We start from the raw sequence: 71,052 nt of genomic DNA, 5'->3' as shown, positions 1-71,052 counted from the left end.
GGGTAATTGCAACCCTCTTAAACAGAAGGGTTTCCAGCCTCTGTTTCAAGCCCTCCAGGAGCCAGGAACTCAGTGCTCCCAGAGCCACGTGGTCTACCTTGGACAGTCAGAAAGCTCTTTATGACGAGTTGAAGTGGTTCCCTTAACCTTTACTCGCTGGTTCTAGCTCTGTTAACTATGATCATGTTTGAGTTGGCCTGTTTTTCGCCCACATAGTGTCTCTTCAAGTATATGCAGCTAGAGCTCTTTGTCTCCTGTGGGTGATAATGGTGGCAAGATCATCACTGCCATCGAGTCTGAGTACTTTCTCTAGGTCCGGCCCTGTGCTTGTCATGGTTAAGTAACTTGCTGCAGGTCACATAGCTGTTAAGTGGCTCAGCTGGGATCCCAAACCAGGTCTGGCTGCTTCAGCGTCAGGGCTTCCCTCACAAGCAATGCTGCCTGTTCTCCAAAGTCCGCTTCCCCATGACTTGAGTCTTTTCCTCGGCAGGGTACCAGTTTGTCTATGATCCTCTGTACACGCAGCACCAGAATTGTATTTCTTCCCACCCTGAGCTTTAGTCTCCCTGTGCATAGAATGGAGGCAGTAATGCCTGCCTTCCCTTCTGTGTAGGGTTTTACGTGGGTGACATGAGATAAGGGCTCTGAAAGCTTTATGTTGTGTAATAATCTGAGGAATTACAGATTCACCTACTATATACATATGTGACTTAAATATACAAGATGGTGTGTAAACAGGCATAGATGGTATGGTTAACTCTCCTCTCGTCTCTCAGCCTTATTTCCCCAACTCTGGGCTAGATTGCTAGGCTTCCAGCATGAGTGCCTTGTAATCGCACATATTTCCCTACTGCAGAGCCGCATCTCCTGTGTCTAGCTGACCCAAGCACAACTGTGGTCACATAGACCAGTGTCCCTTGGAAGGTCGTCTCATTAATAGTTCTCATCTGGAGGCCATTGTCTTCTGTTTTTCTCCTGCAGTGAAGCAGAGATGGTTCCTGCCATCAAACCTCCCCGTGAAGAGTTCCTGAACAGCCGAATGCTGATGCCCCAAGACATCATGGCCTATCGGGGTCGGGAGGTGGTGGAGAACAACCTGCCGTTGAGGAACCCCCCTGGGTGTGAGAGCAGAGCCTTTCCTCCCAGCCTGTACAACGGCCTGTCCACACCGCCAGCCTCTTACCCCGTGTACAGCCACCTCCCCGTCAGCAGCTTCCTCTTCTCCGATGAGGAACTACGGGATGCCCGGATGCCTGTGGCCAACCCCTTCCCCAAGGAGCGGGCCCTCCCCTGCGATAGTGCCAGGCCAATCCCAGGGGAGTACAGCCGGCTGGCCATGGAGATATCCCCCAGTGTGTGCCACAGCAACATCTACTCACCCAAGGAGGCAGCCCCAGAGGAGGCGCGCAGTGACATGCACTACAGTGTGGCCGAGGGCCCCAAGCCGGCGGCCCCCTCAGCCCGGAACGCCCCATACTTCCCCTGTGACAAAGCTGGCAAGGAGGAAGAGAGACCTTCCTCAGAGGATGAGATTGCCCTGCATTTCGAGCCCCCCAATGCACCCTTAAACCGGAAGGGTCTGGTTAGTCCACAGAGCCCCCAGAAATCTGATTGTCAGCCCAACTCGCCCACGGAGTCCTGTAGCAGCAAGAACGCCTGCATCCTTCAGACCTCTGGCTCCCCTCCAGCCAAGAGCCCCACTGACCCCAAAGCCTGCAACTGGAAGAAATACAAATTTATTGTGCTCAATAGCCTCAACCAGAATGCCAAACCAGAGGGGCCTGAGCAGGCCGAGCTGGGCCGCCTTTCGCCTCGAACCTACACAGCCCCACCGGCCTGCCAGCCACCCATGGAGCCTGAGAACCTTGACCTCCAGTCCCCAACTAAGCTCAGCACCAGTGGGGAGGACTCCACCATCCCACAAGCTAGCCGACTCAATAACATCGTCAACAGGTGATTTCCCAGGCAGTGCAGGCCTGGGCTCAGGGGTCACCTGGCAGGGTTCCAGGGTCACTTCTTCTGGTGGCTGCAGAGGCTGTGTTATTATCTTGCCTGAGATGCTGAGCACACTAGAGGTGTGGAATAAGTGCCTAATGATTGAATTACCCTAAATAAAAAAGGATATTAAGCATCGGTATATTTTTTCATAGCAAGTGAAAGAATTTCCCTCTATGGCAGAAGGGCATTCCCTGTGGTCTTGGTGTGGCAGGGGATGCTCATTCTGGTTTTGGACTGAGGGAGGCTGCAGGCTGCAGCACTGAGGGGAGGAAACTTAGTCCGGGGATGGGGACTAGGGGAGGGCTCTACTCTGCTCCAGTTCCAGCTGCTGAGGCCCTTTCCTTCCACCTGCAGGTCCCTGGCAGGCTCCCCCCGGAGCAGCAGCAGCGAGAGCCACTCGCCACTCTACCTGCATCCCCCAAAGTGCACGTCCTGTGGCTCTCAGTCCCCACAGCACGCAGAGATGTGCCTCCACACTGCTGGCCCCACGTTCCCCGAGGAGATGGGAGAGACCCAGTCTGAGTACTCAGACTCCAGCTGTGGTGAGTCCCTTCCCCCCATCCCCTGGCCAGGGAGAAGGCTGGCCCCTGCCTCTACTCTGTAGGTTTTGTCTTCCATTTTATTTATGCTGTTATCACTGATTGGGAGAAACTCCTGATTGGAAGTTCATCAGCACCAGCTGATCGCCCCACTCTTGACCTCTTAGGGAACTAGGCTGACCAAAGCAGGAGATGGGGTGCTAGAGTTAATCTGGGGTAACAGAGAATGACCAAACAGACTTTTCAGCATCATTCCAGAAAAGGTAGCTTGTGGGCTGGCTGTAACTCCCAGAGACTCTCAGCCCCTCCCGACCTAGACTTCTGGCGCAGGATCTGTGCATGTTAGTGCCCCTGTGAGGCTGTTCGCTCCGTAAGGGGAACGTCTGAACTGATGGACCCTGCATCTCCCATGAGCCCCAGTGAGTCTCTGGAACAGAGTGGGTATTCAGTAAATGGTAGCTGAATTAGATTAGTTAGCCTAAATTATTCAATTGAAATTTCTGGATAGGCTGTGTTTGACATCCCCAGTTTTCACCAGATGAGAACGTCTATGTCTTCTTGCATCTCTAGCTGAAGTAATACAGCCCAGTAATGTCGAATCAGGGCTGAGCCAGTAAGATGTGTTGTTTTCGAATTGTTACAACAGCAGGAAAAAATAGTTACTCTGAGAAGTTTGGCACAGGGTCGTGGACCTATAGTTGAGAGAGCAGGGACTGTCCCGGCCATTCCCCCAGGCCATTTGCCTTTGGCCTGCACTCTACTTCCTTCTCTCTGGCCCTCTGCTTCTACTTCCACCATCATCTTTGTTCTCCCGATCTCACAGAAGTGTTTGGAAGACATGAAATGCAAATCGGTGCAAGGGTGACCGTGTTTGTCATTAATCTTCCCAGTGACTTCAAAGTATCATTGCATTTGATTAATATCTTACATTGCTGTGATGCTTTGCGTCTTATCATGTGCTTCTATGAAGTAGGTAGAACAGGGGTTTATTATCCTGATTTGGGAGATAGAGACACAGACGGAGGCTCAGGGTCTTGAAGGGTCTTGCTGAGGGCATATGGATGCAAATAAGAGTATGAACTGATAAGAAAAGTGGTTCTCAGTGCTCTCCAGCAAAGGAAGAGCCCTGCTGAGCTTTCCTCCAGCTGGTCTTGGCCATATGGGTACCTGCTGGTTTGAGCTTCCCTTCTGTACCTTAATATTCAAATCTGTCTCCTTTCTCCTTTGTGACTGAGACTGTAAACGCTAAGGAAAATAAAATTCCCACAGGTCCCTTTGCTCGGGGCTCCCATGTATGTTGGGTGGGCAGGGGCACTGGGGGCAGATAGAGAGGTGAGGGGGCCTTGGAGCCCCACCTCCCTTCCTCATGCTGACGTTGGTGTCCCCTCCCCCCCTCTGACAGAGAATGGGGCCTTCTTCTGCAATGAGTGTGACTGCCGCTTCTCTGAGGAGGCCTCCCTCAAGAGGCACACGCTGCAGACCCACAGTGACAAACCCTACAAGTGTGACCGCTGCCAGGCCTCCTTCCGCTACAAGGGCAACCTCGCCAGCCACAAGACCGTCCATACGGGTATGGCCCTGCCCCGCCCCACCTGGGCTCGCCCAGCTCACTGGGGTCAGGGAAGGGAGAGGATTCCAGAGAGAGCAGTTGGGGGCTTGGTCCCTGGTGGAGTGAGGCAGAGAGCAGGCCCTGTGCTGGCCTGAATGAGGGCCTCGCCCTGTCACATCTTCACTTACTGATTCCTCCACACCCTGTACTCTCTGTCTTTCCTCTGAGTTGCTCTGTCCTGCTTCTCTACTCTTGCTGGAGTCAGAAGTGTTAATCCCATTGTCAAGGGGGAGAAACTAAGGCTGAGAGACACAAAGTAGAGTTGGCCTTTGGAAAGCCACAAAGAAAAAAACTAAAGGCCTCTTGATTTCCTTTGAGGGCTATTCCTTATCAACTCACATTCCTTTACCAGGTAGCTTCTAATAACCTGATTGTTGTCCAGAGTGGACTCTCTTTTGGTATTTTAAATGGCTCCTTTATCCCAGAAACTTTCCATGAAGGAAGGCACAGCCCTTCTGTTGGTTTCCTCTGTCTGAGCATCTACTCCAACTCAGGCCCCGCCCCGCCCCACCGCAAATGGAATCCAGCTGTAGTTGCCACAAGCGGAAAAGTATGTTTGTCCTCAAAGAGAGAAACTAGAGCAGCCGGATTGTATCTCCCTGCTCAGTGGGTTGACTACTGAATGAGTCTTATCCAAGCAAAGAGCTAGAAGAGCCTTCCCAGGTCATCTAAATTTGCCCCTCGGGTTCCAGAGAGGGAAACTGAGACCCAGAGAAGGAGAGTGACTTTTCCAAGTCCCACTGTTAGTTAGATAATCCTAATGACAAAGCTGGTCCCAAGGCTTCCTGGAACCTCACTCTCCCCCTGCCCCACACCCAGCATTGTCTCTACTTTGCTTCTTGACTTTGACCAAGGGGTGCTGGTGTGTGTGTAGGGGGTGGTGGGCAGGCCAGGAAGTAGGTGCCCAGGTCCTCTCTTTGACATCTTCCAAGGGACAGAAAGTCGAAAGGCACTTGCTTTGAAATCCAGGGGCCGGGGACTCAGTGGTGACCTCTACTGAGTATAGCTACCCTTTTTCCCTTTTTCTGGGTAACAGGTGAGAAACCCTATCGTTGTAACATCTGCGGGGCCCAGTTCAACCGGCCGGCGAACCTGAAAACCCACACTCGGATTCACTCTGGAGAGAAGCCCTACAAATGCGAAACCTGCGGAGCCAGATTTGTACAGGTGAGCAGGGGGCGTGGGGAAAGGACCCCTCAATCTCTGCGTGCAGCTGCTGAGGGGTGCACAGCTCACCCTGACAGAGCCTCTCATGCTTTGCTCTTCTCTCCAGGTGGCCCACCTTCGTGCCCATGTGCTCATCCACACTGGCGAGAAGCCCTATCCGTGTGAAATCTGTGGCACCCGTTTCCGGCACCTTCAGACTCTAAAGAGCCACCTGCGAATCCACACGGGAGAGAAACCCTACCATGTAAGGGAGTCTTTGTGGCTACTGGCTGACCTGGGAGGAACAGGGAGGTGGAGGGGTGAGGATGCAGAAGTGTTTGCTCCAATCTCAAGCAAGCAACAGGATGATCACTGAACTGATGATGATAGACCTGGATTTGGGCCTGATTTCCAAAGACACCCTGCTTGACCTTGGCCCTGGTCTCAGTTTGCTCATCTTTAAAGTTGGGGTATTGGGCTAGGTGATCTGGGCCTTAGGGAAGAGGTCTCGCCTACGGATACAGAGATGGTGGAGTTATTCATTTATTCCACAAATGTTTATTTGGTGCTTACAACACTCTTCTGTGCTGGGCTTGATTTAAGAGGACCTAAGGAGTTTCAGAAGGAGCAGCCATAGGAGTAGGAGGAGAACCTGGAGAAAATGGTGATATAAAATAAAGCAGAGAAAAGGCCATTTCAAGAGGGAGCAGATGGCCAGCAGCCAGATGCCAGGACCGCTCCTCAGAATCATGGTGTTCCAGAGCACCAAGAACGAACCGATGAGTGGTTGACCCATACCACAAATGTTAACAGCAAAGTGTGGTTATTTTCACTGGCTTATCAGTGCTTGAGGAAATACCTTACTTGCTATATGTTCTCGGGCAGCATTGGTTGTCTTCTCAGTACCTCAATTTCCTCAGCTGTAAAGTGAGCCCATACTAGGACCCACTCCACAGAGCTGTTGTATTAAGTTAATGAAGTTGCTAAAGTGTGCACAGTGGTACTTGGCATGCAGTTAAGAGGACGATAAGCATTTGCTATCGTATTTATTCACTAGAAGTTTAAGTGCACACGATGTCCAGGTTAAGTGTGACCTGCAGGGTGTATTGATTCAGTCCCTCAGCAAGGGACAGCCAGGACCCAGAGAGAGAGAGGACCTGCTCAGGACACACTCAGAGGGCGGCGTGGATGGGCCCCATTTCTCCTGAGACCAGGGCTCTTTCTGCTCACTGCCCCATCCAATCTATTTTTTATTTCCCTAAATTTATGTCTGTTTTTACTTTAAAACATATTCTCTCTATGAACATATTTTATTACACTTTTATTTGAGAATAGTTTTAAATTCCTAGAACAGTTGCAAAGCGGGGTACAGAGTCCCCACATGCACCCAGTTTCCCTGTTGTTAGCATTGCACGTTGGTCACATACATTTGTCACAACTAGTGACCACATCCCGATACGTTGTTATAAACAAGGCCATGCTTTATTTGGGTTTTCTTACTTTTTACCTCAACTGTACTTTTCTATTCCACAATTGTGTCCCAGCTGCCCCAATTAGTCATTCATTTCACTTTTAAGTAACTTTTCCACTCAAACTCTGACCATCCATCCACCCATCCATTCAATCAAAGAAAGAAACAGCTCTACTTGCTGATGCCTTGTTAGCTAACTTGAAGTGTACGCACTTAAGAAGGAATAGAACTGCATTTTTGAAGGTGTGTCTTAGATTCGGTCATTTTCATGAGTTCAGACTTCTTGCAGTCCATTTGTTCAGATGTGTTTAGATTTAAGAGGTATATTCTTCTAGATACTAGGAAGATTATAAAGTTTAGTAAAAAGTGGTCACTGCTCTCAAAGCATTTCCCACATGCTAAGGCAAGGCTAGAAATCTTACAGAGGTTCAAAGGAAAACGGGATTCTTTGCATTCTAGAGAGATTCAGGGAAGCCTTAATAATTAGGAGAGTTTACATCTGACCTGCATTTTTTAATAAGACTTGAACTTGTGGAGTTCATTAAGTCAGGAAATCACAGCTCACGCAGGAGAAAAATGTGAGCAACGTTTTGGAAAGCAGGGAAGGGACATTTGCACAATATTTGCTGGTCCCTTAACAGAAGCCGGGATCCAGACGGGTTCTTAACCCCGCCATGGAAAAGGAAGAGCTGCCCGATCGCTCACAGGGAAAAGTTCTTTCTCTGGGTCTGACATGTTTGTCGATGACAGCTAACAGTTTGCCCCTGGTTTTCCTTTAGTGCGAGAAGTGTAACCTGCATTTCCGTCACAAAAGCCAGCTGCGTCTTCACTTGCGCCAGAAGCATGGGGCTATCACCAACACCAAGGTGCAGTACCGCGTGTCCGCCACTGACCTGCCCCCGGAGCTCCCCAAAGCCTGCTGAAGCATGGAGTGTTGATGCTTTCCATCCGAGCCCCTTCTCAGAACCTACCCAAAGGAAACTGTAACACTTTACAATGTTCATCCCATGATGTAGTGCCTCTTTCATCCACTAGTGCAAATCATAGCTGGGCGCGGGGGTGGGGGGCGGGGCGTGGGGACAGGGAGCCTAGGCAGCTCCCCTTCCCCCACTGCCGTCAAACATTAAGAAAATAATATTGCTTCTTCTCCTATGTGTAAGGCGAACCATGTCAGCAAAAAGCAGAGTCATTTTGTATATCAAAGTGGGGGAGTATGCAAAAGTTCTGACTTGACTTAGTCTGCAAAATGAGGAATGTGTACGTTTTGTGGGAACAGATGTTTCTTTTGTATGTAAATGTGCTTTCTTTTAAAAGAAGAAACTTAGGTATGTTATCAAACAGAGGGCTTTAATTTTTTTAACCAAAGGTGAAGGAATATATGGCAGAGTTGTAAATATATAAATATATATATAAAATAAATATATATAAACCTAAAGAAGATATATTAAAAATATAAAATTGTGTTAAAGGCTCGATTTTGTATCTGCAGGCAGACACGGATCTGAGAATCTTTATTGAGAAAGAGCACTTAAGAGAATATTTTAAGTATTGCATCTGTATAAGTAAGAAAATATTTTGTCTAAAATGCCTCCGTGTATTTGTATTTTTTTGCAAGTGAAGGTTTACAATTTACAAAGTGTGTATTTAAAAAAGAACAAAAAAAGCTGGAGAAGGAAAACTGTGTAGTTTTGTTCTAGTTTCCGGTTTGTACATACCTATACAGCGTGTCCTACGGTGCCTTTTTCATGGAAGTTTTCCACGATGGACGAGTGCGCCATCCCTTTCTGAAGTGTAGGCAGACACAGGGACTTGAAGTTGTCACTAACTAAGCTCTCTTTGGAAAAGTTTGTCTCATCCATCACATTCTGCGTCATGCTTGTGTTGTAACTACTCCGGAGACAGGGTTTGGCTGTGTCTAAACTGCATTAACGTGTTGTAAAATATAGCTGTACAAATACAAGAATAAAACATTGAAAAGTCAAGTCAGCTTGTTCAGGGGTCTTTCCTTGTGTTGGAATCGGGACTTGAATGGATCTGGTTTCCTCTGCTCTTCACTGAGTGGGAAGTGCCTGTGGAGGGCAGCAGCTGCTGGCTGGGGCAGTCTTGGAAAGGCAGAGGCTGGGGCTTGCTCCTGGTAACTGGGCAGGGACCTGTGTTTGGCTTTTAGCATCAGAATGGACCATAGACCCCAGACCCTGCTCCTGAGGCATTTTGGTGGGGATTTTGGATGGATCTCTCACCCCTAGTTCCCCCTCTTTCTGTTCCTCCACCCCACACCCGCACTCAGAGATCTAGGCTGAGCTGTTCATGACATCAGTTCTAGCCCCCCTGACACAGTGTACGAGTGACACAGTGAACCCTCTCGTGTCCCAGTCTGCCCGTTCTGGGACAGGAGAGGGTTTGTTTTGCCTCCTGGCTTCCTAAACAATTTCTCTCTGCTTGGGTCCAGGGAGATTGTAGGAAGGCCTCTGGCCCCAGCCATACATTTCTCTGCCTTGGCATCTTTTTGGTGTCTGTTCAGTGGCTGACAAACAGCTATAGACTTGGGAGCTTTACGAATGGCTGCCAGCCCGGCAAACCTCCATCCCCGCAGAAGTGTTCTTTATCGAAGAACTCTGTGGTGGAGGCCAGCCTTGTCCTCCTGTGTGATTGGGGCGAGTCATTATCCTCTGGGTCCCCTCCCAACCCACCCATGAGGGGACTGGATTTTCTAGGTCACTTATGATTTCACCATTCAGACATAAAATCACCCTAGCTTAATTTGGCAGTTAGTTTTATTTTACCTCAAAAACCCCTAGGTACACGTTTGATTGATGGGGCCTAAGAACAGTGAGGACAAGTGTGGTCCTGGCCCCTGGCCATAAGGAGAAAGTCCTTACACAACCCCCTTCCCATGTCTACCTGGCAGTAAGGCATGGACATGCAGCAGCAGAACCTCTCCTAGGCCCCTGGGCCACTGGTAGGAGAGTGATGCCCCTTGGCAGCGCCTTGGCCATGCACGCTGAGCATGTGCTGGGAAGCTTGCGGGAGCTGACTACCCAAAGCCCCAGAGAGGGCCTCAGAAAGTCACACCACCCTCTGCCAGCCGCATGGCCTTCCAGCTCAGGTTTCCTTTGAAAATGACTTTAAAGGACTTGCCAGCTCAAGGCCTCAGCTCACCCTGCTCTTTGAAAAAGGAGAAAATGATCCCTCTGCTCCCATAGAAACTTGGCAAAAGAACTTAAAAAACAGACAGCTTCAAGAATGACAATTCACAGGCCCCAGGGAGGCCGGCCTCAGGGCCTTAGTCTCCCTGAGGGAATCCGAGTTTGTTTACATATCATGGCTGTTTAATGAAGAGACTGGGGACAGACAGTGTGGGTGGCTTCAAGTTCAAACAAAAGGGAAGATCAAAGAGTGAGTAACTGTAGCCAATTGACAATCAATAACAAGTAAAAAGCAAACATCTCTAAACAGATAAGCTAGGGCAAAGGCAATATAAAATTTTTATTGCAAAAGCTTGACGTGAATGCAACTTGTCACAAATACGTAACTTTCAAAACAGGGCGTCTGAGGTTCTTCTCTATGTTCTGGGATTTTTAAGGGAAAGGTTTCTCAGGACCAGGGCAGTGGTGGGATGGTAGACCCAGAGAAGTGCGGTGGTAGAAGTGAGGCGGAGCTGCTTAGAAGCTGGAAGGGATGATAAGGATCACGTAGTCCAAATTGGAAGGACCTAGGCGGGAGACAGGCAGGAACTTGCCTAGGGTCACTCACTGAACTGGGGCAGGGAGTGGAGGGCGGGCTTCTGCTCCTTACTCCAACCTGAGAAAAGGAAGAATAGATACAAATGTTCCCACTTCAGAAATAAGGAAACTGAGGCAGGGACTTGTCCGATGTCACACAGCCAAGTAGTGGCCAGCTAGTCTGAGTTCACACAAATGGTCATTGTTAAAACCTCAATCATGCTTTTGTGAGGATCTCTCTGTGTCACTCCTAGTAGTACTTGTATTGAGCAGTGGTAATAACATCTTGCATCTGTGAGATGCTTATGATTTTCAAAGCAGTTCTGTAACAATGATGGCATGTAATTCTCACAGCCAGCCTCAGAGCAGGCATTACAGGGGGGTGGAAACCACACACCCACCTCAGAAACCCCAGGCTAGGGGCCGTGCCCCAAGAGTTACAGCTGAACCAGGGGCCCATAAAAGTCTATCAAACTGCACCTGCCCGCAGAAACTGTCCCGCGAGAAGCTGCTTTGTCCTCAGCCCCTGCTGGAGTCGGAACTCGGGCAGCCATAGTCCATATCATGTGACCCACTGCCCTGGCCACTGATTGTCTCAGGGTGGACCCTGGATCCAAGGCCAACCAATCACAGGCAGGTCTGTGGGCCTTTATGTGAGGCGTGTAAAGTGCTGCCTAAACAGGGGGTGCTAATAAGTTGGGCCACTAAGACGAGGTGTCCTGGGGATTTGTGGTGGAATATGGAAACAACCAGCCAGTCCACTGTTTCTCCAATGTCAGTCCTTTGTGACCCACCTTCATGATTTTGCTGTGGCATCATACCTTGAATATCTACGTACTATTTTTCTTTCAATCAATTCATGTTTTAGACATAGTTTCCCCAGGTATAAATTAAAGTAAATGGTATCCAAAATAAAAATGTTCATTCATGTGCCTTCTAGAAATTGTTTTGTATTCCACCAGAGACATTTGGGGAAAACACCAAGAGAATCAGAATAAGGGAGAGAAGGCAGAGAGAAAGCTGACCCCTGGAGAGTAGCGGGGTCACGGTAATGGCAGGGCTCTGGAGTGAGGACCTCGGAGGAGGAAGCTTGGAACAAGAATGACCTTCCAGTATCAAGTTCTAGGAAGCTTTTCATTGATTGCAGACTCTGGTCTTAGCTTTCTAGAAGATTCCAGTCCTCCTATAACCACTTCATAATAAAGGCTCTGCCTCTCCTCCTACACCTTGCGCCATAGTTGGCATGGTCTGTGTGAGTCTGTTTCCTGGAACTAAAGAGCGCAGTTTACACAGGTGCCCAAGTTTCTAGGGAGTCTGCCTTTGGGCAGACAGACCTTCACGTTCTCTTAAATTGGGTATAGACCTCTCGGTAGTGGAGGCTGAGGCATGCTGTGATCCCTCTGAGGTGAGACAAAAAGTGGTCCCAAAATACTGTAGCCACTTGGAAAGACAATTGTGGGCAGCTTCTAAGAGGCATGCAGGGGCCCAGTCCTGTTGGGTGCAAACTGTGCAGCGTCCAGGACCACATGGCTCAATGAAGGAGAAAAAAGCCTCCGTGATTACTAAGGAAGCACCTCCTACAAAGACAGGCACTGAAGCAGGAGGGCCTTGGAGTCTAGGAAGGGTACTCAGGGATCTTAGAGCCCCTGAACTACTCTATTACCCCTAAATTCTGGGGCTAGCCTCGCATCAAATGAGTCTGATTTATTCAACAGCAATGACTGGCTTCTCAGCATATCTAAGAGATGCATTGCCTGGGTCTCTTCCCACTTTTTGCATATTAGGCAGGCATCTTGGTTAAATAACAAACAAGCTTAGAGTCAGCATCACAGAACACCCTGACTGGGGGGTGCCTTAGCAATGATGATTCCATTCTCCACGTGAGGAAACCAGGCTGGAGGGGAAAAGGGGCATGCTTAAAGAGTCACATCAAGAATGTTTTTTTTGAAGAGGTCTTCTGGCTCCCAGTTTGGCTTGAAATATCACTCCAGCCTTTAAGGAGTGAGTAGTCAAGTTGGGAAAACCAAACATGAACACATGTAGAAGTAAAGCCACAAAGAAAGACAAAGAGTTATAACATTAAAGCTAACAATGGACATCCCCGAGGATTCAGGGGCTTTGGGAGGGGTGTACTCCCAAGGGCAGGTTGTCTCTCAGGGCTGCACGAGGCGGAGGCACCCTGGACCCTTTCAAGCACTGGCCCTCCCTCCTGCGGAACTGCAGCACCTCCTTCTGTCAGCTCACAGCTGTCCTCCTTGACGTCACCAGTAGGAGCCATCTCTCTGGAGGCAGTTTAGTTTGCTAGGGCTGCCAGAATGAGGCGCCACAAGCTGAGTGACTCAGACAACAGAAATGTACTGTCTCCCAGGCCTGGAGCCTAGACGTCCGGTCAGGGCGTCCACAGTTTGTTCCTTCCGAGGGCTGTGAGGAAGATTCTCAATCCAGTCTTCTCCCCTAGCTTCTGGCCATTCCCTGGCAATCCTTGGCACTCCCTCACTTATAGAGCATCACCTCGCTCTCTGTCGTCATCTTCTCACAGCATTCTTTCCCCCTGCGTGCGTGTCTGTGTGTCGAAATTCCCCCTTTTTATACGGATACCAATCAAATCGGAGTAAGGCTGTCCTAATGACCTCATCTTAACCAATCACACCTGTAACCACCCTATTTTCAAATCAGGTCACGTTCTCAGGTGTGAGGCTTAGGACTTCAACATGTGAATTTGGGGGGGTGGGGGTAGAGGACACAATTCATCCCACAGCAGGGATTGTTTGTGGGAGGGGGACTGGTGACATGCTCTCTGAAGTGGCACCACCCTCACCTCTCCTTTGCACTTTGTCCCTGCTGCCAAAGGCAAAGGGAATTGAGGTCGAGGGCTGGTCACTGGGCCTTGCACTCAGGGTCTCCATCACTGTCACAACAGCCTGCAGAGAGGGGCCTGTCTGATTTCTCAGAGAGGAGGAGATGAGAAGCAGAGGCCAGGCCACCTGGCTGAGGCCAGGTGTGCTCTCCTCTTTCCTTCCTCAGCTGTGTCTTTCATACCACTGGTGGGTCTCACCTTTAAAGAGCACCAGGGGACAGAGTAGCTACACGCAGTGAGCAATACCACTTGGGTTACACAGAAGGGATCGGGGAGTGTTTGCGCTTACCCCAGTAATGATCTAACCCAGCAGCTTTCTGCCATACGTGGAGCCTTTAAATGTACTCCTGCCTACTTTCCAGGTGACATTCACGTGCAGCCAGAGGTGAGAATCTCTAATCTCATCCACCCACTTCAGCATCGGTAAAAGGCAGCCAAGTGACATTGAACGAAGACCTTCCACAAGGACTAGGACACCACTCCCCAAACACCTAAGCCAGTGTTTTTCCCGCCAAAATCACTGCTTTCCACTGCCGTGATTTTCTATTCCAAGTTACCTCAGTGCGGCCCTACGTGATTACCTCCTTCATATATCTCCATGCCTCTAATCACTTCTTTGGTGTGACCCCAGGGAAGCTAAACTTGGACCAATGGGTAGAAATTATAAAAAGGCAGAGCTCAACAGAATAGAATCTAGGATTTCCAATCAGGTGTTTAAGGATGGAACGGACTTTGAGCTTATCACTGAGGAGACTAAACAGAAGATTCACAATGAGTTGGCTGTCATGGTGACTTGTGGGGAGGGGTGGACTAAACAAGTCTAAGGCCACTTTCAAGCTTGCTGTTCTGTAAGATCGCAACCCATTTACAACCCGGTTTTGACCATGCGAAGAGGTCAGGAGTGCGGGTCTGGTAAGAATCTCAGGAGACAAGGGCGTGGTCTCTGGTTCCTGGGGCTGTTTTGTTTAGGATTGGACAGCTCCTATGCCCTTGAACTCAGCTGCATTCAGGTGTGGCCCGTGTCCATCCCTTTTTGTCCCAGCACACCCTGGCTTGGGGTTGCACACACATTTCCTGCGAGTGGGACTATACCTCCTCCCCAACTATTTCTACCTGATGCTCCCTCACTGTAAGTCACACGAAGAAATGCAGCATTTCCAAACCATCCTGGCTTGGGTGGCTTCATATCCTCCACCCCCGCTGCTCAGCATGTCCTTTTTCTCCAAGTCCCCCCCCCCCATCACCCTACACAGGAACTCCTTCAAGATTGGCCATCTGTGAATTTCCTCATCCTGAAAAACAAAACAATCTGTGCACGTTTGGTGAATGATGGAGTGAGAGAGTGAGTGTGTGATTTAGGGTTCCAGTTGGATTTACAGCTCCTCTGGCACCTGGGTTTTAGGAGGCAGTCCTACTAGTGCAGTCTAAGAAACAGCCACAAGGTGGCAGGGTAGGCCAAGCAGTGCCGGCTGCGGCGCCACTTTATCTGGTTCCTGGGGAGGAAGAAGGTGTAAATGGGGTCACTGCTATTCTTTTTCTGGTTGGCCTCTGGTGCCTTTGTGCCTGTTCCCTTCCTATAACCCTCTTCTTCATCTCAGTTGAAGCCATCCAACGGAGCTGGCTGGTGGCCTTATGGGATGTGATTTGATGTTCTCTGGCCCCAAAGTCTCTCCTTCCGAGACCTACTTGGGTGTGTAAATTTCCACTCTGGAAGTCATTCCTTTGAATTTCAGGTTTGAAGTTCTCCTTGAAAATGAGAGGGCCATATCTCAATTCTCAGACAAAAGAGGCCATTCCCTAATAGAACCCTGGAGGGAGGCAGGAGCTTATGAGATGACAATAATAATAAGTATAACTAATGTTACAGATCATCGGTGGCTTTCATTTCCAAGAGGCCACTTAATCTTAACCACATTCTTGTCAGTGAAGGAAATAAAAACCTCACTTGGTGGATGAAGAAACTGAGGTTCAGAGAGGAGAGTCTAAGGACACGAGGCTAGTAAGTGGCAGGGATGGGGATGGAACCTTTACCTTCTGACTTGCAGTCAAGGGCTCAGCTGGCACGGATGACCTTTGTGTGTCAGTAAGTGAGTGAGCAAAAAGATTCCCTCTCTTCATGCACCCTGGTGTGTAGCCTTTTGACTGCACAACTCAGTCTATGAAGAGACGTTAGGATTTCAGAAGTAGAATTCTCTTGGAGTCAAAATCTCAGATTCTGAATGCAGAGAGGGAGCCACTGGGCATGTCAGGCACCTCGTCATCCATGAGGTTGCCCTGAGCTCCTGGTACTTGGTACCAGGTATGGACTGGCTGCACCCCAGACACCTCTCTGCTCTCCTTCAATGCCTGCAGGGCGTTCCCTAACCTTTCCCCTCCTGATCATACTCAGTGACCCTGGGTAGTTGTGGGTAAGAGGGGAGCGGTATCAACCAATCCCTGTTGACCAGGGCCCCATCACAGTGAGATCCAGGACAAAAAGCTTCAGCCCTGATTCAAGGTCACTGGTCTTGGTCAGGAAGCTTCTCCCTGGCCCCTGGTTTCTGCCTGTAAATGAAAAGACTAGAGGATGGTCCCCAAGGCCCCTCTGGAAACTATGACAAGGGCTTTTCCAGCCTAAGTGACTGGGAGACAATGATGGACAATTGCTGTCACTAATAGAAGTCACTTGTCATGACCACAGAGTCTAATCACTGGAGGCAATTTCTCACCTACTGTTTCCAGAGTCTCCTGCGTCCAGCTGATCAGCCTTCCCAGACCCAGGGTTTGGGGCTTCCTTGTACATGCCTCTGGATAGCGTGACAGTTCTGAAGGGGCATACCAAATGACCTTAGTCACCAAACACTAACCTGCCTAACAGTGCACGGGGCCTCCGTTTTTATGTATTGTACAATAAGGATCTTTGCTGAGGCATAATCTTTTCTAAAAAATAACATTTATAGCTGTTTATTTAGTTTCAAAATTTATATATATATATATAAACTGTAGAAACGCTTGGAAAAGAGCAATGACAAAAACAACACTAAATAACTTTTATTGAACACTCACAATGTCCCAGGATCTTTTTTAAAAAAAACTTCTGATTTTTACATAATTATAGGGTCACAGGAAGTTACAAAATAGTACAGAGAGGTCCTGTGTGCCCTTCTAGTTTCTCCCAGCGGTAACATCTTCCATAACCATAGGAGAATATCAAAGCCAGGAAGTTGATACCGTTGGCATAATCCACAACTTTTACTCGGATTTCACAAGCATTACATGCACTCACTTGTGTGTGTGTGAGTGTGAGTGTGTGAGTGTGTGCACAGATTCATGGAGCCCCATCACAGTCAAGATGCACAACTGTCCCCTCACCACACGCCTCCCTCAAGCTACCGCTTTGTAGTCATCCTCTGCCCCTCCCTTCATTGCTAGTCCCTGGCAACCACTCACTTGTTCTCCCTCTGTGTAATTTAGAACCCGTAACTGGCACAGTGGAGATTAAAATCCAGATCTGGCTCTGGAGTCTGAGGCTTTCATTATAATAGTGTACTATCCCTCTAAACAGATTCAGTATAAATGTTTAAAAACTAAATACGGAAAAGGATAATAAAGAAAAAACAACGGTGGCCACAGAAAATGTCAAATGAGTGGAACCATACAGACCACATGCTCTCAAGACAATGCAATTAAGTCAAAAATCAATAATAAAAAAGGAACTGGACAAATTCCATCTGTCTGTAAATTTAAGAAAACTTCAGCTCTAAACAACTTGCAGGCGAGAGAAGAAGAGGGCAGGAGCTCATTCTGGCAAGGCAACCGAGGGCGGACGGGTAGGGTGTCGTGCAGTGAAGGTACGATTGTTTCAAGGCTGTAAACAACGACAATACGATGCTGCCCCAGACTGAGTCCAGGAGGGCAGGGACCTTGTTTTGGTCATCCCAGTAGCCTCAGGACCTCACCCAACACTCCGCACTGACAGGGAGTCAAAAACTGTTTACCAGTGGATTAAAAAATAGTCCCCACAGTGGACACGGCCTCCACTCCCTTGGGTGCGAACGTACAGCAAAGAGGAAGGAGCTGTGGGACCCTGACAACAGAAGCGAACCGAAGCAGGGAAACAGGTGCGCAGAAACAGCCCAGGGGGTGGGTGTCTGTACCCTCGGCCAGTAAGAGCACTTCCCTTTTCCTGGAGCCCTCGGCACCAGTCTCAGAGGGCACCGGTGCTCCTGAAATCTGCAAATAGAAAATCCATGCTCAGTAGGTGAAAGTGATGGATCTGGGTGATTACACGTTTGAGCAAGAGCCTAAGTCTCCTGGCTGTCCACAGAGAGCTTTGTGCCAACAGAGCAGACCCTTGACGTTGCCAGAGAATATTTCCTAGGCTTCTAGGAACCCCCAAGTCAAAAATTCTGAAATATTTGCAGAGGCTTTCTGACTTGTGCTGAAATCACAATTAGAAGTAGTCGTCAGTTGCCAAAGCATGGTCTCACATCACAAATTAACTGCTTTTTCAACTTTTCATAAAGTTTCCTCCTTTTAGTGGTGATTTTCACACCGAGGCGATATTATAATGAATTATCCGGTTGAGCCTGTGCACTGCCCAGGGGCAAGTTGCTGCGGAAAAGCTGATTGATGCTGGCCTCGGGAGGGGGCGCTCAGGAGACAACACAGACTCACAGAGAAGACTTGCTGTTTCATAAATCATCACGTACCAAACTGTGAAAATGCTGATGGTATATAACATTTTTAAAAATTGTAGAGACTAAAACACATCATGATTCATTTTTAATCAAGTACATTTTATGATCAAATGAATTCTAAATTTTTACTAACAACTTGGTAAAAAATGAAGGTCAGAGAGAGAGAGGGTGAAAAGAATGTAAAAGTTTCACTTATTTATCAATACGCTTTTGTTTGAAATGTTACAATGAGTTGAGTGGATAAATGCAGTAGTTAGTAAGCCAGACTGGATATAAATTCTGGAGCTGTCACTTACTAACTCTGCCTCCACCAGTAAATTACTTTGCCTTTCTGTGCCTCAGTTTCCTTATAAGTAATGGGGATAATAACTACATATAGTACTGGCCTCACAGAGTGCTCATGTAAATGAATCAATATATGCAAAGTACTTAGAAACACATGGTGCAAACTAAGCTCTCTATCACTATTAACTTCCATTATAACTGAGGTTTACTAGGATTTTCCTCCCAACAAGTTTTGAAGATGGGGAAATAATCTGTTGTTTCCTTGCCCAGTTCCCGGTGCCACACGAACTCCGTTGCAGCTTCTGCTCTGTCTTACATCATGTAAAGTCTCTTGGAAGAATGACCTGGGCTCCCAGATGGAAACTGCAGCTACCCATGGGTCTGGTGTTATACTCTGACCAGTTTCCATCAGCTGAAGCCATTCTGGACTAAGCCTTAGGGTTTTCTCACCTTCTCGGACTTTGTTCAGTTGCTTTGCAGGGAGTGATGCAGACTAAGTAATGGTTATGCCTCTTGTACCTGCATGTCTAGTTGATCATTGCAGAATTTACTCTCTAGTATAAATTATTTTCAAGCTCCCTTTTTATCTACCTACCAGCATAAATCCACATTAAGATTTTCCTGTCCTCCTATTACACCTTTCAAAATCATCCAGGAGATTTAAGGCACTTCGATACAGATATCCTGTGGATGTCTGTGCTCATGGGACGAAGCTGAATGAACCGATAGACTTAGAAGCATCAGTGGACCTATTTCATGAACCTCCTTTGGAAAAAATGGCCCATAGAAGATTTATTGCCTATAAACTCATTAGAAAACATTTAATATTCTAATACTGAGTATGATTGCTTTCCAGTACACATATCAAAAACCATTTTTCCAATCCTTTTAATGAAGGATTGTAAGTCTCAAGTGGCCATGCACAACTGAGCTCTGTGTGAGTTGTTCTGAATAGAGTTAAGATCCTTCCCATTCCTCCTAAAGAGGCGTCTGGATTTGCAAAAAGCTAGAAGTAATCAGAACCCAAGGCGAGAGTATCTTGGAAACAGCATCGCTAACTAAGCACCAGCCAGTTCATGGGGAAAGGGAGAGACAGCACACCCTCTTACCGAGCCCATTATTAATATGCAAATCTGATCTGCTAGTTGCAACTTAAATTCAGTGATTCCACATTGGACAAATTCTTAACTCATTGGATGACATTTAAAAGTCCTTTATAATCCAGGTTCCACATATCTCTCAGGCCTCAACTGTTACCACTCTTCCCTGATGGAGATGTACTAAATGATGGATAGGGAGTTTCAAGAATGATTTTAGATGATTTCATCCTCCAAATCTTTGCTGACGGTTTCCCCTGCTTAGAATACATTTACCTCCTTTTTTGCGTAGCTGTCAATTGCTTGTTCTTCAAGGATTTGCTCATGCATCATCCTTTCTGGAAGACTTTTTTTAAATATATGCGATATACATATTTATCCAAGCACATTGCATGCTTTGAGGAAAAGCTTGGTAGTGTTGCAAAGGAGGAAAGATAAATGTGAAAACTGTGAGATTAAGACAAGATTATCGATAAAAGATGTAGCACATTTGAGGCTGAGTTGGATACATCTAAAAAGAAGTGTTTTAAGAACATATGTCATATTCTCCTTGGTCTATAATTTTGAAATCCATAGTAGATTGCCTCAATTTAAAACCAAGAGTTCCGGGTGCCACATCTGAAAGAATCTCAGTAACACTATTATAAGTTTTATGTCCATTATATACAATGAAAACCAGTTGGTGTTCATCCAGCAAGGATTCCCACAAACAAATGAACATATCAGTGTGTGTGGAGTCCCTACAGACTAGGAGTGTGAAACACTTGGACATCACTATTGGGATTAGGCTGCTTGTATTTTTTAAACATCTTCTTTTACCTTCCAGTAACTGAATGCTGGTACCCAATAAGAATCGATAATGCAAGTTATTGCCATGTAAGCATTCCAAGTAAAACCTCTGAAACCTTTATAGTACAATAAATTAAACAATTAAACTGGATACACACTTGACATAACAGCTTGAGTGTCTCAGGCTTTAACATCTTCTGAACTATTCTCTTGATCTCCTCCAAAAACGGGTTTCTCCTGTCTGTCTCAGAAATGGGCACTCAGGTGCTCAGATCAGATACCTAGGAGCCATCTCTCTCTCTCCTCTCTCTCTCTCTCATACTTAACATTTAATCTTTTGGTACAGCTTGTTAAAATATGTGAAGAATTTGGCTTTATCACCAGAGTCTGACCACACCACACTGTCACCCTAGGCAAAACACATCTTCTCTTAAATTGAATAGCATCCTAGTCCCCAACCCACCCCCGACACCCTCACTGCATCCTTGATTGTTTCCTGCAGTCTATTTGTAACAGGGCACTTGGATGATTGTATTAAAACTTAAGTTACATCATGCACCTCAGCTATCGTACACCTTTGTGCTGACACAAACGGCCTAGCAGGCCCTGTGAGATCGGGCTGGAGGCTTGAGCACAGGTGTTTCATCTCCTCCCACTCTGCCAACTGGCTGGCTCACCTCCAGCCACACTGGCCTCGTCACTGTTCCTTGGACACAGAGGGTGTCCTCCCACTGAGGGGCTGTGGGGGCTGAGAAAAGGCTCCCCCAGATCGCCACGTCTTAGTGCCTGGCACCTGTGAATGTTACCTCCTACACAAAAGGGGCCTTTGCAGGTGAGATTAAGTTAACAATCTTGAGATGGGCAGACTTTCCTGGATTATCCTGTGGTCCCCACATGCAATCACGTATACCTGTAAGAAGAGGGCAGAGGGGGATCCTACTACACACAGAGGAGAAGACGATGCAGACAAAGCAGAGACGGTTCCCAGATACTGGCCTCGAAGATTGGAGAGAGGTGGCCACAGCCAAGGGATGGATTCTTCTCTAGGGCTTCCAGAGGGAGTGTGGCCTTGTCAACAGCTTGGTCCTGCCTTGGTGATACTGATTTCAGACTTCTGGCATCTGGAACTGTGAGAGAACACATGTCTGTCATTGTAAGCCACCAAGTTTAGGGTCAGTTGTTCCAGCGCCTCGGGAATCTTTGCACTTACTGTTGCCCTGGCTGAAAGGCTCTCCCTGATGTTCGCGTGACTCGCCTCCTCATCTCTCTTGGGTTTTCCTCAAATGTCACTTTCAAAGGAGGCCTTTCCTTCCATGTGGTCGAAACTGCAACCCTCCCTACCCCTCTCCACCCACGCATTCTCTTTCTCCCTTCCTGTTGATCTTGTGAACCTACGTTCTGTTAACATCTACCATAGTTTTTGTTTTGTTCCATTGTTTTTGACTCTCCAGGAGAACATAGCTCCGTGACTGCAGGGATGTTGGTCTTTTTTGCACTATTATCCTCAGCACCTAGAAAAGAACCTAGACACATATCAAGTACTCAGTAAGTGTTTGCTGAGTGTTAAACGAATAAAAGAAACTAAAGCATATAATATATCATGTACATGATTAAGTCACAGAACATAAATTACTTAGTACTCATAATTTGAAATAAAGTTATTTGAGTATATGTAATGAGTGGGACATACAAAAAATAATGATTAATGATAAATCTAATAACTGTATAAATTATATAGTGTTTTCATAGTCTTAATAGTAGTGCCATCATTTTGAACTTTTTATTGACAGACAAAACATGTCTGTCAATAAAAATTAGTATAAATTAGTATAACTAATTTATGACATCATTTTATAAACAGAAAGGGCTGGAATTGTAGTTGGGATAAAATATGTTTGCAATAAAGCAACGTTAATAACACCATTAGGAAATGTCAGCAGGAACTTACGACTTGAAAAACAACGTCATGCAAGTCCATCCACCGAAGGGCTGTGCGGGCAGCAGCATCACCACCCCCAGCGCCAGGCTGGTCTGCAGCCCCGAGCAGAGGTGCTTCTCACGACGGTGGTTGCCACGTCTGGTACGTCTGAGTGAAGCAAGAGCTCGATTTAAAGATTAGCTGTCCTCCCCCAGAGTAGCTTTGGGTGGATTCAGAGCCTCCCTCTCTGACAGCTAGCACTGTGCTCAGATGACAGTGCCAGGATGACCAACCTTCTAGACCTAGGATTGTGAGCCCAGCCCCAAGAAGCGAGGAGTGTCGGAGCTCCCCTTCAGTCCCACCTGTGAAGACGGGCTACATGGTTCCTGTGTTCCTGGAATTCACATCGAACGTGAACTGTAAGGGACATACACAGAAGGGCCTATTTCAGCCTAGTGGTGCTTTACCCTTTTGTCACATCACTAATGCTTTTAAAACAACATTTTGAGCAACATTTTAAAACTGGTGGTCATCAGAAAGCTTGGTCCTTCTAATCCTGTCCTCCAAATATGGGAACTAGACAGAGTAGCATCCTTGCTTCCAATGTCAAAGATGATGTCCTCTGGAACAGGTGTGGTGGTACGTAATTTATTTTGTTAATTGTTATTATCACAAATGTGTCTTTCTGCCCAAATATGCAAGAGAATTTAGTAAAAACCATTTTGCTAGGACTTGAGGGCTGGATCCACAAGTGTCGAGATTAAAATTCACCATTTATATGTACTGATCCCAGTTTCCCATGGGCTGCTAACTACATGCGCTTTCAGAGAGCTGAGGGCAGCGGCCATGAAATGCAGATCTTCCTGGAGAATGTAGGGCAGGTGGTCTCAGGACACTGAGTCCACACAGCAGCTCAAAGAAGAGTCAGAGCCCAACCCAGGGTGCCTGACTACACCGCACCACAGGACCCGTGTAGCTCCATTGTTCCGGGAGGGTGCCATCATTCAGGCAGGCGCTGTGATGCATTTTATTAGAGTCAAAATATTTGCTACCCCTCTGCGAAGTGCCCCATCCACCTTTGGCAAAACATGTTTCCCTGCCCCGTTGCAGGGTTGGCTGGGGGCCTTGCTTTGGCCAATGGAATGTGAGAAAAAGTGACTAATGTCATTCGAGAATGGAAGCTTGGAGATCTGGCCTAAGCTTGCCCATTCCTCCTTTTATTCTGCCACCATGTGTAGGACAGTCCCAAGGGCAGTCATGGGTGTGTGTGTGTGTGTGTGTGTAGCCTCGGCTCCTCAGAAACTGGCAGGTTTTCTAGGTATCGCTGAGGAACTCTGGTGGAGGCCCTTGGCCTCTTGGGCAGAAGTTAGCATAGGCTGAGTCTTCTAACCGCATCCCTAGGCCCCTGAGCTTGACTGTCTCTTCCCATGGAAAAATTGATGTCCTTCCTTCCTCAACTACTAAATCAATTACTCAACCCGTGCTGCTATTATTTATTATTATTGTTATTGTTATTATTACTGTTATTATTTTCCTTTAGGGGAATGCTCCTGTTCCCACCCACTCTTTTGATTTATGTACTTCCCATAAAGCATGTGACACTCTTCAGCAAATCTCTGCCTAGAATAGTAAAGCTTTGAAAAAAGTGACAGTATATGTGGCCACCCTTCATAGAGACTTTGGGGTGCCTGAAGCATGGACAATAGAGTTTGGACCCTTGAATACAGGCAGGAATAGAATCTTGCCTGCCTCGCTGTTCCGGCTACGGAAAACTGATGGCAGAGCAACAGGCAATCTCCCCTGGGAGTCGTTTCACTTCCCACACTGCCTGGAAGTCGTGAACTGTTCTGACCGTGTGAACGCCCCCCAGGGGCAGAGGTCACCCCCCACCCGATTGTGGAGCTGGAGCCAGGCTGCCTCTGAGCACTGCACCCTGGGGGTGAGAGGCCTTCGTAACTGCTCTTGAAAAAATTTCCTTGGGGACTTCGGATTTGCCCAGTAGCACCTCCCATGCACCTTTGATTTGTGGAGAAATAGGACAGACGGAACATAGATTGCATTTCTCCTGTTTTTTTTTTTTAATTAAGAAATATTCTGAACCATTCACTCAGTTTTTCTCCTTCCCCTCTTCCTCCCCTTCCTCCTCCTCCTTCTTCTTCTTTGGCCCCAAGGTACCTGTTGTTACTGCCTACATTCCCAGCAGTAACAACGACTGTTTTTTGTCAGGACTGGGGTGGGTTGAGGTGGTGCTGTGTACATCCCCATCCGCAACCGTGTATTAAAATCTCTGGAGTAAGCATACATATAGATTTTTCAACCCCCCAGGTGATATCTACTTACTCTTCCCCCAGCTTTTCATTACTTTTATATTTTAGCGTTCACATTGACATTCTCTGCATTATTCTAATAAGTAACATTTCAGTAATGACATTTTACAAAAGTATTCATTAACCCACATTCCAAGTTGGAGAGGGGCCTAGTTCTCTTATCCTTCTCTCCTTTGCTAATTTTGTTTTCAGAATATAGGTTAATAGTGTTTTATTTTATAAAGGAATAAAAATTCCTTTACTTTAAAAAGTATTATATAAATTTAAAATACGGCAGCAACGTATAACAAAACAGCCAGTGTGTGATGTGGCTACAGCTGTATGCATTTATGCCTCAGCGAGCTTTTAAACTGTAGCTTCTACAAGAACTCAGTGACATTTTCAGAAAATTGAAGTGGTAACTGTGTTCATTAATTGTATCACAAGCGAGTTTTTTCCTTTAGAGAAAGCAGAGCTGTTGTACAGAATGATAAATTATACTTGTTTCTGCTTAGTGCGCTCCCACTCTAAATTAAACCTGACTCTAGGCCGAAGGAGGATTGCGTCACTTGGGCGAAACCAAGCAGGCAAACCCTGCCAACTCTCACCCTCCATCCTTTCAGTTTCTTTTTTTTCCTTTGTCATTTGTCCTGGGAACAATGGAACAATATTTCTCAGATTTACTCCTCACCTGTACAGATTTATGACTGCTATTAAGGCCTTAAACTCCTCAATTCATCCCATTCCTGGGAATCCAAGGGTCCTCAGGCCTCACCTGGGGTGGTGGCTGACTTCTGGGAGGCCCCCAGGGAGGTGGGAGCAGCTCAGTCCTGATGCCTGGGCCAACTCACTTCCCACTTCTGAGCTTCAGATGTAGCAATTCACTGTCAAGAGAGTTAGATTATGAGGCAGAGAATTTAATTAAAAAATCAGATTTTTAAAAATAAAGATCCTTTCTAGAGCTGTCAGTCAAGGGCTCTAACTCATAGTTTTGTCCCTTCTGAGGTCGTCTGCACAAAGCTAGTGGATAACGTCTCCCCATTCCCAGAGAAAATCCAATGGTCTTGTCCCCGACTTCACCCCAAGCAAACACCGCCCGGATTGCCAAGTCTGCAACTCAACACTGGACACTGCCCTGTGGTTCCCAGCATCCCTTCTCATTTCGGCATGATCTTCTCTCCATGTGCCTCCACGTGTCTGGGGACCAATTACAAGTGGAGGAAGCCTCAGATGCCGTGCAGCATGACACCGCCTGTGCAGGTGAGAGGAGCTGAGTCCATGGGGGGAGTGACCAGATGTGAAGGCCACACAGACATTGGGGCAGACTTGGAATAAGCTGCCACATCACCTAGTCATTTTCCTGCTGAGGTTGCCTCCTTCCCTCTTGTGATTGTGTTTTCATTTGGATTATGCAAATTTGTGGTCAAGCTCCCTCCTGGTCCCTGAATTCTTTAAATTGGGCCTTGGGGAGTTGTGGGCTGCCTGGCCTCTCAGCAGCAGCGAGGTCAGCAAGACCCTGCAACCCAGAACAAATTTGTTCCTCCAGCAACTGCCTCAGTGTGGCCTGGGACCGAGCATCAAATATGAGTTTCAACAATTTTATGACTCTATGAATCTAAAATGTTATTACTGTGCTTTTCACAGCAGGTTAAATTACATTCTGTCTCACTAACTGGTCTCAGATCTCCCCGAGCAAAAGCACCATGTCACTTCTTTCTCAGTCCCTCTGCACTAGGAGCTCAATAGTGCTGCGATAAATGAACGAATGCCATCCATTTTGGAAAGCCTGCTCTGAGTCTTGGATGAGCTACACAGAGCTGTGTAAACTTCAGTTTCCTGATCTGGACAAAGCTAACCCCAGCCTGGGACGGCACACAGGTCAAGCAGTTAGTGCCTGGCACATGGTAAGCGATGGTCCCAGCTCCTGCAGAGCATAGAAGCTGCAGGTTCTGCATCTCTCCATCCCTGTTCCTCCTTGGCTCCCTAGGGCGGCATAGTTGCCATGGCCCATGATGGGGAGAATACCTGGAAGGGCAGTAGGGTGAAGCAGGCTGCTGAGTTGTCATTGCCTCCTGGAGGCCCTTGGAAGTGAGGGTGAGTTTGGTCTGGGCTAAGCCTCCCACTCCCTGCTTGCTTTATTTAGTTGATGTTAACACCCCACCCTGCCTCTCAAGCTCAGCTCAGGGCCCCAGAAGTCTCCCTAGAGACCTCTCTCCTCCTCAGCCCTAGCTTTTGGCCCCCTGCCCAGCTGCCATGGTAACAGGCTCCAAGGTGACAAAGGCAGCAGGCTGGGTCCTGTTTCCTCCTGGTCCCAGTGATGAGTATTTTCAGACCACAGAGACTGAACCGCTCTACACCTACCTGAGCTTCTCCTGCATTCTTACTCAGGTGGAGCTCAAACTTCCACCCCTGCCAGCAGGGCCATGTCTACCAGTCTGACAACTTGTGAGTGGAAGAAAGTCTTCTATGAGAAGATGGAGGTGGCAAAGCCATCTGACAGCTGGGAACTTATCATAGACCCTAACCTCAAGCCCAGTGAGCTGGCCCCTGGCTGGAAGCAGTACCTGGAGCAGCATGCCTCGGGCAGGTGAGAGGCCCAGAAAGCAGACCTTGCAGACAGCCCCTGGAACACAGCCCTGGGCACCTTCTAAGCAGAGGCAGAGGGATGTGGGAGCCTCCTCTGGCTGTCAGGTCAGGGTAGGGGCAGAGAAGAAACTGTGAGGTAGGTCAAAGAGGCCTTGGTTCTAATCCCAACTGTACCACTGACTCCTGGGGTGACCCTGGCAAGTTGTATTCCTGTCTTTGTTTTCCACAATAATCGAAGAGCTGTAATATCTTCATTGCCCCTGCAATCTTTGACATTTTAAGTGTTTTCTTATTTTCATACTCTGTTAAGGAGTGGTGGGACTGAGGGGAGGAGGCTACAAGGACTACTAGGGACAGTCTTAGCTGTGGGATGGGAGCCGGTGCTCTGGTCCTAGGTCTGTTCGGTCAACTCCATGCGGTTTGATTTGAATACAAAAACATCTGTTGTCCACCTGGCTCTACAACTAGCTACCTGCACACTTGGGCAAGTCGCTTTCCCTTTCTGGGTCTCAGTTTTCACATTTGCAAAATCAGGGGGTCGGCCTTAGGTGATCAATCAAGTCCCTTCCAGCTCTATTATTGAGGGGTCTGTGACCAAAAGACTTAGCTTTCGGTAGGACTTCCCATAGGTCTACAGGACCCAGCATTGCATACGTTATAGGAACCGTGTCTGCCATGGTGCCAGGAGTCCTAAGGCAAGGAGACGCGCCCATCTGAAGCCCGCATGCCTTTCCCTCTTCTACTCCGTGATATGAGATTGGGACCACAGAATTCCCTGCCCAAGCTGCCTCACACTCATCTGCAGGGTCTGTGCAGGCCTCTTTCATGGGTCAATCGACTCAACGATAGACAGTACCTTTAGGTCCCTGGGAGGCCAACAGGCAGCTGTGTTCTGGGGGTGTAGACACATAGGCTGGGTGTTCAGACAATGTTTTGTTATGTAAAGCCCCTCAGGTATACCGTGATGTGGACAGTGAAAACAGGAGACAGACTGTGGATGGGGAGTTGACATTTGTATTCTTGGTCCAAGACCTGTAACTACCAGAGTGAACCTGTCTTTAGGACAAAAGACAGAGAGGCGGAGGTTGGTTGGTTCAGTTCAGTTCAAGTCAATTCGAGAGGCATGTGTCAGACACCTGTTGTGTGCTGGGTCCTGGCTGAGTTTGACTAGCTGTGTGAACAGAGAGCCCTTGTTCTCTCAGTGCTTCTGTTTCATCTCAGTAAAATGAAGGCCTGACGATCCTTAAGGCCCCCTACTGCTAGGTCCGATATTCTGGGATTTAAGATTTGAGGTTTGGCTGGGAGTGAGAAACAACTCTAAATTGGTTTGATGTAAGGAGGTGTGGAAGGAGGAGGCTGAAAACAGGAAGCCTCTGAGCTGGCTGGTGGGAGGAGTGCAAAGGGCCGGAGACTTGGGAACAATGGCCCAGGAGTTTAGAGGCTGAGCTCCCTTGCCTCAGGGATCAGCTGGGTCCTATTTCAGGCTAGTGACTTGTGTGTCCCATCAGGCGGGACAGCAGGACTGCTGCTCCACCTCTGCTCTGTCCTTATTCTGTGCACAGGCTCACTCTACCTCTGAGCCTTGGGACACTAGTCCTTGTTCCCTGCAGCTCTGTCCAGCATGGAGGTCAGGGCCCTTCCGGCTCAGGACCAGTCAGGCTGTTCTCCCTGACAACCTTGTTTGGGCTGTGCTAGGTACTGTTCTGTGCTTATGTGGACTGTGGCAGGCTTGGCATCACTACACTCCACAGCCTAGGTTGTGTGATGCTTCGTGGTATCTGTTGGTCCTTCAGGGCCATCATAGAGGAGCCCTCAAGTGGGTAAGCAGCGAAGGCAGACTCAGCCCAATAGACCCTTGACTGTCTGTGAAACCTCTGTAACAGGGGCCTGTGAGAGGTTCATCTCAGGGATAGAAGGAACTTTCCTGGAGGTAACAAGTGCTACGTCACTGAAGGTGTGAAAGCATTGGGTGGGGGCTGGTGGAGTGGAGCTAGATGAGCCCAGGCCACTTCCCTCCATGTTTCCGGAGGCTGGGACTCTAGGGACCCCAGGTTAGAAAACATGGTAAGTGTTGATGTGTGCACGTACGTGGAAAGGGTGCAGAGCAGGATCCACTTTTCCAGTTTCTGCTGCAGGGTGGACTGGGGTATAAGGATGATAGGCCAAAGGACAGAGCGTGCTCTTTGTGAAGGAGCAGGGACCAAACCCTGTAATCCCCCTCCTGCTTGCCTCTCACCCATCCACCTAGCCAACAGGTGGATTCTTGGTGGTTTGTGCTTGGCACAGTTAGAGCGATCTCCTCTTCTCCCTAGAGCAGGCAAATGCCAGAGTGAGGCGTGCTGGTCATGCCCCTTATCAGAGTCACAGGAGGTCTGACCCTCTTTATTGGACACCATCTCCCTGCATTTCCACAGATAAAAGTAAGGCCCAGATTAGGAGAGTAAACACTTTGTAACATCCAATGCCCGTCCTGAGCGCATTAGGCTTGGAGAGAGCTGGGGCCACAGGAGGGCGCACAGACCACAGGCTGGAGAACACAGTTGAAAGCCACATGGCTCCTGTGCCAGGCTCCTGAGGATGCTGCGCTGCTCTAGGTCCCCAAGAGCCAACCTGCGGAGGTGGAGCTGGCAGGTTCAAGTGCTAAGAAAGCCAGTGGGCAGTAAACACTCTGCTTCTACCTAAAAGCCCAAGCCCAAAGGGCACACAGGGCCCTTTCTTTTCGGACTCCTCCAGGGCAAGCTGCTGCTAGGAGGGAGGCCCATCTTCTCTATCCCTCTCCCCTATCCCTGCAGGTTCCACTGTTCCTGGTGCTGGCACACCTGGCAGTCGTCCCACGTGGTCATCCTCTTCCACATGCACCTGGACCGCGCACAGCGAATGGGTTCAGTGCGCATGCGCGTCTTCAAGCAGCTGTGCTACCAATGTGGAACCGCGCGGCTAGACGAGTCCAGCATGCTGGAGGAGAACATCGAGGGCCTGGTGGACAACCTCATCACCAGCCTGCGCGAGAAGTGCTACGACGAGGACGCTGGCCAGTACCGCATCCACGTGGCCAGCCGCCCAGACAGCGGGACGCACCGCAGCGAGTTCTGCGAGGCCTGCCAGGAGGGCATCGTGCACTGGAAGCCCAGCCAGAAGCTGCTGGAAGAGGAGGCGACATACACCTTCTGTGATGCCTCCAAGCCAAAGGCCCAGGAGGGCTCGGGCTACAACTTCTTCTCTCTCCGCTGGTGCCTCTTCTGGGCCTCTCTCTGTCTACTGGTTGTCTACCTGCATTTCTCCCTCCGTAGGTCTTCCTTCCTTTAGTGGAGCTGGTTGGGGGTGGGAGGAGGGCACCTGCGGGTGAGAGTGGGGAAGACCCAGCTTTGGTCCTGATTCTGCTACAGGTTCAACCTATGACGCCGGACCACTCAGTTACCTCTCTGGACCTCAGTTTATTACTCTGCAGAGTGAGAGGTCTGCTCTCCTCTAGGAGATGCTTAATGGTCCTTTCGTTAAAATCTACAGTGATGAGCCCTGACTGGGGTGACTCAGTGGGTTAGGTGCCGTCTAGCAGAGCGAAAGGTCGCTGTTAGATTCTGGTCAGGGCACATGCTTGGGTTGGTGCTCCATTCCCAGTCTGGGCGCATGTGAGCGGCAACCCATCAATGTTTCTCTCTAACATGAATGTCTCTCTCCTTTTCTCCGTCCCTTCCTCTCCCTAAAAATAAATAAATAAAATCTTTAAAAAGAAACATAATTTACAGTGATGGGGTAGGAGAGAAAGTTCTGAACCCACAGAGAGGGAGCTTCTCTCTCCACCTCCATCTCTACCCCACCTCTTGCTTCATTTCCATGTCCTGCACCCCGGTAGGACCCCATTAGGTTCAGTCTTGCCTCTGCCTCATTCTCAAGCTCATCTTCAGCTGCTTCTGACCATCCTGCCATGGTTCCTCTTGGAGAGGTTAGTGGGCCCACCCAATGCGTCTTCAGTCAATATTCAGTGTGTCTTCACCCAGCCTAGGGATCTTCCAGGTGACAGTGTGTCTTTAAAAAAAACAACTTTATTTTATTTTTATTGTTTACACTATTACAGATGTCCTCATTTCTCTCCCTGTGGCTTCCTCTATCCAGCCCTGCCCCTCCCCTCCTTCAGGCCATCCCCACACCGTGGCAGCAGCCACACATGTCAAGTGCTTAGTAGCCACATGTGGCCAGTGGTTACTATATTGTACCGTGCAGGTATCGAACATATTCACATAAATTTCTATTGGACGGCACTGGTTCCGAACTCGAAATTCCCACTTAAATGTGTGTGGACTCATAAAATTAAAGGTAGGTACAGGTTTAAAGGTGCACATGAAGCCTTCGGGGGCAAGGACAGTCACGGTGGTACGCCGTAGATACACCAATGAGTATGTAACAACTGTACTTCTGGCTGTCGGGGTCTCAGTGTTGCCTAAATTTATTTCCTGGGAAGAAAGACCTGCTGAAATTCACTGCAAGGTGATGATTCTGTGTGTGTGTGTGTGTGTGTGTGTGTGTTTCTTGGCTTGGGGCTTGGAGAATATGGTCCTGTGTTCTGCAGAAATTAGAAGCTGTGGCACCACTACTTACACAGGATATAGTATCATATGTGACACTGTCGTCCTTCTGAAAATGCCTCAGAGCAGATTCTATAGCTGTCCTATTTCCTGGGTGTGGTGATGGAAGGGGCAGATGAGGCAGATCTGTGAATATGGAACTTCCAAGGACAGTGGGGCTTTGTGTCTCCATTGAGGGGCGGCGATGCTGGGGGGAAGCATGAGTAGTGAAGACAGCGCCTGTCTTCCTTTTCCTTTGCCCAGTTCACGAGACCACCCTGTTAGGGGGAGTGCATTTGCTGTACCCTTTTCCTCAGGCATAGCTGTGACTTGGACAATTTGACTCATGGTCTGGCGTCAGATGACCCTGTGTTAATTACTGTCTGGAATAAGAAACAGAATCTCTCTTATTCACACTCCAATTGTTCTCTGACATTCACACCTTTCTATATCCCACCTTTAAAGCCTCAGCCCTGAGTGGGGTCAGAGCACTGACGATGAGTTTCAAGGCTGGTGTGTCTGGCTAGATGTGTTCACAAAGATGGAATGCTTTGGGCACTCTGTCATACCTGCCCACTGGATGTGCGGTCTGGTTTTCTTCTCCAGCTGTGGCAGGTGGTTTCTGGTGGCTTGACCAGATTCCTCTGTGGACCTGCAGAGAGCTAGGCAATCGGGAAGAACCTACCTGTATGGCATCAGGCATCATAGTGTCTGTGAATGAGCAGGCATGTGAGGTGTGCTCACCTCTGGCAGCTACCAGGGATGCTCAGCTGATGCCCCTGTGGGACATTGCTTAACTGCAGCCACATGGTAGCTTCTGGAAAAGCAAACAACAGGAACCCAGGAATCAAGTGGTCTCCAGAGGACTGCCTGCCCCCTGCTTTGGTCCACCCTGGGAGTCTCAAAGGGACAGGATTGGGATGAAGTGACATTAACAACATGCCATACTGGAATTGTGGTGTGTGGGGCTAGTTACACTGCCAAGTTGTGTCAAAGTGGGGGCAGGCCTCAAGGGGCAGAAAAGCGGAGGCCTCTGAGGTGGGGCCTGGTAGTCAAGGGACAAAGAGCCACTGAAAATGGAAGTAATGGTGAGTAGGTAGAATGATATGAGATCCAAGGAAGGTTCCAGAAAATAGACATATTCTTCTTCTTTTTTTATCAGCTCATTCTTCTTATTTCTGTATCTTTCATATTTAACTAAAATGACCCTCCTCTGACTCCACATCCTCTCCAACGATTGCCATGTATTTTATGTCCTCTTTCAAAGCCAGGTTTCTTAAAAGAATAGATTATATTTATCTCTACCTCTTATTTTCTCCTTAATTCCTGGAAGTCTCACTTCCATGTCGGTGAAACTCGCCCCATACCTCATTGCCCAACTGTCGGCCACTTTTCTGTCTGTATCTCACTTGGTCTTGCTGTTGTTGCATTTTTCATCCTCTCCTTGAAGATTCCATGATAGCCCCTGCTCCTCAGTCTCCCACTTCTGTTCTCTCTCCAATGTGATATTCTTTGTTTTACCCATCCTTTGTACACTGCTGTTTCCAGGGAGTCTCTTACTCTGCTGGTTTTCCATCAGTAACGTGTACCCACTCATGACTTACGTCTTCACTGCATATGAATTTGTGGTCTGGGCAGCTCCTGTAAGCATCTCTGCAGAACTTCGGGCGCCCAGACCAATTGGCCCCTAGGAGCACCCTCAGCATGACCAGAGCTGATCTCATCGTCTTTCCATCCAAACTTGCTCCTTCTACTCAGATTTCTACTAAGATTTCTACTCAGAAATCTAAGAGTTATTTTCTGACCTTCTGTTACTACCCTGTCCACCTTACCTGAATCAGTCACCACACCCTCTTGTTTGTTCTTCCCCAGTACCGCTGGGGTCGGTCTCCTTTCTTTCCTTCTTGCTTACTGCTGCCCTAAAGCATCGTCGGTGTCCCTTGCCTCTGTAACCTCCCTAATAATCATCGTGTCTGTAGGTTCCTCCCTTACAGCCCACCCTCCACTCTACCACTATCCAGAAGTGATTTTCCAATAATCAGATATGACCAGCTTACTCTGCTCCTTAAACTCTCTCGGAGCTCTTTCCTGCTGATGGTAAAATTTTGTCTCATTAGCCAGGTACATCTCATTTCCTAGATAATACTAACAACACAGAAGATTTATTGAGAAGGTGCTTAGTAAACATTTGCTATTACAATAATTTCCTGTGTGTGAGGTGCCGTGCTAAACACTTTGCGTGCATTGTCTCATTTATTTTTGAAAACCATCTTTTGAGGCAGGTACTACTATCTCTATTTAACGGCTGAGGCTTAGAGAGGTTTAGGACCTGGCTCACGGTGACCCAGTCCTTAGGGCGCAGTGCTGAGGTGGAAGTTCAGGGTCTCTCTGATTCGGAATTAAGTCCTCAATCACTTGGTGATCCTGTCACTCGGGTTAAGCCAGTGTTCATCTAACTCTGATGCCGACTCTCCTGGAACACATTTCCCATCTGTCTTTCAAGAGCTTTTCGTTCAGCGTCACCTGAGCATTAGCTGGCATGTGAACCTTCCCTCACAGCCCCAGGTGGCATCAGGGTCTCACCACCTGCAGGCTACCTGTGCTACTGCACTTATCTTATGGTATTGCCACACTCGTTGACATGCGTGTCTGCCTGCCGCTGTCAGTTGGCTTTCATCGTCCGTCCCTAGGACCTGGTACAAAGGAACTGCTTAATCAGAATGGTGGGCTGACCAAATTCTTTTCTTGGGTGCAATATTTTCCACCACACCTTTTCCTGTTGGGAACCACCCTGCCTGGTTTCAGAAACTAACCCTTTGTGGCGAAGGCTGAGTAAAAAAGACCTTGGGACCATAAGCCATTAAGGAGACAAAGCTTATCTTCCTTGTAGGGGCGCCACCTCTGCCCCCTTTTACTTCACCCTGCTTGGCCCCAGGAGGATGACTGGTTAGCCAATGACAGGTAAGATTCCTCAAAGGAGGGATGACCTAAGACAGGCATGGTCATGAAGGGGCCCTCAGGGTAGAACTAGAGGGGCTATAGAAAATGGGGGTGGTGGACTCGCACCCCTTGGCTTTGACATAGCCCGAGTCCTCATTCTGTCTGCAAGGAGTCTCCTAATCTCTTGGCTTCTTTATTTCCCTTGCCTGACTTAAGCCTGAAACAATGCCAGAGGTGGGTGCAGCCCTGTGCTGGAAAGGGCGGGTTCCCTGGGGAGATAGGGCCTAAGAAAGAATGCATACAATCCTGTGAAACCTGCTTTGTTAATACCCTCATTTTAAATGACAAGGGTGCAAGCATGAAATGAGTTTGCACCCCAAAATTTTATGGCCCTTTAGCTATCTGACCCTGACTCAAAATAAGCCCTCAGAGTTCTTTGAATGTTATCTATTGTTTGGTCCTTACTGCCTGACAATGACTGATGAGCTTTACCTGTATTCCTATGCAAATTAAACCAAATAAAAGCTCATTGAGGAACAGGCTTGAGGCCCTTCTCTTTTGAGAGATCAGCTACCTTTCCTCCCCAAGCAGATAATGTCTTGGTAGAATTATTCTCATCCTCAGCGGATAGGGGGGCCCTGTGGTTGGATCCCCTCCACGTTTTCCCCAGAAAGAATCATCCCGGGTATATTTCATGTACGGTGATACTCCCAAGCTAGAAGTGAAGAAAATGCTGACTTTGTGGATATGTATAATTTCCCCTTAATTGCACCCCGTGAAAAGACACTATAATCATCCGCACTTACAGAGGGGAAACTGAGCCACAGTGAGGTGTCCAGTTTGGTAAAGTTTGTGAGCTCATTGGTTTTCATCTGGTAGGGAAGCCCAGTCTGCCAAGAAATTAATAAATAATTAAATAAGCCTGTTTGGCAAAAACAAATGAAGAAAAGTTCATAGACACAGACAACAGAATGGTTCTTACCAGAAGGGAAGCAGTGGGGGGCGGGGGTGAATTGGGTAAAGGGGGTCCAATATGTGGTGACGAAAGGACGCCTGACTCCAGGTGGTGAGAACGCAATGCAATATGCAGATGATACAGAACTGCACACTTGAAGCTTAAGTAATATTATTAACCAATGTCATTCTAATAAATAAAAAAAATGAAATTAAAAAATAAGCCTGTTTGAGTTCAATACATTATATGTATTGGGACTCCGGTCAGTTCTTGGACAAGGGCCACAGTATTTTGCCCAGAGAGCAGGGTCCCCCACTAACATCCAGGTGACACTGGACTTCACATCAGTACCTGAAGACAGAGAGGGGAGCTGTACTTCTTGTAACCTGGCAACAGAGATGCCTGAAAGATGTTCAGAAACTTCTGCCTGCGTGGCTGACAGAGGGAAGCGAACTCCTGCAGGTGCCTGGGTAGAAATGAACGGTGTGCTCACAAGACATGTAGCTGATATATTTGTTCCCCACCCCTCATGAGCCCTGTATGACCTGTCAAGAGAGGCCTCTTACTATTATTTTTTCTTTCTGCATATATCCTATAACCACACCTGTGTCATAGGTGCTACAAGAAGGCAGTGCTCCATAACCCCTGTGTGCACCTTTGTGCCGATTTGACGCTGCTGAGAAGGCAAACATGGATGCACTGATTGTTGGCCAGCGGTTGTTTGTGGAGTGCCTGAGGAAGAGGACAGTAAGGCATGCAAGGGATACTGTACCGAATCTCCTGAGATCTGGGTACCAGTTCAAGGATATGGTGGAATGAGTCAGTATAAACCCATTACCACCCCTAAAAAATGGCATGGAGCATATTGTACGGTTATACAGCTATATTCCCTCAATTTCCATTCATAATCAACATACATCTACTCTGGTCTATCTTGTTCTTGACCTGCCCTGAACTCTAGCATTACAGAGATAATAGGGTTTGGAGGACCCACAAAGTGTCCTCCTCATTCCTCAGGGCTGAAGGGCTAACAATGGCCTCTCAGGAGCACAGTCATGCAGGGCTGCGTTTTGTAGTCGTGGTCGGGAGGTCGGACTGGGGCTGGCAGGGAGCTGAGTACAGGCCCAGCTGAGTGAAGAAAAAGGAAAATGTTTCACGTGTAGGAAACGTAAGCAAATAAGTGCCAGAGAGGACAGGGGAATAGAACACAAAGGGCCCGAGGAACCTGGGAGTGTAACAGGGTGTAGCCAATGGGGGGCCCCAAATAAGGATTTGTAATGGGGTCCAGAACTCAATGTCCAGGAAATATTAAAAATATATATATATAGGATGTCCTCACCCCCACAAGTCTGAGCTGGGGATGGGATGCATGGAGCAGGGCCATTGCTAGAACAGTCGTTTAACATATCTACAACCTTTAACTGGTTTCATAGTTATGTTAAATAGCTGTGGCCCTGCTTTGAGCCAGGGGGATGGGAGTGACTTCAACCCAGGATGTAACTGGGAGGCACCCCCCCACACACACACACACACTGGTTACAGAGCCCATGTAAGAGGTTGGAGATGATTGACTCCACATCACAGGGCCACATCTGCCCAGACTTACTATGACAGCCCAGTAAAGCTGGAAGAATACGGGAATGCTGGCAGCTATGGCCAATTCTGGGAGAAGTCGAAAATGGTGCGGCAGAGGAAGATTGGTGCTGGGATTTAAACCCAGGCATGGCAGCCATGCAGGGTCTTTTTGGGACCATGTGGCTTGGGCAGAGAAACACAGACTTCTATTTCTTTTTCTGAGATATGGTACCCCAGATTGCTCAGAGGAGGAAGGAAGGACTGTGCGTTTGTGGGTATTCTAAAGGGCTTTGGGATCTTAATGAAGACATTAAGTCATTACTCTTAAGTTTGTATAACTCTTTAAAGAAATAATCCCTTTCCTTTTCACCAATCTCTGGCATTGAAAGACGTCTTTCCCTGGTGGTGGGCAAGGTGAACCTAGTATGGGGTAGGGGACCCCTGGAGCACAAGGGTGGGTCCATTCGGTCATAGTATATCGTTCACCCCCGCCCCTGGGTCTGTTCTGTACCAGGAGCACTGGCTAGAAATAGGACAGAAAACCAGGTAGGCTGGAGGTGGATGAAGACAACTGTTCTTGGCTCAAGTCAGGAGTGAGGGGGGAGCATAATAAATATTTTATTGTCATCTTTAGAACTTGTCTTTAAAAGAAAAAACCCAGTAATGCTGAAGAGAAATCCTACCCTCAAGCCGCTGCGAACATTGGGATGACTATATATGCTGTAAGAGGCACTACGTCTACATGAGGAGAAGCATGCAGTTTCCCCCCGTCATTCTGGTCTTTCTCCATCCATCTTTCTTTCTCACTCAAGTAGCTAAGAATATTCTTAGTTCTCCCTTTAGGTAGAGAAATGAGTGATCTCCTCAAGTGTTCTGTGGGCAATGAGAATTTGGGCTGCAAGTCAAAAAACCAATAACTTGAGTCAAACAACACAGCTTTGTTTATTCAATACTGGAAATAAGATCAATTAGCTAATTGATTCAGCAGTGAAAGCAGGCAATTTGTTTCTGGTCCCAGTTATTCATGCATGTTGAATATAATTGAGAACAGTTATAGTATAGGGGATTTTCATGTTTGCGTATTTATTCCTTGTTGTTTGGTTCTGCAATAAGAATGAATTACTTTCTTAAGATCTACACATACATACATCAATATCTGTAATAGATACCAAATTCATCAAATAAGAATACATATTTCTAGCAAGAGAAAGTGTATAAAACCTTTTATTGTGTTTCTACGTGTGTGTGTGTGTTCATATACGCAAATGTTTATAAGAAAGATGAGAAAGTAAAAAGCAGCCCATAGCATCCGGGAGCTGGCCTGACACTCACAGCCAGTTTGTGATGGTCTGCCTTTGAATATAAATAATTCCACAGAATGTTAACCTCAGATAAGACCACTCTGGGCTGATGCTAGGTCAAGGCAAGCGTAAGACCGCTCCAAAATCATGTGTGAATACAGACAGAAACATGACATGGTCCAAACCACAAAAATGACTACACATCCCCCTATCCTGGCCAATATTAGTGGCTGCTACTTCTTTATCCATAATAGCTTTTGCCTTGTTCTTATCTTCTTACCTTCTAGGTAAGAATTATTGATACCCACATCAAATTAGCTCTACTTCCTGATATCATCCAATCCAGAGCAAAGCCTACGTAACAAGGACCTCTGCCCACCTGATACTGATACATGCCGCGGTGCTACAGCGTGTTCTTTCTAACATCCTCTTCCTGAGATGCTTCATGCTTCCAGACTGCACCCTCACTCACTGCAATGAGTCCCAAAACCCAGCCTGGTTCAGTAACACATGTGTTCCTGGTGACCTTGGGCTGAAGGGCATGGTCAAACGGTAATCTCTTCTTCAGTGTCTGTGGGGATACTCAGATGTCTCAATGAACTTAAAAAATAAAACAAAAATATGCAGAAAGATTTTCTCTGACTGAGATGTCTAACTGTGAAAATCAAATTGTTAACCAAAATAAAATAAAATTCAAGTGTTGGGAAATCTTAAAAGGGTGCTCCTAAATCTTAGGATAAAATTAAAAATACATATTTGCAGTTTATTTAGAAATTAAGGAGGAGAATACTATATATAAATTTTTTGTTTCAATGTTTATTAATCTTATAAAAACTTATTTTACAGTATTGTTAGATTTTTAAAACATCATTTTTTCCACAGTTATGCAACAAATGTTTGATTATTGATTATCTGCATTTTTAGAAAATATATTTTCACCTATTTCTTTTATCTGTTTCATGAAAGTTATATAAGCTATTAATTCTTTTGGTAAATGAGGAGGAATGCCACATACCCACTTCCTTGCCAACCTGGATTTCCAATTTTTTTTAGAATAATCTAGTATTTCATAATGAAATTAATAAAATATTTTATAACTCATACATTCTCTTCGAAGAATTAGTTTTAAAAAAGAATTAGTTTAGACATATGAATTTTTTCATAATAACTAATCATAATTAGCAATAATAATAATAATTATTATTCCATAATAGTCATTTAGGAATCAACTCTTACACTTTGCCGGTTTATTTCTCCTCACCATCTTTATACCAGACCACTCCACTTTGAATGTTTAATTTTGACTTCTTTTCTTTCTTGCATGTGAGGTGCTTCTGTGAGTAATATTTTCAGAGAGGGCATGTGGCTGGCCTGCCGGTCTCAGCGAGACTTTCTGTTGTTTGTTTCCACCCCCCACCCCAAATAACCTGGCCGAGTATCACATTCTCTGATCACAGTCTTTTACTTGTTATTCCTCTCAAAATCTGGTAGGCATTGTTTCCATGTTTTCTGGAATTTACTGAGGCAGAGAAAATTATGTTATCAACCTAATGTGTCTTTTCTATTACACTGTCTGAGGTAATGTGAAAAAAAAATATTGCTGCAATAGCCTCACAAATCTTGGAGAGCCTTCAAACTAGAGTTGGGAAGGTTTTGCTTGTTTCTTTGTTTTATTGTTTCTTGTAGTAATTTTGTCCATAGGGGAGAGGGAGGCATTTACTCTGATTGTTTAGATTGTGTTCATGTGTTTGAAGTATAATTTTTCATCTGCTTAATGACTGTTCCCTGCTGGTGTTTATAGCAGGGGAACTGGGGAGTATTCTATTAGAGATTCTGTCATGTCTCTTCAAATTATGTGGTCTCAGACAAAGGAAGAAAGAAAAGGCCTTATTTTACTAAGGTTTTATTTACTGGAAAGGAGATCTTGCCACCGAGGGAGTGGTGGGGAGTGAGCCTCACTCAGATGTGGTCACGCTGCGTGGTCCTAGGAACATAGCAAAACACTTCTTCTTCGTGTTTTGTTGTAGATCAGTTCGTAGGAGCTTCTCCCACTGACTGGCATGAGCACCTTATTAGGAGCTGACTTTAGGAGACAGTACCCCCTTCTTTCAAATTTCATGCAAGCTTAATCTGGCAATTAGCGCAGAGACCAGATGCTCCCTGTCTGGGGACCCGGAGCAGTTCCCAAGGCAGGATGGGGATCTACCCCACGCACTGTCCTTTCACTTGCCCTCACTTCCAGACCCTCTCTCTAAGCTTGAGAATGTTAGTGCTCTTCTGCTAGGGTCGCGGAAGTGGTCTGCTCCTCTTGCTCTTCAGGTCAGCTCTCTGTTTGCTTACAGAGATCCACAGGTTGGTGCACACTCAGACTGGTCACAACTGCCACTACATCGTACATGTGTTTCTTAGTGTTTCGGGAATGCTGCATCTGTGGTTTGCAGTAAATACAGATTTCTCCCACTTTGCATCTAATAATGCTCATGGGGGGATTTGGAGAAATTGGAAGGTTTGGGAAGTAGGTGCTTGGGCTGAGTTTACCATCTTAAACCTAAAGGTAAACCACCTTACTACTTCTAATTTGTCTTAAAAAAATCTACCCCTGTAAATTAATTTGAATCTCCACTAGCACAAGATAATTATAAATAAATGATATAGATTTAGATGCCTACTAGGTAATCTTAAATAATTGTTCTTTTAAAAATTAGAACATTGTGTGTGTACATCTCTATTCTCTAAGAGGTTCCCCTCCTAGCAGTGGCAGACTGCTAGTTACCTGCAAACACGGTTGCCCCTTTTCCCACAGTGACTGGGGTTTAGCTGGGCACCTGGCCTGGAGAATAAAGACTGCTTATCTCAGACCTCTTTGCTGTTAGATATGGCTATGGGACTAAGTTCTGGCCCAAAACTATGCTACATAGAAGTTATATGTGAAAAGTTTGGGGGAAACTTCCTAAATAGATAGTATTTAGGTTATCTACTACTGTTTAACAAAAAACTTAGTGGCATAAAACAACAGTAATCATTTTATCATCCCTCGTGGTTGCTGTGGGTTAGAAATATGGGAAGGACTCAACTGAGTGCTTCTGATCCTGGGTCTGTCAGGCGGTTGCAACCAGACAGTGGCCGGAGCTGGAGCATCTACGGTTGGCTGGGTAACTCTCTTGTTTCATATGGTGCCGAGACTTCTCCATGTGGGCTATTGGGCATCCTCACAGAACGGCCACCTTGGGGCAGTCAGGCTGCCCTGGTGGCTGAAGGCTTCAAGAATGAGAATCCCAGAGAAGAAAGCAAAAGGTAAAATTTCTTTTATGACTTAGTTTGACAATCACAGCTTCAAAAATAGGAGGCAAAGACCTTCACCTTGTAATAAGAGGTATGGTAAAGGCACTTTGTAAGAAGACCATATGCAATGGGAGGTATTGTACAGACATCTTAGGGGAATGCGCCCTCCCACAGATAATAACACATGTCCTTTGCTCTCTTCTTCCTCCTCCTCCTCCTTCTCCTTCTTTTCTTGCCCTCCTGCTGCCTCAGTATGGATGCTGCTATCTTTCATCATGAGGTCAAGACCACACATGGCAGAGGAACAAGACAGAAATGGTCTGGCACCTGATATCAACAAGGAATTTTATGCAAGAGAGAAATAATTTTCTCTGCTTTTAAAGCACCCTTGCTCTTTTGAGTTTTTGGTTACCCGGAGGCGAACCTAGCCACAGTCTCCACGTTCACCAGTCTGTACACCCGAGCTGCAGCCACAGAGTGCTACGTGTTGTACCGTAAACACTCTGTGTGTTTTTGCCGTTCCCTGCCTTCCAGCACAGTGGTCTCCAGGCCCGCCATCCTCTGGTTCTCATTCTTTGCCCAAAGCTGACTTATTTCCTTCTTTTAAGTCCAACAAAAAAATGCCATCTTTTAAGACACTATCTCAGACATCTAGAGACAGAATTAAGAACATCCTTCAGCACATTCCTACAACCTGTTTCTCGAACCTATACTTAATAAATTCACACTTGCTTGTATGATAGCCGTTAGCATATCTTTATATCTCCTGCTGCATTGTAAATTTCTTGAGGGTGAGAAGCGTTTTACATTTATTTTTACAGTCCTTCTGCTTTATTGTTTCCAGCACATTTACCTTAAAGTCTTTCAGTGAATTTCAATGTTTTTGTTTTATGAATCCCTATTAATCTAGCTCTATGGTGATAGGAGAGGATTTTGCCTTCATAATTCCGTATATTTTTTTCTTAAAGACACCCCTGCCCCACACCAAATTCTATGCACTCTAGGTCCCAACATACCTGGATTCACTTCTTTCTAGAAAATAGGAAATTGGGAATGGTCCCCAAGGTGTGAGTGACTTTGAAAGAAGGACTTGGGTGTGTGTGCACTTTGAAGAAATGGGACAGGAGGAGCAGTTCGAGAGAGGCTGAAACATGTGGCCATTTTAGGGAGCAGAGAGCCCACGCATTTTCGCAGGTGAGGCATCAGCGGGGAATAAAACTGAAGAAGCTGGACCACATTCCTGAAAACCTCAGAAACCTGTGTAAAGGCTGTGGACTTTTTTTTAAGGCAGTGATTTGCATTCGGAGATTTGAAGGGAGACAATTATGTGATCAGATGTGTTTTCAGAAGCTGAATCAGGCCATGCAGTGTAGAATAGATCTGAAGGGGCTGGGTTATACAATAAGAGAAAAGGTGAGTTTAGGAGTCATTTGCGTAAATGTGATCATTGAAGACACTGATTGGCATTAGGGTCAACATTCAGTTAATATTTGACCAGTATTTTGTGAATATTGTTTTAAAAGATTTTTTAAATTTATTTTTAGAGAGGGGAAAGGAGGAAGAAAGAGAGGGAGAGAAACATCAGTGTGTGGTTCCCTCTCACATGCCCCCTCCTGGGGACCTGGCCTGCAACTCAGGCATGTGCCCTGACTGGGAATCAAACCGGCAACCCTTTGGTTTACAGGCCAGCACTCAATCCACTGAGCCAGGGCCATTTTGTGAAGATTTCATATGTTCTGGGCAATCTTCTAGGCAAACCAAGATGTTAACTTAGTCTCTGCTGTTGAGAAATGCCATTTTGCAAGGAACCAGGCATGCAAACAAATTATTGCTAGACGATAAGGTGATTGCTACAGTGAAAAAAAAAATATGTACAGACGGTCTGGTTTCAAAATTAGTTAGATGTATGGATCTGCCTTGTGCGTTGTGGCTTCTAGAAGGACAGAATATATGTGGTTTGCATCAGTCTTCTGGAGTGGGGATTAAGATCTGGAAGGCACAGCTCTCAGTGGGTGTGGAGTCTGAGGCCTGGAGGCACTAGAGCTCCTCTCATGCGTCCTTGGATCTGAGAACACAGTTTTCTGCTGCACTGGTAGGAACCCAAAGCTGACAGCTGTTTCCCTGTGACTCCTGCTGTCCAATGTTGCTGAGCCAATGGTTTATTTTTTTCTTAAGGCATGGCGCTGGCTCATCAACTGATCAGAACGGTTTCTGAGTAGGAAGTGCAGAGCTAGGACCAAAGGAGACAGCAGCGATCCCCTTCAGCAAGTGAAGCAGATGGTGATATACACAGGTTGAGAGCTGAGTGGATGTGAAATATGCCTGAGGAATGGAGGTTTGGCCTTTTCTATCTGGAAAATATATTTCTCATAATGTTGGAGAAAACCCTGAAACTCTTTATATTTATGTTGTTAGCATTCAGATCAACAGCCACCTGCCACTAATTCACTGTGTGGCTTTGGGCAAATCATTTCACTCCCCTGGGCTTTTATCAACACACCCACCCACCGTTCCCAGTGCCATGCTAAGCCTGGTTTCCAGTTTCATTAACTGATGTACATTACATGGAAATTGAGCAACTTCCTGGGAAAAAATTGCACTGTTTACAGTTGGGATTTAGTCAGTCAAGGTGTTTGTCAGAAGGAGGTGGGGTGGGGTGAGGTCTTGCAATCACAACCAGATCAAAAGAGACTCTAGAGCCTCTCAGGAGATTCTACCCTTTGGAAGAAACATCTGGAGGATGAAACTGACTCGATGAAGGGGCTTGAGGTTTGGAGGGGAGCAGGGGTCCCATGTGTGGAGGATGCCTGACCCTAATCCTGCTCCATTCGGTCCCTTGGAGAATAGGAACAGGAGAGGTTTAGCGAGTCTGTTAGTTTTTTATTGCTGCTGGAACAAATGATCACCAACTGATGGCTTCAAATAACAGAAATGTGCCCTCTTGCAGTTGTGGAGGGCAGAGCTCTGAAATCAAAACATCAGTCAGGCCACGACTCCTCCAGAACCTCTATTCTTTGTTTGTTTGTTTGTTTGTCTTTGCCTCTTCCAGCCTCTGGTGGCTCCTGCCATTCCTCAGCCTGTGGCGGCCTCACGCCAACCTTTGCCCACATCACATGGCCTCCTCTGTCTTCTCTTCTGTCTCTTGTAAGTACACTGATCTCTGGCCTTAGGGCCCACCCAGATAATCCAGGATGATCTCAGCTTGGCATCCTTAATTTAATTACATTTGCAAAGACCTCTTTCCCCACTCCCAAATAAGGTCACATTCATTCACAGGTGGTAGGGGTTAGAATGTGGACATATCTTTTGGGGGGCCACCATTCAACCCATTACAGTGAGTAAACACTGGTTTTTAACAGGTAAGGGCCTCAGTTGATAAATAGTATAGGCCTTGGTTATTAAAACAGCAGGGAGATTCTCTAAAAGTATGGGAGAGATCCCTCTCTCTTGGAGAGATCTTGCAAAAGGAGTGAGATTCTATTGTGTGGGTGAAAAACGTGACTAAGTCAGTGACTCTGAGACCAGCCATAAGTGTGACATTGATGGTGAACACAGGCCCATGAGGCTGGAGGGCATTCTGATGGCGGGTAAGAGGACCATTTATATTAGACCTGCAGTTTTGGAATCGTGTTTTCCCTTCAAGCCTTTGTTCCTCTGAAGCTTTGTGGCAGAATCAGGTTCAATAAAACAGAATCCCTGTAACACTCCTTCCCGCATCTTGGTAGTCCCTGAGACCTGCATGCAGTTGGTTCTGGCCCAGTTTGGGAAGCCTATAGTGACTAACATGGGTTAAAAGGCGTTTGCGGTCCCTTCTAGTGCTAATTCTTTGGTTCTGTGGCTCAGATGTAATTCTATCTAATTTACCAGATCACTTTTTTTGAAGGCAACGATTGAGTTTTTTCATATTTGAATCCTCAGCACAGCGTTTGGCACGCAGTGTTCAATAATCGCATGTTTGCAGGACGAGATTCCTTTGTGTGTACTTCTCTGCAACTCCACCATCAAGCCCAGTGTTCTCTGTTTAATGAGTGCAGAGAGTTGGTGGAATACATGAAGAAATGAGTAAAATCCTGCCCTAAAATTGTAGCGGAAGCTGTCCTCTACAGTCTAGCCAGCAGAGGGCACGAGAATTCAGTTTAACAAGCAGCTGTCTGTTCTGTGTGCTGAAGCAGTCACACACAGCTACCGCCAGGGGGAGAAGGTCTGGTGGTTTTGTGGGATTGGGAAACCCAGACAGAGAAGGATGGAGACTGCAAGCTTGAAGGCCTGCCACATCAATCCCCAAATCTTTCTCTGTTGGATAATGCTCTTGTCAGGGAGTGGGGTTTTGCTTCAGGCTAACTGTGAGGCACATAGAGGACAAGACAGGGCCATTTTTAACCAGTTGGCTAGAAGGTATTCAAGAAACTTCACAGTGCACTCAGGCCATGGAAAGAATACACAGGGAGGCTCTGATTCCCTAATTTCTGTGCATGTTCTTTCCACGACACAAGTGCACTGTGAAGTTTCTTGAATCCCTTCCCTTCCTGGACTTCAGTTTTCCCCTATGTAAAGGAATGGGTAGGACTAGATAATTTTTTCTTTTTATTTATTTTTTAAATCAATTAATTTATTTTTATTGTATTTTTCCATTACTATTTAGTCCCCTTACACACCCAATCCCCTACAATCACTACTGTTGCCCATGTCCATGAGTCCTTTTTTGTTCTTGCTCAATCCCTCCACCCCCCTTCCCCTCCTTATCTATCATCCTGCACTCTATCGATGAGTCTGTCTTTATTTTGCTTATTAGTCAGTGTGTTCATTAGATTCCACGTATGAATGAAATCTTATGGTACTAGGACTAGATACTTTTGAAGGCCCTGGTCTGAGGATGGGTCCCCTTCTGGCCCCAGTCCTAATCTCTGCCCTCAGCTCTTAGGATAAGATCAGGACAGTCCATGGAGCAGAGTTAAGTCTGTCACGCTCAAGTCAAAGGTGGGATGGGAAGCAATGGAAAGTTGGGGTTAAGTGAGAAAAGAAGATATGAGCCAGAGAATAAAAGGGAAGGTGAGAGAGATGATGCGTGTAAGAGCAAGGAGGGGAGAACAGAAGAAACAAGCTTGTGTGTCGAATCTTTACAGTTGGGGCCCAGGCACCAATGGTATTAAATGTTTCCCAGGCAATCCTGGTGCAGAGCCAAAGTTAAGAGCCGGAAGTCTAGATTAATACTCACAAGTCTCAGTATGGGGAAAGTGAAGCAGTCGTAGGGATACATTCGCTCCGCAGGGCATTTCTGTGACTATATCGCCTCTATCATTCTGTTTCGATGTAGAAGTCTCAGAAGCACCCCGAAAAGGACTTTGCCCTCTGTTCCATACTGTTCCAGGGCAAAGGCCATTGGTTTCTGGCCCTATTTTTCCAGACTCAGCTGGTCAAGATAGCCTCTCTCCTGCCAACTGCACTGGAAGACCTCAGATTTCACACCTCATATTTGGCAAACCAGGTCAAATCCCTGCTCAGAATTTTTCAGAGGTTTTCTTACTACAGCCTTGAAGGATCTGCCTGCTCCCTGGCCTCATTTTCTATCCCTCTCTGGTTCACCCAGCCTGGTCTTGTTCTCTTGCCTTGTTGCTGATGTTTGGATGAACCAGCTACACTTCCACTTCAGGTCTTCGAACGGATTGTCCTTCCACCTGACAAGGAAATATCCTCACTGTTTTTAGAAGGGAGACAGATAAAGAGAACTGAGCGATGTCACTGGCTGGCACAGAGGGGCAGAGCACAGCTTAGTCGCATTTTCGTGAGGAGCCCTGAGCAGAAGTCATAGACACACAAGTGGGATGCTCATGGAGAGAACAATGGACCCACAGAGTGAAAGGAAAACTAAGAGAATTAGGGGCAATGTGTCCTTGCCTGGTGAGAAAGGAAACTTTGGAGTGACAGAAAGGGCTCTGACATCAGCCCAGCTACACATTAACTATGTAACCTGGGCCCTTCATTCCCTTGTCTGGTTAATAGTAACAGACAATCAAATGTGAGACCCTACAAAGAAGTGAGTTAGCCTTGTTATTCACCGCTATTGTGGGCCACGGGAATGCGCCTACCGCGGTAGTCAATGGGTGTGTCCTCCCTGGGCCTTTCAAAAGATATATAAAGACTCTTACGTTTTCAATTACTATTTAGCATAGTCATGTGACAACTTCAGTTAGGTCTAATACATAGGAACAATGACATTGAGCAATGTTTAGGGTTTTGTTTTTGCGTTTGTTTTTCTTTTGAAGCTCAGAGTAGATTTAGGGATCGATAACTATATGTTCCTAAATGTATCAGCTACCTAGAGTGGGTAGAGTGGGGGTCAAGTGATACGGTCTTTGGTTACCTAAAGCTTATTAGGATGCTTACATATATGACCTACTTACATATAAGAAAAGAGAAGTTTACCTCCAACCCAACCATTATATTTTAGCAACTACTCTGTGCTTCATATTTTTATGGTCTCTGAGGAGGATACAAACATGGCTGAGACAAGGTTCTGCTCAGTGAATCTCTCATGGCTGAGACATATGGACATCCACAGCACAGAAATATAAAGTAACCCACGAGGGTCTCTACTAGGGACACAGAAGACAGTTTCGAGCACAGGAGAGGCCACGCTGATTCTAAAAGAGAGCCTCTTGGAAAAAGCTTAGAATAAGCTGTATAATGTTAACAATCAGAGGTGCGTCAAAGGTGTCCCAGGTGGAGGGAACGGTGTGCACACAAAATGGATGCAGGAGCCTGCAGGGGATGCACAGGCACAGCAGGAGGATGGTGCCTGGGGGGCTGAGCCACGGGGAACGACACAGAGTAAGACTGACCAGGAAAGATAGAGTCCAAGAAAGCACGGCTGCAGGCTGCTGTGTTTGCCCTTGAACTGGTTGGCACTGGGGAATCATTGAAAGCTGTTGAGCTAGAAAGTGACATGGTACAGACCAGATAGGAGACTGCTGCAAGAGATCAGGCCAACATATGACCACTCAGTTTTTCTCATGGAAAAACATTACCCCTATGGGCATCATTCATTACCTCCTTCACTCTTCATTATCCAATGCAGTCACTCATGTTAGGTTAGGCTTTGTGGAAGTTGCTGAAAGCTAATTTGATAGGAAAGTCTGACTCCTTTACAACCAGCCACTTCAAGGGAGAGGGGCGGGAGGGTGACCTGGGACTCTTTCAGCTGAAACCAGTCTTGGAAGACTGAAAGTTTTCATTATTGTGCTCCAGGGTGGTAGAGTTGCTATAAAAAGAACAGTCCCTGTAGAATTGTCAGGCCCTTGTCCTCCAGCAAGAAGTCCGCATGCTCACCGTAGCCTGCCCACATGCTCACCATAGCTGCCCCGATAACATTCACCAAAAGGTCTGCCCATACTGGGTAGGTCATTTACTCCAAATTCATCTCTTGCTCCCAACATTAAAGTCAAACTTTAAGTAAATGTTGTTGACTTTCTTCAGCTAACTGTAAATCTAGAAGACAACTGAACAAATGAATTCATACTAAAGTGTTAATAGCTGCCAAGTGTTAAGGTGTTGTATCTCTAAGAAAAAGTAAATAAAAGAGAAGAGACTATTATTTAATGGATCACTCTGAGCACCCATCTGCTGCATTTCTGTGGAAGAGAGCTGCCGGGACCCTCAAGTCACACCCTACATGTCCCCAGTGTGGGGAAGGCCTGCCTGCCAGGCCAGGCCAGGACATCAGCAGGGACATTCCAGCTCCTGAGGGCTGGCTCATTGAACACCACCCCTGGCCTTAGGCCTGGCTGCCTCCATCAGAGCAGCAACAACAAAACATGCCTTTTTCTTTTTATCATGTTGCATGGCTTACCAAGCACTTTCACTTAAACTGTCTGTTATGGCTCTTGCATCATATTTCAGCAAAAGCAAGCATTGTCAAGCCCATTTTAAGCAGGGGAAAGAGGCACACTTAAGTCAGACATCCAGTCCAGGGCTCTTTCCACTCTTTCATGTTTCTTCTCCCCTCTGCCTATAATTCTTACTTTTTTTCTGACTGGGAAATAAAAAGGTTTCCCATTTGCAAAACGTCCAGGAAAAGTCTTTGTCAGGAATCTATTTCCTGTACTTTCAGGAATGTGTCGATCTTGAAGGCATTTTAGAGAATGTTACCAATTGTTCTCATTTCCTTGCTTCGATATTCAAACAAGCCATCAGAATGTTCTGTCAATTCTATTTCAAAACAAACCTCAGACCTAATGTCTTTGCCTCATTCAGGGTGAAGCCACTCCAGCCCTAAACACCATCGTCTCTTGCCTGAAATAATCTGGAGAATAAGGTGCCCAGTGATAGCCACAAGCCACCTCCCCTGCCATGGAGACAGGCCCTGGTTGGGAAAGTATGAAATGCTCTCACACTAAGTCAACCAGCTGGGCCATGGGTGTCTGAGGGAGAATGTGCTCATCTCCTCCAGTCTCCTGTTTTCTCTTAAAAGGTTTTGCATTCCTAAGGTATCTCCCTCTGTCTACTCCTGCCCTCCTGCAGTTAATTGTTTACCTAGCAGATGACATTACTTGAAACAATCAAATCAGTTCAATCCCTTGTTTAAAAACCTCCAATGGTTTCCTCACTACAGCATTCAAGGCTCTGTGTGGTCTGGCCCTGCTGTCTTGCTGGCCTCATCTCCTAGCCCTGTCTGATTTGCCTAATCTGTTTGGTTTCTCTTGCCTTGTTGCTGATGTCTGAATGTACAGCCTACTTCCACCTCGGGACCTTTGCACAGATTGTTCTTCTACTTGACAAGGAAGTATCTTTATTCAGATATTTGCATGGCGAGCTCCCTCACCTCATTCAGGTCTCTGCTCAAACAATTCCTCCTCAGAGAGGTCTTTCCCGAACCATTAGGCTCTGTACCTTGCTTTAATTCCTACCAATTTGAACATATATTGTTTGATTGATTGATTGATTGATTGATGTCTTTCTTGTCTTCCTCACTAGGACTTTTTCTATCTATGTCCCTAGTACATCTTAAGCAGTGCAGATTCTCAGTCTTAACTGTAGAAAAAGTTTGCGTTAATCAATTTTATGGATAGAGGAAACTGAGGTCCAAAGAGGTGAGGGCAGGTCAGTAACAGAAGCAAGAACTGAAGAGCAAGTTTTCTTCCAAACAGGCCTGTGAAATCGACGCTGAATTGCCTCCTCCCTGTGTTTATATTGGAAAAACACAAGCTTGCAAAATATAAACACATTTTGCAAAAGAAACGGCATTTTAACATTACAATACATTCTAGTTTGTCCCTTTATTTTCTCTAGTTTAAACTCTGATTATCAGGGAAGGAACTATGAAGGTTATGTACCAAGCCTTTGCTTTTGCAGATGGGAAACCAAGGCCAAGAGAGGGAGTCCCACAGCTGGATGGTGGCGGAATCAGGACTAGAACCCAGGGCTGTGATCTCCCAGTACCAACACTTTCCACTTCCCTGCATTGCTTAAGACTGAACATCTGGGTCCACTAGCACGTTTTACTGTTTCCTATTAAAATGAGTTTCTACTCCTCATATTGGCAGGCAGTCACCCCAAATGTACATTTCACTGGGAGGTGGCAAACACTGTCCCGGCCAGAGGAGCTGCCCAGGAAAGAGGGCTGGATGCCTTCCAGAGACATTTGCATCCTGGCTGCAGGCTGCTCAGCCAGTTGTCTCAGGCATCTCTGAGTCAGAGACCCATGAAAAGGTCTAAAGCAGAGGGACATCCTCCCTCTGATTGCACCACTTCCTGCTTCTGTGCCATGTGCAAGGCATTTATGCTCCCAGGACTTGAATTTCCGCCTATGAGATGGGGTTAGCATGCCTTGATGTGCGGATGACAAAGTACCCTGTGAACCATGGGGCTGCATAAGAATGGGGGAGGATGACTCCTGGTGACTAAGGTCTGGGAAATAGGGTCCCCACTACAGCCCCAAACCAACTCCCCCTCCAAGCCACTGGGACTCAGGAGGCTGGTTTGGGGGGTTGTCAGGAGGGGGATCAGGTTGAGGGAATTGGAAGTACCTTTGTGCTAAATCAACTTCTATGCAAAACTTGGCCTGGAGGGTTTAAGGAAGAATTCGTGTCACCTCTTGTCCTGCAACTATTTCTCTCTTAAGTGGTTCTTAGACTCCTAACAAAGCCAGGATTACAAAACAAAACACAGAATTCTTGTCATCCACAGCCTCAGCTCTTCATCAGGGGCATAAGGGAAACAAACCACTCAGACCTCACTGTTCCCACGTAAGTGCTTAAGTAGCTGGAGATCATGAGTATTTTTTGTGGGGAGCAGCAAAGGAGAGAGATGAGAGAGGGAGAAGGTAGAGGCAGGGGTGGAGGTAGGTGTTGACTAAGCAGGGTGAGAAGGAAAGGAATGATGCAGAGAAGGTAGGAAAAGAGCCAGATTAAACCAGACTGGAGTCAGAAATTGGTGGGGGAGAGGGAAGAACAACAAAGAGGAATGAGGACAGGAAATGAGGGGAGAAGACAAGAAAGGGTTGAATAAGGAAAATTCTGAGAGAGGAATTCAGAGAAAGATTAGGGGAAAGGAGACAGAGGGTAGTGGAGAAAGTGTAGTAGAGAAGCAGGAGGAGGATCTGGAAGGAGAGCAGCAGTCCAGGGAGGGAGGTTGAAGAGATCCCAGAACACAGAGCAAGATAGTAAGGCTGCTCTTTGCTTTTTGGCTGGGTGCTATTTTTAGCAAAGCTCTTCTCTATTCAGTGGGGCTGTCTAGGGCCAAGTTCTAAGTGCAGGAGGTGTAAGATAATTTGGGGGTGCCTTGGGGCAGCTGGGTTGATGTAAGTAGACTCTGAGTCTCCAGTCAGGAGCCAAGGAGGTTCCAGAACAGAGAGAAAATAACATGTGTTCCCTAGGTTGGGTTCTTCAGCCTAGAGTCATTGCTCTCCCAGACTATGCCAACACATGTGAGTTACTTTTAGTGCCGCACTGGGGCTGAGCCTTTCTTGCCTGGATTTGTCAATCCCAGGAAGCTCCAGCACAGCTTCCTGTGCATCCTCTCATTGCCTTGGCTTACAGACACAGAATGAGATGGTGGCAATTACCCAAGACATGGAGGAGGCCCCGAAACCCTCCTGTCTATCAACATCATGGTGTGCGCCTGAGGATGGAGAAGGCGTGCCTGATCCCTGGCTGGCCATAGTGCTAGCCGAGTTCTTTGCTTCATTTTGTTTCTGGAAACACACGTGCTTTTAGCTTTTCGTGAGCTTGAAGATCCTAAGATGTCAGCCCTTGAAGAGCACGCAGGGATTACCTGGTTCATGCCAACACGTTAGCTGGCTTTTCCTTGATAAGAAATTATTTTGCAAAAACAAAAATGAAAACTGTCGGAAAGCTGATCTGGACAGCAAACAGCTAACCACAACTAGAACTCTAAAATAGCATTTGTTTCTTTCTTCCTTTTCTTTTCTTTCTTTCTTTTGTTTTTTTATAGTTGGTTCAATTCTTTTTTAATTTTATTTTTTAATTACAGTTGATATTCCATATTATTTTAGTTCCAGGTGTACAGCATTGTGGTTTAAAAAAGGGTGAAAGAATTAAGAAATACAAATTAGTAGTCACAAATAGTCCTGGGGATATAAAATAGAGCACAGGGAATATAGTCAATACTGTTGTAATAACTATGTATGGTGCCAGTGGGTACTAGACTTATTGGGGTGACCAATTCATAAGCTGTATAAAACAGCACTTCTTGAGTTTCCCTTTTATGTGTGTGGGGAGCAGGGGAGTGCCGGGTAGAACTAAGGGTCTGTTGATCCTCGCCCTCCCCCCCGGCACATAATAATGGTCACAGGTGTACAGGGAGTTCCTGGACTTTTGCATGTCCAGCCCAGGGTTAGTTCCTGACCTACAACTACTTCTCCTGGCCGGGAATCTGTTGGAAAACTCAGAGCTGAGTGGAAAGAACCCTGGCCTTGGAATGTGGAGGTCTGGGCCTTGTTCCAAGCGTGCCGTAGAGGATCCAGAGGACTCCTCTGCCGGCTCCTAGGCTCAGTGACTCGCACACTGAGGTTACGAGATGGTTTCTGAGCCTGTTTTTCATCTCCAAGTTTCTAGCCACCCACATGAAGACGTCATTTTGTTTGTTTGTTTGGTAATTTTTCTTTTGGTCATGGTAGGAAGACAGGTTAACTGGAAGTTTCTCAGTTGCTGAGAAAGAGGGATATAGGGGAAGCCTAAGGCAACTTCTCCGTTACAGGGAAAGTGTAATTCTCTTATAGCCCATTGCATCATCGTCAACAAGATGTTCTACAGAGATAAAAGGGAGAAAGAGGCGATCCCATTTTTCTAACATCCAAATTCCACTCTTAAATTCATTCTTAGAGGAATGGTTCTGAATTTCCACTGGTCACGCACATATACCTCTGCCTTTGTTCAGCCCTCTTAGCATGTTGGAGTATGATGACAGGGAGAGTTTCCGGTACATCTATGTGTATGCAGCTGTGTGTGGCAGCGTACTTGTCCCTTTGGGTTCAGTGTCTGAGCTTCTGTGTTCAGCTGAGTGCACATGGACACGAGTGAGTGAGATTATGGACACGAGTGAGTGAGATTATGGAATGTGTACTGCGCAGAGCTCAGGGAATATCAAAGACTGTGTAGAGAGCGTGGCATGGATGGAATCCTGTGGGCCTGGACTGCATGCTGTGGGTGTGCGGGATTTTATTTTATTTTATTTTTTATAACTAAACCACTTTGGATTGTGTAGCCTCCTCTCACTTCTGTGATTGATTTCACGAGGCTAATTGTGCGTAAAAGCGCTAGAGAGATCTGGGGGCGCCTCCTAGTCTGACGTCAGAGAGAGAGTTTAAAAAGCAGGGAGACGGTGGAGAGCACACAAGCCGCTTTAGGAGTCGGCCAGGTTCACAGCCGTCGCTGCAGCCTGCAGATCCGCTCCTAGAGTTCGACCAACCGCGCTTTAGCTCGGCTTCCCGGCGCCCGAGGAGATGCTGTCCTGCCGCCTCCAGTGCGCGCTGGCCGCGCTCTCCATCGTCCTGGCTTTGGGCGGTGTCACCGCCGCGCCTTCGGATCCCCGACTGCGTCAGTTTCTGCAGAAGTCCCTGGCTGCTGCCGCGGGGAAACAGGTAAGGAGACTGCCTCGACTTTTTCTTTCCTCTCTCTGGAATCCCTCTTCTCTTAGCCTTGCCCCTGCCCCCTTGGGTGGACTTAACAGGTGCTCCTAAATAGTTTCGGTGCTTTTCTGGGTCTCTCAGCTCTCCAAGCTGTTAGGAAAACTTTCCAAGTCCAGAATTCCCTCTTACCTCTTCCCCCACCCTCCATGAGCGCAGTCCATCACAGGTGAGTTCTGGGGCATTCAAGAAAGTTCCGAGTCCTGGGAAATTGAGCAGGAAGGTACTATGGCATCTATCCTCGGTGCTGACCATGGGAAGAGCTGACCCAGGTGCTGGAACAGCGCACCTCTGATTCTGCTACCGTCCTTAGCAATGCCTCCCTCCCATGCAGGGGATGGAGGGCTAACGGGCACTCTACAGATGAAACAAAACGTATTTACGACCGTGAAAGGTCTCATTCCCCAGAGTTAGCTTAGCAAAAACGGTAAGAACAATTCCAGTTTGTAGCTTATGTCGTGGAAATTGAGTTAAACAAACTGTTGGCTCCTGTTTTTTACCTTTGCAGAATTGCTTTAAGGATCTGTTATTTCTCTCTATGCGTGTGTTTTAAGCCTGCAGAGACAGAAAACTTGCAGAAACATTTGATTTTTTTTCAAGCCTCTTTGTGTAACTTGGCGATTATAGCAACTATCTGTAGTTTTATATCCTTAATGATTTTAAGTGACAGAGGTGCGCAGCTGTGAAAATTGAGTCTTGGGTGTGGCTGACTCTGCTTTCAAACTAGGCTTTTCCATTTCTTCTCCTCCATCATCGTTCTCCTCATTCTCTCTCTCTCTCTCTCTCTCTCTCTCTCTCTCTCTCTCTGTCTCTCTGTCTCTGTCTCCCTTCTACCTTGTACAGGAACTGGCCAAGTACTTCTTGGCAGAACTGCTGTCTGAACCCAACCAGACAGAGAATGATGCCCTGGAACCTGAAGATATGTCCCAGGCTGCTGAGCAGGATGAAATGAGGCTGGAGCTGCAGAGATCCACCAATTCGAACCCAGCCATGGCACCCCGAGAACGCAAAGCTGGCTGCAAGAATTTCTTCTGGAAGACTTTCACATCCTGCTAGCTTGATTAATCACTGCTGTCTGTATACGATCTCTGATTCCTTCCCCCTAAGCCCCATCTCTCTTCCTTAATTCCCCAATACTCATAAAGACCCTTACATTAGAAACTGAAGACTGTACATACAAAATAAAATTATGATGAAATTATGAAAAGCAAGAATTTGATTTTTTATTGAGTAAACCTTTCTCTTCAACAACACACAATTAACTTCCATTGTTATTTCGGTTGAGTTATTCGAGATATGCACTTCAAACCTCACAGACACACTATTTAGAATTCCTCATGGTGATAAAGGTTATGTTTTAAATGGTAACCCTTATAGTTGGGGTGATTTCAAACTTAAATGAGTTCAAATAACTCTATGGATGATCATTTTAATCCAGTGATAATTGTGAGAAGGGACTGTCACAAACATCAATTACATATGAAAGAAAATTAAAATTATATGTGGAAGTGGATATTAGTATTTATGGGCAGGCAAGCTGACATGTCCAAGTATTGACCAGGCTGATATGTAAAATATATAATATATGAAAACACAGGGGAAAGCATTTAGAAATTAGAGGAAAGAAGCTGGCTTAAATAGCTAAAATAAAGGTCTGAGGCTTTAAAATTTGTTTCTGGTCTGTGAACATTTATCTAGAGAAATACCACTGCTTTCATATCTTCTTTGACAACCCTCTGTGTAACTGAACAAGGTCAAATGGCTGCCTCTATTTAAGAGTAAGATCCCAAAACTTCCTTCAGGGGGAAGTACCAGTTTTGTTGTGAATTCAAGCATCAGAACACTATGGGCTGCAGTAAAAAATGTGTGCTGGGTCTCCCTGCGAATGCTGCACTGCCGAAGTTGTTGGGACATGATACTATAACCCTAGAATAACTGGAGAAGGGGTCCCAACTCATCTTTTCCTTTTATCAAAATGAGTCAAACAAAAATGCAAGTAATAATAAAATATTCAGTACGTGCTAGCCATTATTATTAGCACTGTAATACACTTAATGGTACTGCTAAAAATAGAGATAAAAAGACAGTTAATTTATCTTACAGGGATCTTAATAGATATCCCTTCAGGGATGTGTATTTTAACTATTGCCTCTATTTCTGAATAGCTGCTAGAATAATAGAGCAAGTGTAAATACATAAACTCAATATAAGTCTCCATAGTACAGAAGCATATTGATATCTAAGAGGAACTTCATATTTTCTAGAAAATATTTATGTTAGAGAATATACATGAGTATGGTTTAGTTGATGTTAATTTCTGAACAGCTGATCAAACAGAAGAAAACCCAAGCCTCTTTACCACTCTCTATGAAAACAGAACATCCTTTATTTATCTGGTGCATCTTTTATTTACAATGCATTCAGAAGGGAATTAATGGGCGTCCACTTAGGGGATCTGTCTGTGTTAAATGCCTTATGCACATACGGTTACCAACCAACTCCGTGGAGTAACAGAATCACATTGTTACGATTAAAGCACAGAAGGGAACGCGACTTAATTGTTTTCTGAGTGGTGCATAGATTGTATGAGTGCCGGGGGAGGGGGCTAGGTTTTATTATCATCTTTAGCAGTCAGTTCCCAATGGTAATATGGTGGTGACTGACAAGAATTTTGTAGTCATGTGCCAACATACACATTTATTCTGTAGTTAAAGCTTAAATTAAATGGAACATTTGATCAGGGGTAGTTATCTTTTAGCCTGTTTTCCCACCTTCCTGAGTCACAACCCTCTGGTTGTGTTTGCAAGGGGACTCATATCTCCTCCAGATGTGACTCCCATCATTTGCTTCAACAGGCTAGAGGAGGGCTGATTTTTGACCATTTTAACTAATATATGGGGCATAGATTTTATAAATATCCAGAAGGTTGCACTTTTTATTTCCCATTTAGTTAAGTTGCTTTTTTCCTAAACTTGATTCGCTGCAAGAGTCTAGCATTCTAGCCTATTTATCATCTAGCCACAATGAAACATTCAGATCGCATTTTCTATCTTCTCTGCCACAACCACAGGCTTCAGGAATCCTGAAAACTTAGTGTTTCATTTAATGGGAGAGCTAGAACAGGGCACTCTTGCTTTCCGGGTCTCTGTTCCCCCCTCTGAAAATAGGCCTGCCAATAGAACCAATCCCTTAAAGTTATAGGGATTTACCGAGACCATGCATTTAATGTTTTTAGCACATGGTGAGGACTTACTTGGTAAGTGCTCAATGCTATAACTGGTGTTTATAGCCTCTCTTCCATGCATTATAGCCTCTCTTTCTTTTCCTTTGTGATTTTTTGTCCTTTGTACAAGTCCAAGGTAACCCAACCTGCAAGGTGTGTTTTATGTGATTCTTGCTCCATAAAATTCTAGCTTTAAGAACTTACTTGGGATATCTCCCTTCTCTGAGTATTTAACCCGCATCCCTTCCATAGTGCTTACTTAACACTCTCTACCATTCATAATTGTATGGTTATACGTGGAAGAGTAGTTGTGTCTGAACTTCTAATGGTCCATGCGTATGGCGCATTGAATATGCAGTGTCTTGCACATAGTAGTTCTCAGTGGTCATTAACTCCATATAATTTTATTAACCAATTTCACTCCAATAAATTCAATTAAAAAGAACAAACAAATGATTCATGAACTTGCAGTCCCAAGTGAAACAAATCTCTACTAAGCAACAACATTCATTCTTAATGCTTTAGTTGGCACAGGAGAATGATATTAATGGCTATTTTGTGTGATATGACACCAGAAACAACAGCCCGTGCTTGCGATTTTAATAACCATTGAAACATGTGATTAGCATAGGTATTTTGGAAGCTTCAATCAGTCCAGTTTTCTTTAGCTATCTTATAAATTTCTTTGACAGATCTTGCTTAACTGTCCACCAACCAGGACCAAATTTTTGGCCCTACAGCAAACTACTGTCACTATAAAGACACTTCTATTTCATGGTGACACAAAGTATGCCTTTAATTCTGGACTCACCGTTCGTTTTACTGGAGACTGACATAGGGAGAGGTGAAGCTGTCTTCACAAGATACCTATTAAATTGACGCAAAGTATAGAAAAAACCTAAGTTTCCCTTCTTCTACTCAGGGTTATTTTGATTATTTTACCACATTGTCCCACAAGAAATCTGCCCTTCTAGACAACCGATGTAGTTCATTGGTTGGATGTGAATACTGATTTTGTCTCTGGAACTTCACCTCCCACTAGATAAATGGTCTGCATCTGAGGGAGAATAAGACAATTGATATAAAATAGCTTCTTGTGGTTAAAGAAAAACATTAGGAAGAAATAGTAAAGATATTGATTAAGAGGAAAGTCATTCAAGAGGGGCAATCTTTACTAAACTAGGCCCAAGAACAAAGAATAATTCTGTCTTGGAGAAAAAGGGGCTGTCTCAGGCAGCAGATGGACCCCACACTAGAGATGGACTTGTTTGTGGGGAGTGTTCTGCAGAGAAGTCATGATTCCTATCCCCAGGCCTGGGCTCAAATACCTCGATGGCCACCTCCAGTTCTTTAGTAAGTGAGAGCGTGCCTTAATTCCAGGTGTTCAATTTTTGATCACCTACCATGTCTTCCGCGTCACGGATTTGGTGGAAACTGGAAACGAAGTTTGTATTGTAAAGTCTCTGCTTTCAGGGAACTGAGTCTAGTAGACAAGACTTGCCAAAAATGACCACATGCTGTGATGGTGGTTTGTACAGCACGCTAGGAAAACAGTATGGTGCTAAGAACTCCCTTTTGTTCTCTGAAGTATTTTCTTGATTAGTTTTTTAACTGGTTTGGAAGACTAAGTGATTTTATTTTGTATGGAATAAATAAGTTATATAAATAATTATAATGATACAGGATACACTTTTGCAACATAGTCTAGGCTGGAAAACAGAGGGATTAAATAACTCACCCAAGACATCACCAGCTGGTGAGTGGTGGGGCTGGAACCGGGCCATCTGAATTCCCATTCAGGGCTCTCCCCATGTACCGTAGGGGGAAAGGTGAGTTCATGGGAAAGTACCACTCGCTGGGTAAATTAAGAGCAGGCTACCCCAGAATATCTTAATTTAGCTCTTCTGTATATCATACTATTGTCACAGTAGAAATGGATTTAAACTCCGGGATTGGGATTTGATTTTGAGACTTCATTAGGGGCACAATTTCCAGGGAACTGTTTATTATCTTTCTTTTTACATGTTCAATATCACTGTTTTAGTTTTGCTAAATGAATGAATAAACAAATGAGTGGATAAAATTAATCATTTTGGGTTTTAAGCACTTCCTTTCCTACTCAGTCCCATATACAGAGGTTTCATTACAAGCCAGGCTGTACGCATTTTTAGCCTGAAGCAATTACAGATCTATGGGTCCCAGTCTTCAGTCTATAGGCCTTGGCATCACCCTAGCTTAGGACTAGGTGGTGACCATATCTTCCTCCCTCTGACCTTGCAGGTATATTCTGTGGAAAGTTGCCCCGAGGCTGAGACTTGGAGACTTGAGAATTTTCACTGACATTTATAAATGAGGTCAACTCTTATTAAGTCAGCTTTTATGCCACTGAAGTTTATGTACCGCCCAGTGTCTCAGATAAGTATTTTAGGTCACATTAAGCAGTCTTCTCATTTCTATTAGTTTTGCATGTTTCTGGAACATGATCCATTAAAACAGTGAAATTGTTATGCAGATATTCAATAACTATTAAAATAAACAATATTTCAAAGAAATTCAGGCTTTTGAACTAGGGTTCAAATAGTGAAGAAAGATCATTCATTCCCAGTTAATTGCTGTTTAAGTCTATCTTTCCTGTATAAAAGTATCTCAAAGCACATTTTCAGTCCCACTTCATGAGAGAAAACATCAAGCTACCCTAGATTTGCTATCTCAGGGTAACAATTGATTTGACTACCATATGCACATTATGAGAGTCAAGATTTACAAATTTAACTGGAAATAGCTCTACTTCCCCATTTTTCCACCTGCATTTGCCCACTCACTCCCCAACCAGAAGGATGGGAGGCAATGGTTTTACCAGGCATCTCACCAACCTCTCCTTCATCATTATTTTTATTTGACACCATACATGGGTTAGCATGATATACTCAAGAGTAAGACCACTCAGGTTCTATAGCCTTCAACGAAGTCTTCTGGAACTTCCTGGCTCTCATGCTCTTTCTCTCATATGACTTATCAAAACATTTGTTTATGAATCACCTCCCTGTCATTATAGTGGACAGATTTCTGCTACTGCTGCTGCTGTTCAAGATTTATGCTAGAATGGATTAAGCCATTTAGAATATGCCATCCCCTAGTCATGGAGACTGGGTTCATGGATGGGCACATGACAAATCACAGTGAACCTTAGGAATTTGGGGGCACCACTAGGACTTCTTTTCCTTGCTGATTGTGGATGAGATGCATGGAAGCTTTTGCCAACCATGCTGAGACTGTCCGTGCTGTGGGAAGAGCTGTGCTGCAGAAGGCAGAATAGGGAGCCACAAGGAAGCTGGGTCTTTGGTGGCCTCACTGAAGTGCAATGTTAAGCTTGAACCAAACAACAACAAAAAGATTTTTACCTCTGAACTTTTCATATGTGTGATGCAATAAATTCTCTGTATTTTTAAAAGTAGTCAGGTTTTCCTTATTTAACCAATTGCTCTCTTATACACGTGCTTAGGGCTACCTCATATTGTTAATAGTGTGTGTGAATGTGTGTGCATGGTTGTACATATGTGTTCACATGCACACATGCATGATCCTGTGGTTATGTCTTTGTTTATCTATCTGTAGCTATTTATATGTTTATGCTATCCTAACTTCCCAATTAAGATAAAATTTATGAGGAAAAAGACTAGACTTTACTAAATTTTTTATCTTTTTGAAACCTCATTACATGAGGACTGTCCAGAAGGTGTCCAGCCAAGTAATATGAAAAAGAGACATTTATTGAAGAAGATACAAGATGCAAGAAGCATTGTACATAGGACGGTGATGCCTCAGTCCCCCTTCAAAATAGGCACCTTGGGACCTCACACTGTTATTGCAGTCGCCATCAGCTGCCCTGTCATATTTTCCTGAATCTCATCGATTCACACATTCTATAATTCATAAACTAGGCATCAGGGCAAAAATTTATACTTCACTTTTTACAAATGTAGAAACTGTTGTTCAAGACATTGAACTAATTTGACCAAAGTCACAGGTAGCTTACATGACAGCACTTAAAATTAAGACCAAATCTTCTGAAGAATCAAGGAAAGCTGCCAATCCGTTTCGGTGTGAGGGACACCAAATTCAGTTAAACAATGCCATATATCTCTGTTGGTCAAGCCCATTCGATTTCTGCTTTCCCTCTGCTGCTTGTCATGGTAAGCACATCCACCTCATCTCTCGTGATGACGCCCTGCCACTTGGGCCCTGCTATTCCATGATCCCATCTTTCCTACCAAGTCCAGGTGGGTACAATTATCACTGTCATTCTGGGCCTAGAGAAGAGCCTCTGTGAGCTTCTCAGAGCACTTTGTGGGAATTCCTATTCACAGCCTCCACGGAGAGAGAGTTTCTGGGTCTTCCCAGGGTGGGAGGTGTGAGGAGGTATTACATGATGAAACCACTGTAGTATTCTGATCTACTGTTCTTGCTTTTGTCTGCTCTCTTGACTTTGGGCTTTCCTCTGCACTCCTCAAGTCCTCTGACTTGAAAGTTACATCCTACTAAAGATGAGATGCATACCCTGAGGCCTTCCCTAAGGAAGGTCTACCTTCCTAGGTAACATTTTATCTGCTTTTCTAATATTGTCAAAATTATTTATTTTGTATGCTGTTTGGTTGTTATCATACTGAAGACTGTATGAGTGTGTGTGTGTAGTTTTTATTTTTTTTACATGATTACCTCTTTCAACTTACAAATGCTTATTGATACATATTTGCTAGGTGGAAGCTACAAAGATTACTAAGTTAAAATCTCTGCCCTTAGGCAGTTTAAAGTCTGAATGAATGTTCACTAGTTTACTATACTATAAAACTTTGGTTTTCAAAGTGTGGCCCTCAACCAACAATGTTAAAATCTCCTGGTAACTTGTTAAAAATGCAAATTCTTGGGCCTAACCCTAGACCTACTGGATCAGAATTTGGGGAGTGGGTTCAGGAATCTGTGTTTTAAAAAGACCTCCAGGAGATTCCGAGGCTTGGATATAATGAGAAAGTAACAATAATGAAGATGGTATTTAATTTTAAAATGTTTGTATTTCATTCCAAAATTTTTATTAAAAAATTAACAAATAAAGTGGAAATACCTTTTTATCTTTACCTAGGTATGTTCTCATTCCTCACTCTATCTTTTTAGAGGAGGGCACGAGAATAAATTGGTGTATTCTTCCTCCCTATGATTCTATACTTTTACTATATTCATATGCACTCATAAATAATATGTTGCATTGATTTGTGCTTTAACAATCTATAAATAGTAGCTTATGTTGTATTTTGAAATTTCTTCATTTATATTTTTCAGTAATTTAAATTTTGTTGTACAAATACATCAGAATTATTTATGCATTTCTCTATTGATAAATATTTGGGATTTTTTCAAATTCGAATAGGACAGTGAAGCTGTTGATGACTTCAGATGTTTTTCAGCACCGCGAGACGGATGATCTCTTTTACCAAAGAAGAAGAGTTAAAATCAAAATAATTCTGCTAATCTCATATTCCCTTTTATTTAACCATAGGAATTCTATGCGTCCAGGAAACTTTTACATTACAACTTGCTACATTTGAAAATCAATACATATAATCAAGTCCATCTATTTATTATCTCTCTGTTCTTGTTCATTCCATCAAGATTTGGCTCACTAAAGTTGCTTCTTTGGAAACTGTCTATAAAGAGAATACTCTGAATCTCAGCAGGCATTTCTAAACTCTCTTGATTCCAGTTGGCATAAATTCTCATCAGGTAGTTCTAAGGGAGGCAGAGAGCTGAACAAGTCAGACACTACTTGAAAAACCTGAAATGTGCAATTGCATTCTCCATCTGAATATTAAGACTGACTGGAAGTTAAATAGTAAAGGTTTCATTTGCCTGTGTGTCTCTAGTCACAGAGAAAATCGAGCATTTATTGGGGCTAGGCCATGAGTCATTACAGCTCTAGGCCGTTTAACCTGCTAAAGGCCTCTTTAGGAATCTGATAAACTTAAATCTGGTGAATTTCGTTACTTAGCAGTCCTGACCATTTCCCAGGGGTTCACCAGCGCCCTTCTGATTCTGGTCTGAGAGCTGCCACAGAGCCACGAGTTTTGGGATCTAGGGGAAAGAATAATAGCATTTTTTAACTATGTGCAAATCCAGTATTCAGTACTTGAACTTGCTTGACCATAGCCCCATCCAAGAGTTGTCCGGACTCTTTTTTTTGCCAATATCCAGACTCTTCTTAAATTCCTCCAGTGACTGAGGACTCATTGCTACCTGACGTACTTTGAGGCTGACAGTTTAAGTGTAATTATTCTTTCAAAGAAAGCCCTTTGAATACTTGCAGAGAGCTCCAAGCTTTGGTCCCCTCATTGTACCCATAAGTTCTCTTCTCCATCCTAGCCATCCCCAGCTTTTTCCATTTTTTTAATGTGACATGTATTCCAATTCTTTCATTCATCTCTCTGAGGGTGGCTTATGCTTAGTTTTTATTCATTTTTCTGAGAGTAAGAAAGCATTCTAAAGGTCTAAAAAAGAAGGATTTTAGTTACAGTGTTAAATATATCTTTTTTTTTTTTGATGGACTCTGCCTCATGGTACATTGACTATATTGCTTAGCTATTGGTTAAAATGAAAGCTGATCTGTGCTGGCTTTTTGGTTCCATTACTGTCACCAAACCATGGGAGGACTAATTTTTTTATAGACATAAATAGCCACAGAGGTAAGAAAAGCAGAAAAGAAGGGTGTCCTGAAAGCCAAGAATAAAGACTTCCAAAAGATAAGGAAGTTGCTTATCACCATCCCGTACTGTAAACCAGGTAAATAATATTTCCACTTCATGGGGAGAAAACTGAAATTTAGAGACTTAAATGACTCATTCAAGTTTATAGGGCTAATTAGGGTCAAAGATAAGACTAGAACTGAGGTTTTTGGGCTTTCAGTCCTGTGCTCTCTCAACTACAGACCACCACCACTGTGCCCCTGCAGAGAAATTCTGGAGCAGCCACCAAGCTCTCTGGGGAAGAGAGACGGGAGCTGAGGGAATGATCTGAGCCAAAGAGCAGGTCCTGTGATGGTCGCTGCCCTGCGGCCTTCAGCAGTCAGCGGTCAGCTCAGAGCCAGTGGGTAGAATGGCAGAAGCAGTGCTGGCCTCTGAGGTGGGCCCCAGCCTGGAGGCCAGTTCAGCCTTTAACTGGGCTTTAGCCAGGCTGGGCCTCAGCTCCCTCCTTGGGGAAAGTGAGAAGACATTCAAATATATAGTATCCCACCTCTAATTTTATGATGCTCTTTTTATGATACAGCTGATTGGGTTTTTCCTCACTACAGAGGGAACATATCCCCTTAAGCTTGGAACTCTATTTCTAAGCATAAGGTCAAGAGGGTGATGAGAGGCACCAAGGAAGAACTGGAGACCTTCATTTATACAGACATAGGTAGTTCAGAATTTTACCAGCTTCTCTAAAACCAGGCCACATACCAGTCATGCTTCCTAAGCCTTTTCTTCCTGGGTAAATATGATGGGGAGGCAGAAGAGTTGGGTGAGGAAGCAGGGGCTGGTGGAGCGTGAAGACTGAAAACAAATCAACTATAGTGATAACAGTAAAAAAAATAATGAAGCCACACTAATTAAAAATAGCTGAAGCCCCTAGAGATGCATTTAAAAGTAATTACATTGGATTGTTCAAACTAAGAACAACAAAGAAATGGCTCTGCAGACTCACTCCATATTCTGAGTCCTTTTTAAAAAAATAATAAACCAATATTAGAAGAAAGCTTTTCCTTTTGCAAATTCTCCCCTTGTTGCAGAAAGAGAAAAACAGAAAACTTTTACATCATTTTCCTCTAGTCTTTGGGTGCTGGAATAAAAGAAGAATGGAATTAAATTCACTTTAAATGTTTTCCTTCTGGGCTGTAAAGCTGCTGGCATCATCTATCCCAGCCCCAGCTCTTACATAATCTGGGTGCCATAGGAGCCGTTGGAAGTCATTAAATAAAAAGAAGATATCAAATAATAGGAAAGTCAATTAAAATGCTGGACCCAATAAGCTAGTCAGAAGGTTTGACTAGGACCCCAGAACCCACAATATTGGACTATAAGGAATAAAGAGATTCAACTGGGAGGGATTAAGGGTATTAAAAGAATGTTTTTAGGAGTGGGGAGGGGACCAGGGTTTCTTGGTCTTTCTTCGTGTAGAGGGGGAATGGACATAGTATACCTGTGGACTCTGGCAGTACCAAGGCTCCCTGAACCTTGGAAAGAAAATGTGTACTGAGCAGAACGAATGGAGAGGGTACAGATCTCAAAAATAGAGATCCCACTGGAATAGGAGACAACTTAGCCTGGGGGCTAAGACTTAAAGATTTACCTTCTTTTGCCATTTCTTTTTCTTGGCCTGTAGGACCATGGCAGTGGGCTTGAGGATCTTATATGACTGAGGGTCTCTACTGGAAGCTGTACTAGCTCTGACAAGCAGCTGTGTGTTCGTGTGCTGCAGGCTCTAGAAAATCAGACTGAGGTTCTCCCCAGTCCAGACAGAGTCTGATTTACCCTGGGAAGCACCCCCCATATACATTCCAGAAGGTCATCCTCATGGCTGCAGCACGGAGACAGTGCCCACCTGACTCAGGATCTCACGGAATCTCTGGAGTCCTCCTATCACCCCGCATCTGGCCTTGGTTGTCCCTGGGACACTGGCTCAACACTGCACCTACCTGAAGGTCTGGCACGGTACAGCACCCAGCTTGCTCTTTTCCACTCTTTCCATGGTAGGCTCAGGGGCAGTAAATGCCAAAAAGCATCACTAGAAAGCTTTTTGGCATTTCCTGCCCCTTAACAGCCAGGTCTTGGCCTACCAGGAAGGACACAAATCCCCAGAGAATGGGAATGAGAGGTCCCACTGCACAGACCTTCAGGGTGCTACCACCTGCTCATTGCTGTGGTCCTAGGAATGTGGGTGTCTGCCAACGGCCATGCTGGATCTCACTTCCCACTGGAATAACCTTTGGGGACTGTGGAAAAGAGGGGCTGATGGCTTCCTGACCTCAGATCACCTTGCTGAGCCCTCAGGTTAATTTTACTTTCAAGGCGTCAAATCCAACTCCCTTTCCTACTTTCTGGGACCCTCAACCCACTTCCACGTCTGACTATATTAAAGGTGCTTGTGGTAGGCTGAATGAAGCCCTCCAAGGAGTTCCAGGTCCTAATCCATAGATTTCCGAATGTTACCTTGCATGGCAAAAAGGACTTTGCGATATTATCAAGTTAAGGATCTTGAGATGGGAAGATCATTCTGAATTGTCTGGGTGGGCCCCACCTGTAATCACAAATGTCCTCAGAACAAAGTACGGAGACCCTGAAAAAAGACTGGAAGCTCCTGGCTTTGAAGATGGAGATAGGAGCCATGGGCCAAGGAATGCAGCTTTAGAAGCTGGAAAGGCCAGGAAACAGATCCTCCCAGAGTCTTTGGAGGAAACACTACTTTCTGAGATTGATTTTGACCCAGCAAAACTGATTTCAGACTGCTGACCTCCAGAACTGTAAGAGAGTAAATGTGTTGTCTCGAACCTTCAAGTTCATCATAAAGTGTTACAGCAGGCACAGGAAACAAATGTGGGGCATGCCTGTCACACTTGGCATGTCTTTTAGGCTGAGGGATGAACAGAAAAAAACAATTATTTTTTAGTCCTTGAGTTTGCACACACACAGGTGCTATTCTATTTGGTAGACTGGACTAGGTGTGAAAAATGCCAAGTCTTAAAGGGCCATGGATACAGGAGTGAGTACCCAGGCCCAGGACAAGGAAAAGGTCAGAGCAGGAGAAGAGGCTGCTTCCGAAGCCCAATCCCAGCATTTACTGTTCAAATTCAAGGTCTCTTGGTGACAGGGAAAATCAGTGTTGTTGCCAAATCTCATGGTATGAGAGGTAGAGGCCTGACTGAGTGAGGGAATAAATTAAGAGGTTTATGAGGGAAAAACATGGATTTGATGGCAAATGAGATATAATATCGTAGGGAGTAATGCACCAAGGGTGACTGGAATTCCTAACTGAAGAATGTGTATATACACAGATTTCTTGTACATGTCAAACCTGTCCTGAGACAACGGGGCCACAGCAACCAAGTAGGACATAGCTCAAAGATTTGAAGAGAATGTTAGAAAATACTGCTTTCTGGAATGGAATTTACAGAAACGTATGACAGTCATCATTTGTGATGTATTTCCAAGAAGTAATGTGATGAAATTTGAATATTGCTAGTGAAACTATAGCTTTTTTCCCTAAATCTCTTTATTTCAAAAGTAGCAATTTTATATGTAATTATTATAGAATATGTAGTAGTCCTGAAGCTTCTAATTGGGCCTAACAGGAATATGTGTTTAGGTGTGATTCTGACTGATAAGAGGTAAAAGGTGTTTTTGTGACTGATTAGGGCAAATAATAAAAGAAAACTGGAGAAGAAAAGTCGCCTAATGATTATATTACTTTCTAAGCAAGAGAGGATCTGGCCAGATCCGAGCAGCTGGACCTGGCATCATAACAGAACAATCATAATTTATTAAGGTTGGCCATACTAGAAAAGATACCTGAATCTAATTTTCTCTTTCTGATACTTCTATGACCAAGAACCTTCTGATGACCAGTTCTAGTTTCAGGGACTCTGCTCCCAGGAATGGGGTGCCCTGGATGAAAAAATACTAATATATCACAAATAAGAAAATTAGCGTCAGGCTGAGCTCTCAGACTCTTGTGAGTTTGGATAGCTTAGGTCAGCCCCACAGAATTCCCACCCCTAGATGCCCTCATCCAATTAAGGCATAAATTAATTTTATCATCACCAATGTATTTGTTGCTGTTAATTGCCACAATTTATTAACTAAAAATAACACAAATTTATTATCTTACAGTTCTGGAGATCAGAAGTCCAAAACCAGTTTCGCGGTGCGAGTAGGGCTGTGCTTGCTCTGGAAGCTCTAGAAAAGGATCCATTTTCTTGACTTTTTCCATCTTCTGGAAATTTCCCACATTCCTTGGCTCATGGCTCCATATCAAACCAATCTCCACTTCGACTATCAGGTCTTCTCCAACTCTGACCTCTCTGCCTCCCTTTTGTAAGGACCTTTGCCTTTGGGCCCATCCGGGTAATCCAGGATAATGTCCCTATCTCAAAATCCTTAACTCGATCACATCCGCAATGTCCCTTTGCCATGTAAAATAACATGTTTTCAGGATCCAGGAGTTAGGACATAAATATCTGAGGGGGGCAGGGGGGGGATTATTCTGCCTACCTCAGTTGATATGGTTACATTTTGCCCAACAGATTAAGGGCCAGTCCCCAGTTACAGAATTTTCCTAACAAGTTGCAGGCGTACTCTTTGAGACTGGGCTTGATCTTAGCAGACCAATAACAACTTTAAGACAGTTCATAGGTAAGAAGAATGGTGACATGTCCTGAATATTTGTCATATAATGAACACTTGAAAGAAGCCAGCTCCCAGCATTTGGACTTACTCAGACAGAGTCTGGGCTATTACTTGGTAGGGGTGTTAAGAGGAGATTCAGATGATGGCAGGACTCAATGACCTTTGTGACTCTTCTAATTCTGAACATCTATTAGTTTATTAAATGAATTGGGCGGGGAAGTCTTATTTTTTCAGGAACCACTGTCCCTTAGTAATCATTGCCAAATGTATATTTATAATGATGAATCAAAAAAAAAAGCTCTAAAATTTGCCAACAAGAAGCAAATGTCCTAGAGAACAAAATGGACTTCATGCCCACAGCTTCCATTAAAGTTAATGAGAAGTTAATCATGTCAGTAGAAGTGACATAGTAGAATCTTGAGAAACTTAGGGAACAGAAGGGCTCCAAATGGTATTGGCTGAACACTAAGTCAAATAACTCAACTTCATACGGAGTGAGGAGGATAACAGACAGTGAGAGATTGTGTTAATGCTTTGCAGAACACTCCAATTCTAGCTGCAGCAACATTGCCTCTTAGCTTGAAGTGTTTGTCCAAATGAACCACTTCATTACAACAGAGTGGTCTGAGCTACTTAATAGCTTCACTCTCATCAGGACGGTCCTGAAAAGCTGCACTTGCCGTAATACTGGTCCCATCCTGTCTGTAGAAACGCCTGCTCGCCAACCTCAATCTTCTCTGCTTTTATACTTTTAACTATTTATTAATATTTTCACTTTGGGACTGTTTCTTTCCACATTGTTATTTGAATCTTATCTGCTTATATGAAAACAAGGGAATTGAAGGGCTGGGAAAGATGTGTGAGTGGGCAATGAGGGAGAGCAGAGAGGGAGGCACCTAAGCTCTTGGCAGAACTGTAGAGTCCTAGAATGCCTAAGCTGGAAGGGTTCTTGAAGATTATCTAACTCCAATCTTTTATGTTATACTTGAGGCAAATGGGGTCCAGAGAAGGGTCAGGAATTGCCCAAGGTCTCACGAGAACTAGTGAGAGGAAAAGCAGAGAGCAGATCTCATTTCCTGTAGTCGTTGTGGTCATCTGCTTCCCGATGACCACATTCTGTTGCCTGGTGGTGGCCCATGGCTTCCCTACCTCATCTCTTCTTGTGGAGTCTTTCCCGGCACTACCCACCATTGTGAGCTTAAGAAGACTCATTCAAACTTTGTCATTGACCTACCATTGTCCCTCCAGATTGATTTCTCTCCCCTTGCTTGGTTTTAAAAGTTAATTCACTAGCACTCTGCATTACTTCTTGGTGGGAAACCTCCCTACTTTGCTCTTCCTGGGCAAGCACTCGTTCAGCCTTTTCCTCTACATAGAATGTTCTCCTGATCTGAAAAGCACCCCTCACACACCCCACCAGGAAGTTTTCTTATCCCCTCTGAATCTTCATATTTTTTGTTATATTCCTCTTTAAGGCTCTTACTTTTTTCTAAATTGTATTAGTTATTTCTACAAATGTCTTAAAGTGCATGGTGATAAATTTCCTGAGGACAAAGCCTAAATCTGATTCCCCCCTGACATCCCCCACAGCACGGCCTGGCAGACGGAGCAAATAATGATCATAGTAGCAGCAAGTACTAGC

At 45.4% G+C, this 71,052-nt stretch overlaps 3 protein-coding genes across 6 annotated transcripts in view; all 3 read left to right on the top strand.

Moving 5' to 3' along the window:
- BCL6 (BCL6 transcription repressor) overlaps nt 1-8,745 on the top strand; it is a 22,895-nt gene extending 14,150 nt beyond the window's left edge. For all 4 annotated transcript variants that reach the window (XM_024564607.3, XM_045199168.2, XM_045199172.2 and 1 more), the window contains exons 5-10: nt 982-1,953; nt 2,353-2,540; nt 3,940-4,107; nt 5,183-5,313; nt 5,420-5,557; nt 7,543-8,745. In XM_024564607.3, the coding sequence (XP_024420375.2) occupies nt 982-1,953; nt 2,353-2,540; nt 3,940-4,107; nt 5,183-5,313; nt 5,420-5,557; nt 7,543-7,686 (1,741 nt within the window). In that variant the 3' untranslated portion in view covers nt 7,687-8,745. The remainder of the gene's footprint in view (nt 1-981; nt 1,954-2,352; nt 2,541-3,939; nt 4,108-5,182; nt 5,314-5,419; nt 5,558-7,542) is intronic.
- Nucleotides 8,746-26,732: 17,987 nt separating this feature from the next.
- On the top strand, nt 26,733-30,551 carry RTP2 (receptor transporter protein 2). Its single transcript, XM_024560999.4, has 2 exons — nt 26,733-27,003; nt 29,795-30,551. Exons 1-2 carry the CDS (start codon nt 26,840-26,842, stop codon nt 30,306-30,308), a joined length of 678 nt encoding a protein of 225 aa, XP_024416767.2. The 5' UTR covers nt 26,733-26,839; the 3' UTR covers nt 30,309-30,551.
- Nucleotides 30,552-54,465: 23,914 nt separating this feature from the next.
- SST (somatostatin) lies at nt 54,466-55,972 on the top strand. Its single transcript, XM_024560988.3, has 2 exons — nt 54,466-54,713; nt 55,602-55,972. Exons 1-2 carry the CDS (start codon nt 54,576-54,578, stop codon nt 55,812-55,814), a joined length of 351 nt encoding a protein of 116 aa, XP_024416756.1. The 5' UTR covers nt 54,466-54,575; the 3' UTR covers nt 55,815-55,972.
- Nucleotides 55,973-71,052: the final 15,080 nt, after the last annotated feature.

This window comes from Desmodus rotundus, chromosome 2 (genome assembly GCF_022682495.2).
Source record: "Desmodus rotundus isolate HL8 chromosome 2, HLdesRot8A.1, whole genome shotgun sequence".
In the NCBI taxonomy this organism is placed as follows: Eukaryota; Metazoa; Chordata; class Mammalia; order Chiroptera; family Phyllostomidae; genus Desmodus; species Desmodus rotundus.
The sequence above is the reverse complement of the archived record's forward strand: the minus strand, read 5'-3'. Positions and strand labels throughout refer to the sequence as shown.

What these genes read in the sequence shown, in the direction of transcription:
- SST (XM_024560988.3), top strand. Translation starts at nt 54,576, where the DNA reads ATGCTGTCCTGCCGCCTCCAGTGCGCGCTGGCCGCGCTCTCCATCGTC. An exon ending in CTGCTGCCGCGGGGAAACAG is followed by an intron (nt 54,714 to 55,601) that starts GTAAGGAGACTG and finishes TACCTTGTACAG; the next exon opens with GAACTGGCCAAGTACTTCTT.
- RTP2 (XM_024560999.4), top strand. Translation starts at nt 26,840, where the DNA reads ATGTCTACCAGTCTGACAACTTGTGAGTGGAAGAAAGTCTTCTATGAG. An exon ending in GAGCAGCATGCCTCGGGCAG is followed by an intron (nt 27,004 to 29,794) that starts GTGAGAGGCCCA and finishes CTATCCCTGCAG; the next exon opens with GTTCCACTGTTCCTGGTGCT.